The sequence below is a fragment of the Pleurodeles waltl genome, chromosome 6, assembly GCF_031143425.1.
Source record: "Pleurodeles waltl isolate 20211129_DDA chromosome 6, aPleWal1.hap1.20221129, whole genome shotgun sequence".
In the NCBI taxonomy this organism is placed as follows: domain Eukaryota; kingdom Metazoa; phylum Chordata; class Amphibia; order Caudata; family Salamandridae; genus Pleurodeles; species Pleurodeles waltl.
The window spans coordinates 808,271,284-808,343,372 of NC_090445.1; positions in this window are offsets into that span (position 1 = coordinate 808,271,284).

The window sequence follows — 72,089 nt, forward strand, 5'->3', positions numbered from 1 at the left end:
AACGACTATTTTACTTCCAAGCACGGTCAAACCTGCTCTTACTTTTTGACCACGAAGAGATACCACTTCTGTAAAATCTAAAACAAATGTATACACCACACGAAAAGCTTCAGGCGCTAAAAGTTATTAAGACATGTAAATTCTGGCAGCTCTACAAATGCCTTCAGGGTACAAGGCAGAATCAAACACTGGTGGTTGACTGTGATGTGAAAATTGATTGCAACCATCTACTGGAAGGAGCCTCAAAAATATTTCCCCTGCCCCTTAGGTTATATTATGTTGCTGGTTTGATGTCACATAGCTGCTAATTTGAAGGTAACACGCATCAGGTGCTCCAGGTCATTGTGATGTTCTGAAAGTAGTCAACAACAATCTTGTCCGTTTGATTATCACAGCATTGCGTCAATATTTAATTGCAGACTAAGGGAAAAGACAAATGTAATCAACAGCTTAAATAAAATATAAGTCCATACAGGGCCTGGTGTCGAAACTGTACTAACAGCGATAAACTGATAGACACGCTTTATGGCAGGAACATACAACCAAGCCTCTTATTCCCTGTGTGTGAAACTGCAGAACTCCGTGTTTGCTCTAGCTATACTGTTTCCTCTTAGGCAGAAGCTCAGTGACCTGTGGGGTAGGGGGTGATAATCGGAGAGCACGAATCCCGGGAGGCAGTTGACAAGAACGACCCTCCACGACGTGACATTGCCGGCTATTTTGACCTTTTTTGCTTATTATAAATTTACTTCGAAATGACAGAGATGGACATGTAAGTATGGCCCTCTCGAGGTCCTCTGGGAACTTTGAGCCAAAAGCAAGCCAAGCTTTTAAGGGAGGCGATGTGGCCTTGTGTCTACCACTGCAGTCCAGGCAACGTGGGTACCAGGCATCCTGTGAATCCCAGCAAATCTCCTTGTGGTGAAAACATTTAGAGGAATGTAGTCTGTGTCTGTTGTGAAGCACTTAAATGGCCTTCTGCAAGGTTTGCGCTAAGTAAAACAGTCAAAAATCATCCATGATCTAATCTCTTCTGGCAAGAATTAGGAACAAACGTTTAACCCTGGATACCAAAAACAACTGTCTAGGCCTGAATTACACAGAGTGAAACTGTAAAATCTGATATCAGTCCAGACTTCCTTATTTGCCCAAATTGTGTGAACTGGGGAAAACAGTATATTTCACCAGCCTCCTTTTTGTTCATAAACATACATAAGAGAACCTTCAAAACATACAAAAGATCATGATCAATAACCTCTCGTATTTAAAAGCCTACAATGTTGCTCCATCTATATTAAGACTCCAGGCCACATCTGGGGTACAAATGATATTTGACTTGCCTCTCAGTTCACTAATCGCATTGTCATAGAGCAGTGTCAAGAATTGTATCTCAGTTCTTGTCTAAAAACTCTAACTTTTAATAAATGCTTCAACATGAAGAAATGTAGGTATGAATTTAAGATAAGTGGAACTGCATCCAATGCAACGCACTTTTCCTCTGCCCCTTTAGCACCCCCTACCGCCACCTTGTGCGCACCGTATTTAATTTACTGCACACTACAGCACAGGTTAGGGGCAATAGCATCAACATTTTTGACACTATTGATGTACTGTGCAGGATTGGCACCAACATTTTGGTGCTAATCCTGTAGAGTACATAGGGGCCTATTGAAAACAATGGTGTGCCCACTTTGAACACCAGCTCTGTGCAGACGTTAAAAACAGCCACCACAAATGGCACAGTGGAATCTCTTAGATGCAGGCATAATGTGCAACAAGGGGAAACAAAGTGGTTCAATGCATGCATTGCACCACTTTGTAAATATGGCACAGCGAATGTTGCGTCATTGAGCTACATTAGCGTCATAAAAAATGTATGCTAATGTGGTGCAAAGAGGCATTAGGCCCTCTTAAATCTGGGCATCCAATATATTTTGCAGTTACAATACCCAAATGTGAGAACAGCAAATATATTACGCTCTCAGGTCTCTATATTAACCCATGTATCTGTTCATCAATTTCAAGTATGCACTAAACCTTAGCAAGCACACCCTGATCGGTTCACTGTGTTCCTGCAAAAACCTGTGATAGTGGCGTAAGAAGTAAAGCAATGCAGGGACATATTTACAAGCCAATTACACCTCCCTGAACAGCCCTAGTGTCATTTTCTTATGCTAAGAAGGCGTTAAGGAGGGCCCCACCGTGTGCCATATGTAACCCTTTGCGCCACATTATACTTGAGCCAGATATAGTGTATACAAAGAGAGCCTTCCCATGCAGGGAGCCACAAAAAATAGTGCAGTGAAATTCTCAAGATTTTAATGTCTGCTAGTGGCAAGGGTTAACATGATGATCCCATAATGACCTATGGGCCTCCCTGTGCTTTGTTGGATTAGCAGCATAATTTTTGGTGCGAATCCAGCAAAGGGCCACAGTAGCAACATGGATTATGACGCTACTGTGCTAACGTGTGCCATGGTGTGCTGTCTAGTAAATACATCACTACCGTGGTGACGCTAGGGGGGCGCAGGTCGATGCAAGAAAAGTGACACATAGAGCTGATGTTCTACTTTCCTGTAAATATGCCCTTCAGGATCTAATTAAATTCAGTAAATGGCAGTGCAAAACAAAAAACATTAAACAATAACTTGCACACGCACTCTGCAGAACAAAATAATGTGAACAAAAAATTGAACCAATATCTAGTCTACTGTAGTTGTCCTGCAGATATTGGAACTTTAGTACCTACAATGGCATATGAATCATTGACGCATGAAACTACAGGGCCCCTATAACATATCCCGGGGAAAATACTGACATCTGTGCCCTCTTTTTTGCACCTGAGGGGAACTACGGTATTACAGAAGAGTGTCTGTGGTCCTTTCTGTAATACTGATAGTGATGGTGCATATGTAGTACCTGTGCTATTTTGAGAGGCAATATGCTCAATTACATGGTGGAGTGCCTTCATGCAGATGAGAGAATCACTTTGCCTCTGACCGCATCATATTACCAGTGTGGATGCGGTAGCAAACATGCCCTTAGGAAGCGCACTGACAGTGCACCACAAAAAGGTGGTGCAATGTTGATGCACCCCCTGGGGATAGACCTCTGGAACAGTTAAAGAGGTCCCATGGACCCCCCAAAAATTGCCCTGTAGGCAGGTGCTATCACTTACTGCACTAGCCCTCAAGTGGATCTCTAATCCTGCTAACACTGCTTCAAAGCCATTCATTGAATGCCCTGCCCCTAGGGAAGCACAAGTTTGTGGCAGCTCTGGGGGCAGTGCTTTCATTGTATTAGGGTGCACTATCTCTGTTTGTGTCTGGCACACCTCCTTGAAAGTGTACTATGAGCCTGGTAGCCTTATAAGTTAAACTGTGAAATCTGTCATTTTTCAACTTTTATAAACCACACATGACTGGATTCCTCAAACTAAGATATGTATATAACCCCCAAGTAACCTGGGTGTAATTTAGTCTGTGAGATTCAGGGGGTGTAAATATTTAATTTCACAACTAAAATAACCCCAACCACATTCTGCAGCATGGCTAAAATCTATTGCTATTGACCATAAAGATGAGACCCATTGGCATTGCCAATGCTTGTTTAGCATTGAAGGATCACCCTTATCTATTAATAGTGTTTAGTAAACCGCTCACTTTATATAAGTTACTGTTCACAAATATAAACAGGTAAAATGAGGACAATAAGAAAAGCCAACAAAGATAAAGCAGACCTATCTCAGGATCCCCTGACTCACCTAACAAGAAAACATTTATTTGGGGGTGTCACACACTACACAACTCACCTGAAACTACGACCATGAAAACGTCAAAATAAAACCTCAAATGAAAATTAGTTATCAATTTTAGGTCATTGTTAAAATGACAAATACTAAAGGGTCCACAACGGGGATATCCATTGTAGGGTCTGGCCACACAAGCAGACATTCACAGGTGGTCCCCGGTGAACAACAGCTCTAGGCTGCTATTTACATGACTGGGCCTAATATCCAGAAAGTTGCTAAACAAACGGGCAAGAATTTGGAGCCTGATGTTTGATCGACAGACTTTGTGACTTGCAAATTGTGATTTTTAGCAACTCAGCAAATTGTGAGTTGCAAACACTGATGTACAACAGTGTCTGAGACACTGATTGCAATTCCTAAATGGGACGCAAGGGACCTGCCTCATTAATATTCATGAGGCAGGTCACAATTTGTGATCCATTTGGAATTGCTGGCACCCACAGGCATTGTGGCCTGCTGAGGTCAGCAAACCACCATGTCTGTGACTGCATTTTGAAAAAAGCTATTTTTGTTTAAATTAAATGCAGCCTGTTTTCCTTAACCTGGTGCGGGTCACGACCAGTGGCCGACACCAGGAAGGGTATTAATAAATCCTCGGGTGCATCGCACCCGAGGATTTTTTATTTTTTTTACCTTCCCCCGTGAGACACGGAAGCTTCCGTGTCACCCCCACGCCCCCCACCCGCCCCTTTGTGACGTCAGCGCGCCGCGAGGCGCGCTGACGTTTCAAAGGTGTTTACCCCATCAAAGCAGGAAGCAGCCTTGCGGCCGCTTCCTGCTTTGATGGGGAAAACGGCCTTTCCCACGTTCGGGAAGGCCTCGTAAGAAAGGGGAGAGTCTCCCCTTTCTTACGAGGCCTTCCTGAAAGTGTTTCCTGGCCCCCGATCGCAGCACAGCTGCGATCGGGGGGCCAGGAAACACTTTCAAAAGGTCTCGTAAGAAAGAGGAGACTCTCCCCTTTCTTACGAGGCCTTCTGAAACTGTTTCCTGTCCCCTGATCGCAGCACAGCTGCGATCGGGTGCCAGGAAACACCACTAGACGCCAGGGATTTCACTTTGGGGGGGCGGCCCCCTCGGAAAACGGGCCGCCCCCCCCCCGGGCATATTTTTTATTTTTAAAAAAGGTAGGTGCCCCCTAGGGAATTGTAAAAATAATAAAAAAATAAAATTAAAATAAAATGACAGGGGGTCGCCCGTGGGCAGGGAGACCCCCTGTGGGGGCAATTTTTTTTTTTTAGATGTTGTAGGGTTTCCCTGGGGGCCATTTTGGCCCCCAAGGAAACCATACAACAACTAAAAAAAATAGATGTATATATAGATCTATATATATATATATATATATATATATATATATATGTAGATAGATATATCTATGTACATTGATATATATCTATAGATATATCTATGTAGATAGATATATATATATATATAGAGGTAGATCTATATATATCAATCAAAGATTTATAAAGCGCGCTACTCACCCGTGAGGGTCTCAAGGCACTGGAGGGGGGGACGGGGGGACGGAAAGGGGCTGGGAGGTTCACTGTTCGAAAAGCCAGGTTTTGAGTCCCTTCCTGAAAAGAAGTAGGTTTTGGGTCTTGTGAAGGTGGGTTGTGAGGGCGTTCCAGGTTTTGGGTGCAAGGTAGGAGAAGGATCTGCCCCCGGTGGTGGTGTGTTTGATGCGGGGGACAGAGGCGAGAGAGAGGTCAGCTGAGCAGACGTTTCGTGTGGGGGTGTGGAAGGTGACTCTCGTTGAGGTAGGCAGGGCCTGTGTTGTGGAGTGATTTGTGTGCGAGGATGAGGATCTTGAAGGTGATCCTTTTGTCAGTGGGGAGCCAGTGGAGGGATTTGAGGTGTGGAGAGATGTGTTCGTGTCGGGGGAGGTCGAGGATGAGTCGTGCTGCTGAGTTCTGGATGCGCGTAGTTTGCGCTTGAGTTTTAGAGTGGTGCCGGCGTAGAGGGCATTTCCGTAATCAAGCCTGCTGCTGATGAGTGCGTGAGTGACAGTTTTTCTGGTCTCTGTGGGGATCCATTTGAATGTTTTTCAGTATATGGAGTGTGTTGGAGCATGAGGAGGTGAGAGCGTTGATTTGTTGGGTCATCGAGAGGGAGGAGTCTAGGATGATGCTGAGGTTGCGTGCGTGGTTGGCGGGGGTGGGTGCAGGGCCTAGCGTGGTGGGCCACCATGAGGGGTCCCAGGTGTTTTTGTGTGGGCCAAAGAGGATTATTTCGGTTTTGCTTGAGTTGAGTTTCAGGTGGTTGGCTGTCATATATATATCACTTTTGTCAATATGTGTGTGGTTTCCCTGGGGGGAAAAGGGTCCAACTTGTCTAGTGGCAGTTTTAGTGCCATAAAGAAGCGCAGAAGGTTTATATGCCTACTGCAAAGAGCAAATCTGTATTTTATGTAAATAGCTGAGTACATTAGTAAAGTCAGCCATTACCTGCGCTATAATACCAATGAAATGTATGTGCGGGGTGAAGGGCGGCTATGGAGAGATGAAGGGCACTTTTGCTGGGTGGTAATGAGGGAATCCGAAGAGGAGGGCATTTCCGTAATCAAGCCTGCTGCTGATGAGTGCGTGAGTGACAGTTTTTCTGGTCTCTGTGGGGATCCATTTGAATGTTTTTCAGTATACGGAGTGTGTTGAAGCATGAGGAGGTGAGAGCGTTGATTTGTTGGGTCATCGAGAGGGAGGAGTCTAGGATGATGCTGAGGTTGCGTGCGTGGTTGGCGGGGGTGGGTGCAGGGCCTAGCGTGGTGGGCCACCATGAGGGGTCCCAGGTGTTTTTGTGTGGGCCAAAGAGGATTATTTCGGTTTTGCTTGAGTTGAGTTTCAGGTGGTTGGCTGTCATATATATATCACTTTTGTCAATATGTGTGTGGTTTCCCTGGGGGGAAAAGGGTCCAACTTGTCTAGTGGCAGTTTTAGTGCCATAAAGAAGCGCAGAAGGTTTATATGCCTACTGCAAAGAGCAAATCTGTATTTTATGTAAATAACTGAGTACATTAGTAAAGTCAGCCATTACCTGCGCTATAATACTAATGAAATGTATGTGCGGGGTGAAGGGCGGCTATGGAGAGATGAAGGGCACTTTTGCTGGGTGGTAATGAGGGAATCCGAAGAGGAGGGAGTGGGAGCACCAATAATGATTGTTGGACTGGGCGCAGGAGGTGCAAAAGACTGTGACGAATGGTATGTGACAAGGTGCTTTTTGAGTGTCTTGAAAGTACGTGCTGATTGAGGGAAGAAGCGCAGGTAAGGTGGCCTCTACTGTTGCACGTATCTCACACACACCATCGATTTTGTGACTGTCTACGTAGGCTAGTGTTTTAGAGCAACAGTTTAGCCAATAGCAGAGATGGCATCTTGATGGATGACTGCTGCCTCCACTCGGGTTATAGAGGACCGCTCTGACATAGGATCAGAGACTGAGACATCAGATACTGAGACAGCATCTGAGGGATAGGACAATGGCGCAGATTCTGGGAGTGATTTTTCAGTCAGAGGAGTCCCATTCGATAACTCCTCTTCCAGTACATTATGAGGGAGGTGATGAGGACAGTCCTGCTGTCCCTTCGCAAGCTGTTCGTGCAACTGGGTAATAGTGGGTTAGGCCAACCCAGAGAGCAGGTGAATGCGGCGGCAAGCAGAGAGAGAGAGAGAGAGTGCTCTCTTGGGAGCTCCCCAATTTAGTTCAGCCCCAAATTCCACCACCCAAATCATATTGTGGAGGCATCAAAATTATCTATGGCAAAACAAACTGGTTTTGTAAGGCAGGCACCTGTGTTTTTGGTCCTGGATTCGGCGGCCATATAGAGAAACACACTAAACCCAAACATTTCTGGAAACTAGACATTCGGGGGAGTCCACAGAGGTGTGACTTGTGTGGATTCCCCAAAGTTTTCTTACCCAGAATACCCTGCAAAGCTGAAATATTGGAGAAAAAAACTCAATTTTTCTTGCATTTCTGTCACACAAACTACAGGAATATGCTGGGATCCACAACATTCCTACCACCCAGTGACTCCTCACCTGTCCTGATAAAAACACTACCCCACTTGAGTGCCTACACCTAGTGCCTGTGTCAGGAATGGATCACCCCAGGGTCAACAGCTGCCTCACGTAAGGACCAACATTGACCGTTGTGTGATCTATTCCTGTCGCGGGCACCAGGCCTAACCACACAAGTGAGGTATCATATTTATCGGGAGACTTAGGGGAACACTGGGTGGAAGGAAATTTGTGGCTCCTCTCAGATTCCAGAACTTTCTGTCACCGAAATGTGAGGAAAACTTGTTTTTTTAGCCACTTTTTGAGATTTGCAAAGGATTCTGGGTAACAGAACCTAGTCAGAGCCCCACAAGTCACCTCATCTTGGATTCCCCTGGGTTTCTAGTTTTCAAAAATGTGCTGGTTTGCTAGGTTTCCCCAGGTGCCGACTGAGCTAGAGGCCAAAATCCACAGGTAGGCATTGTTTTCTATGAAAAAATGTGATGTGTCCACGTTGTGTTTTGGGGCATTTACTGTCGCGGGCGCCAGGCCAACCCACACAAGTGAGGTATTATTTTTATCAGGAGACTTGGGGGAACGCTGGGTGGAAGGAAATTTGTTGCTCCTCTCAGATTCCAGAACTTTCTGTCACCGAAATGTGAGGAAAACTTGTTTTTTTAGCCACTTTTTGAGGTTTGCAAAGGATTCTGGGTAACAGAACCTGGTCAGAGCTCCACGAGTCACCCCATCTTGGATTCCACTAGGTCTCTAGTTTTCAAAAATGCACAGGTTTGGTAGGATTCCCTATGTGCCGGCTGAGCTAGAGGCCAAAATCTACAGGTAGGCACTTTGCAAAAAACAGCTCTGTATTTTGTCAAAAAATGGGATGTGTCCACGTTGTGTTTTGGGGCATTTCCTGTCGCGGGCGCTAGGCCTACCCACACAAGTGAGGTATCATTTTTATCGGGAGACTTGGGGGAACGCTGGGTGGAATGAAATTTGTGGCTCCTCTCAGATTCCAGAACTTTCTGTCACCGAAATGTGAGGAAAACTTGTTTTTTTAGCCACTTTTTGAGGTTTGCAAAGGATTCTGGGTAACAGAACCTGGTCAGAGCCCCACGAGTCACCCCATCTTGGATTCCCCTAGGTCTCTAGTTTTCAAAAATGCACAGGTTTAGTAGGTTTCCTTATGTGCCGGCTGAGCTAGAGGCCAAAATGTACAGGTAGGCACTTTGCAAAAAACAGCTCTGTATTTTGTCAAAAAATGGGATGTGTCCACGTTGTGTTTTGGGGCATTTCCTGTCGCGGGCGCTAGGCCTACCCACACAAGTGAGGTATCATTTTTATCGGGACACTTGGGGGAACGCTGGGTGGAAGGAAATTTGTGGCTCCTCTCAGATTCCAGAACTTTCTGTCACCGAAATGTGAGGAAAACTTGTTTTTTTAGCCACTTTTTGAGGTTTGCAAAGGATTCTGGGTAACAGAACCTGGTCAGAGCCCCACGAGTCACCCCATCTTGGATTCCCCTTGGTCTCTAGTTTTCAAAAATGCACAGGTTTGGTAGGTTTCCCTATGTGCCGGCTGAGCTAGAGGCCAAAATCTACAGGTAGGCACTTTGCACAAAACAGCTCTGTATTTTGTCAAAAAATGGGATGTGTCCACGTTGTGTTTTGGGGCATTTCCTGTCGCGGGGGCTAGGCCTACCCACACAAGTGAGGTATCATTTTAATCGGGAGACTTGGGGGAACGCTGGGTGGAAGGAAATTTGTGGCTCCTCTCAGATTCCAGAACTTTCTGTCACCGAAATGTGAGGAAAACTTGTTTTTTTAGCCACTTTTTGAGGTTTGCAAAGGATTCTGGGTAACAGAACCTGGTCAGAGCCCCACGAGTCACCCCATCTTGAATTTCCCTTGGTCTCTAGTTTTCAAAAATGCACAGGTTTGGTAGGTTTCCCTATGTGCTGGCTGAGCTAGAGGCCAAAATCTACAGGTAGTCACTTTGCAAAAAACAGCTCTGTATTTTGTCAAAAAATGAGATGTGTCCACGTTGTGTTTTGGGGCATTTCCTGTGGCGGGCGCTAGGCCTACCCACACAAGTGAGGTATCATTTTTATCAGGAGACTTGGGGGAACATAGAATAGCAAAACAAGTGTTATTGCCCCTTATCTTTCTCTAAATTTGTTCCTTCTAAATATAAGAGAGTGTGTAAAAAAGACGTCTATTTGAGAAATGCCCTGCAATTCACATGCTAGCATGGGCACCTCGGAATTCAGATATGTGCAAATAACCACTGCTCCTCAAAACCTTATCTTGATCCCATTTTGGAAATGCAAAGGTTTTCTTGATACCTCTTTTTCACTCTTCATATTTCAGCAAATGAAATGCTGTATACCCAGTATAGAATGAAAACCAACTGCATGGTGCAGCTCATTTATTGGCTCTGGGTACCTAGGGTTCTTCATGAACCTACAAGCCCTTTATATCCCCGCAACCAGAAGAGTCCAGCAGACAAAACGGTATATTGCTTTCAGAAATCTGACATCGCAGGAAAAGGTTACAGAGTAAAACATAAAGAAAAATGACTGTTGTTTTCAGCTCAATTTCAATATTTGTTTATTTCAGCTGTTATTTTCCATAGGAAAACCTTGTAGGATCTACACAAATGACCCCTTGCTGAATTCATAATTTTGTCTAGTTCTCAGAAATGTTTAGCTTTCCGGGATCCAGCATTGGTTTCATACCCATTCCTGTCACTAACTTGAAGGAGGTTGAAAGCACCAAAAATAGTAAAAATGGGGTATGTCCCAGTAAAATGCCAAATTTGTGTTGGAAAATGTGGTTTTCTGATTCAAGTCTGCCCGTTCCTGAAAGGTGGGAAGATAGTGATTTTAGCACCAGAAACCCTTTGTTGATGGCATTTTCAGTGAAAAAACCACAAGCCTTCTTCGGCAGCCCTTTTTTCCCATTTTTTTGGCAAAAACTAAATTTTCACTGTATTTTGGCTATTTTCTTGGTCTCCTCCAGGGGAAACCACAAACTCTGGGTATCATTAGAATCCCTAGGATGTTGGAAAAAAAGGACGCGAATTTGGCGTGGTTAGCTTATGTGGACAAAAAGTTATGAAGCCCTAAGCGCAAACTACCCCAAATAGCCAAAAAAGGGCACAGCACTGGGGGGAGGGAAAGGCCCAGCAGCTAAGGGGTTAAAGGAATACAGGCTGCATTTAAAAAATAAAATTATAGAATATATTTCCTTTCAGTTTTTAAGTGTGGGCAGTGGTCTGTGGGACCATTGCCTGCTCTTTAAGAAATGTTGGTGCCCCCATTCAGAAAGAAGAAAGGATCCCTTGGGGATCCCTACCCATTTGCAAATGGGTTACCACCTCCTTCACGGAGTCAGTAAAATATGAATACTTTGCAACTGCATTCTGGTTTCAAAACATTCATACATGGCCCTGTGACTCAGGGACTCCATTATCACCCTCCTTCCTAATAGTGACTTGCAAACCCTATTTTGCAAGTAGGTTATATGTTTCCGACTCACAAACTAGGGTTGGTACATTGCAAAATGCATTTTACCAGTCATAAATGGCCTAATGAGCCATTTGTGAATGGGGGAAATGCATCGTACATCTGGCCCCTGGTTACTTATTAACAGTAGCAAAGGAAAAAATCACAGATGGTGTCCTGCACCACTTATCTATAGGAACACCTCTGTGTTTATAGACTTAATGCAACAAACATTCAAAAATATTATAAAATCTCTAAAACAAGTGTATTTCTGTAACATATAAAAGCATTCACGTTTGTTCACCAGTTTCATTTATCCCCTTTCCCTCCTCTGATGATAATGGCATTAGTGACCAAAGTGGTGTCTCAACTGTTTTCTGCACCCTCTATATGTTTGCAAGTTTTTATTATACCGGGAACAATATAATCTTTTAAATCAAATACAAGAGAAGCCTTTGTACAGCACATATCCTAAACTCATCTATTTCAAAGTGCTTTCCTAGTGATAATAAAGAAAATGGAGGCAAAGTAAAATCAGATAATTGCCTAGAATAACACAACACGGTAAAGCTAGGCAATTGGGATAGATCCCAGGTTTTCCATTGTATAATTCAGTCATCAGATGGATATCTTTCTCCCTCTCTCTCTCTCCTATTTTTCATCAAAAGCTAATAGTCTGTCTTTAAATCTTGACCCATGAGGGTAGAGCATGGGAGGCAGATTGAAGCTATGTAAAGGCTAGTTGTGGGCTCAAGGATCCAAGACACCTTGAGCTGCACCAAAGCCAGAAACCTGGCTTGAGCTTGACTTCCCTCTCTACCACATAATCACAATGAATGTGACAAAGGCATAGCAAGGACATGATTTGAACATGAACAAGCAATTTGGGGAAGCAGGGATAGAAACACCATAGTGCATGAATCCTTGTTTCAAGGTGTATAGTTTTCTTATCACATTTTAATGAGTGAACAATGATACCAAGGGCCTCATTTGTGAGTTTCGGTGCAGAACAGAGCAAAGGGCATTGTAAATATGGCCCCAAGTGTCCGCTTAACCATGGTTAAATCCAATGATGGTTGGGTTACAGTCCTACAGTCTTATCACAAACTTACTACCAGTCTTTAATTTTATTTAAGTTCTTCCTTCCTTTGTGAAAAGAAAAACAGACCAATAAGTTAAAAATGTGATTAGCGTAGAACACAGAATTGTTCACAAGGGAAGCATAGGATTAATAAAAAACATGTTTTGGTTCCATGGCTTCCATTTTGTTCAGCACACAACAACAGGGTGTGAGAGGTTCAGATGGTAAGACTCAGGTAGTACTCTTCCCAAAGAAATGCTGTGGAACCTGCCCAGGGTATAATACAGAGTTAACAAGCTACATTATTGGCAAAGTGGTAAAGTCAGAATTGAACGTCAAGTCTCGTAGTGCCAAGTCTCCCTGCCTCAGTAAATTGCATACCTTGTTGGGAGTACATTGTCAAGTACAGTTTTATAGCACTCACTAATTTAACTGACACCCGTTCCACGCACTCCTACATTTTACAGATAAGAGACTAAAGGCCAGATGTACAACCCTTTGGTATTGAGACTTGGAATTTGCTAAACTTTTCTCACACTGTTTGCGATTTCCAGTGGGTTCGCAAATTACCTACCTCATTGATATTAATGAGGTAGGTCACAATTTGTGAACCCATTGGGAAAGGTCAAACTCACAGGGATGGTGGCCTGCTCGGGACAGGAGACCACCATGTCTGTGACTGCTTTTAAATGAAGCGTTTTTTTTTTGTTTTAATGTAGCTCTTTTCCTTAAAGGAAAATGGGATGCATTTAAAAAACAAAACATAGAAACACTGCCTGATCTGAAAAATATTTTTGCATAAATTCACATAAGGGTTAGCACCAATTTGAAACTGGTGCTAACTGCGATTGTTTTGTGACTGACTTCACGGTCACAAAACAATCGTACATAGTACTGCGACTTGCAATTAGGAAGGGAACATCCCTTCCTATTTGCGACTCTCAAACCCTCTTTGCGATTCAGATTACAGAATTATAAAACTTGGTGTGTGCATTGGAAAAAAAAAAATTCTTATCGCAAATGGCCCAATTCTGCAAATCGGGCCGTTTGCGACAAGGAAAAAGCTCTGTACATCTGTCCCCAAATGTATAAAGAGATAATAGAAGGCTTACTACAGGATGTGGTGGAGGGATAGCAACTCAGACACAGCATAGCATAGTATAATCAAATATGTCTCCTTTAGAGATCAAGAACTTAATTTAGAGGCCAATATAGAATGAAACTGTCAAAATAACTAGTATTCACAGTTTGCTCCCTCATTGAAATTTACCTATTATTATAGTTATAGTTATGTCAAGTAATTTTACAACAGATCTTACATTGATATTATCAATGATATTATCAAAGATGTCATGCATGCCATAACTTGTGGAGTAATTAGCAGTGCATGGCAAGAGCGCTTGTTATAGTTACCTTAGGGCACCAGTTAAAGTTACTTGAGATAACTCTAATTATACCATGGGAATTTCTATGGTTTTGCACATTCAAAAAGTGAGCCTAACTATAAAGTCCCTGTAACCTTTGTTGTTTTAAGTGGCTTTCTATGTTTTTCTAATTCTATTTCCTAACTATAACGTCACTGTAACCTATGTATTGGTCAGTAAATTTCGATGGCTTTTTTATGTAACTTAATTTTCATTATTACATGTTAATCCAACCACTGCCACACACAGCCTTTGGCTGTGAGCGGAGGCGGTTGGCTGCAGGGCCTGCGGCCAACACCCATAAACACCCAACCAATGACTACGCATGGCCATTGGCCATGTGCAGCAAAAGTTGCTGCAGATCCACATAGCCCCCTTCTTGCAGTCAATTTAAGTCCCAGGGACCCTATTCCCTTGAGCCTTTTACAATTCCATGGAAGGAGGGCCATGTGGCCCCCACGCCCACCTAATTTTGTCCTCTGGGGCCCCATACCCTGGGGCCTGGCCTTGCTAAATATTTTCTTGGGTGGGGGGCTGTGTGGCACCCCCCTCCCTGGGCAAATCTCAGCTCCAGGGACCCCGTCCCCTGGGTCCTGGCTGTCTACATGTCTTGGGGGAATGGGGGCACACATCCCCCCTCCCCTGGCTGATTTTGGCCACAAGGACCCCACCCCTCAGCCTTTATATATTATTTATTTTCTGAGAGGGGGTCAGCTTAAATATTTTTTGGGGAATGGGACCATGTGGCTCTTCTCCCCAGGTCGATTTCAGCCCCAGGACCCCACTCCGAGGGCCTGGCCTAAACATTAATTATTTTTTGGGGGAAGGAGGCTGCATGGCCCCTCTCCCCAGGCCGATCTCGGGCCCATGTCATCGGGTTGCCCCCCAGGGCAGCCAGTCACCACTGCTGGGGACAGCAGGGGAAGCCTGAAGGCCCCAGTGGTTTCAGCTGGTTCCCCTCCACCTGTGTGAGCCAGCATTGCTGTAACAGAGGGGGGAGCTGCTCGAGGGGCAGCTCCCTCTCTATGAGAACAATTGTTTCCTCTGTTTCCCAGCCTCCATCTTTGTAGGCAGGGAAACAGAGAACACCTCCGCTTCTAGCAAGTGAGAGCTGTTTGACAGCCCTCACTTGCTAGAACTGGAGTGCTTTCTCTGACTTGGTAGGATCAATCAAAGTTCCCGCCAAGTCAGAGCAAACAGCTATATCCTGTTGGTGGGCACATCTGGACATAGCAGGAGCTGCCCCTCAAGGGATTGCAGCACCATGAGGAGGACCATGCAATCTCCCTCCTCTTTATTTAACCCTGGGGAGGTGGTGGTCTCCGGGGCCAGGGGTCTGCAACATATCCCCTATCTTATTTAAATTTAGCCCCGGGGAGGTGGTGTTCCACTGGACTGTGGGTGGGGGGTCAGGTGCCCCCACTCACATTTCATCAGTTTGTGGCCCAGAGAGGTAGCGGTCCCCAGCATTTCATGGGGGCTGGGAAGCCCCCTGTGTTTAATTAGATTATAACCCTGGGTCGGTGGTGGTCCCCAGGGCTGTATGGAGGCCAGGAAGCCCCCGTGTTTAATTAGATTATAGCCCCGGGTCGGTGGTGGTCCCCAGGGCTGCCTGGGGGCCAGGAGGTCCCCAGCGTGTTTAATGAATTGATAGCCGTGAGGATCCCTTTGGTACCCCAGCACCAGAGCTAAGGGTTCAGGGTGTCCCTACCGAGGCCACTTTTCTTTTTTTGTATCTGTTTTTGTGGGACTCGACTGAAGGCGAGTCCCAAAATGGCTGCCAACACTTACTGGATGAAGCGTTGGCAGACAATCAGAGCACTGCATTTTCCTGCACAAACTTGTTATTATTCGCCAACCCTTCGCACCTCTAGATATCTATATTTAGATTTCTTTTAATATTTCAAAACGTATTGAACAGATTTACACCAAATAACAAACAGCACTCTTTCGGGACCAAGAGCTTTGTTTCTGCCAAATTTGGTGTAATTCTGCAATGAAAGCAGACACTGAATGCCACAATCTACAATACTTACACCCAACCACACATGAGCACCCTCACTGAGATACACAACAGACACCAGTCACGACACTCACCATGGCACCCCCGAAACACCCATGCTTCACAGAAAGGGAGCTAAGGACCGTGGTGGACGAGATCCTGAAAGTTGAGCCACAACTATTCGGGGCTCAGGTGCAGCACACACCCATCGCCAGGAAGATGGAGCTATGGCAGACCATTGTCAACAGGGTCAATGCAGTGGGACACCATCCACACACCAGGGACGACATCAGCAAAGAGATGGAATGACCTGGAACGACCTGCGGGGGAAGGTCCGGGCTATGGCATCCAGTAACCACATTGCAATCCAGAAGACTGGGGGAGGACCTCCACCAACACCACCAAATACACTGATTGGGAGGAAAAAGTCCTGGCCATCCTGCTCCCTGAGGGCTTCACTGGACTCACTGGAGGAATGGACTCAGGTAAGTCATCTACATGCACCCCATATCCATCACACTTGGAATGTATGCACCACCCCACCCCTCCAACACCCACAAGGACCACTACCCCACCCAGGCCACAATCACTACATCCTGTCACCCTGCATGCCCACAAACCCACTAAGAGGCCGACATCCCTCCCCTGTGCACAGCCACCCACCCCTGCAAGGAAACACAATGGCCTATAACACCCACAATGCACCTCCACATCCCAAGCTAAAAGCAATGCTAAACCCACAAAAGCATCCTGCATGGCCCCAAGGTCTGTAAGCTGCACAAACCCGCCCAGACCCCTTCCCCTATCTGACCATGCAAATGTAACAGACATGTCCATTTCCCCCAACAAGAACCACCACCCATGCCACCCTGATGGACAGGACAAGGAGTGCTAGTGCCCCACAGGGAGACAGAGGCACCTCACAGGACACTGGGGATAGAACCCTGGATACTGATGAGAAGGCTGGCCCCTCACACTGTCCTGTACTGTCACCATCCAGCAGCCTCACCCAGGATACCACTCACTCCCCTACCACCCAGCCTATAACATCAGGCTGGGGCAACTGTCCACACACCTGTGTATCCAGGCCACAGACTGGTGGAACACAAGTAGAGAGGCCACAGTCACCCCCTACCAACAGGCAGGAAGACGATGGCCCCAGTACAAGTGGTAGCGCCAGACCTGTGAAGGGGACACAGGCACAGGGGGCTAGGCCCAGTGGGAGGGCATCACTGGCCCAGTGGAGAGGCCACAGGATGGATGCAGCAGCCCAGGACATGATTTCTGAGGTCCTGGGAGCCCACCACCATACCCAAGACAGATTGGCCCAAATAGTATCCACCCTGGAGCAGAGTCAGAGGATGCAGCAAGCACACCACAAGAGGCCATGGAGCAGTGGAAAATGCATAATGCCACAATGGCCAGCATAGCAGGTGCGCTGCAATAGCTTGTCCAAACACAGCCTGAGGCCCACACAGAACAGGAAGCCCACACTACAGCACAGGAGACAGACTGGACAATAAGAGCATCAGCAGCAACTTCACATGTAATACCTTCTGAGGAAACACGGGAACATCTATATCATCCCCTACAGGCCAACAACAGGCACCCAAACGGACACTCAGGCCAAGATATGGGACAGGAACACCTGCCAAGGACAAGGCCCCCTCTAAAAAGTGACCTTGCAAACAATTGTCCACCAACTGTCCCACTCAATCAACCACCAAACAGTGCTACGATAATTAAAAACTCATGTAAGCATGGATGGACCTACCAATACTGACAACAATGCTTTCACCATGTTGCCATGTCTGATAACCACCGTTGACCCACTGCCATCCCTGTAATTTGTACGATTTTAGCCCTGCACCAAATAAAACACATATCACACCTGTTACAATGTCCCCTGTCATTACGTGTGAACAAGTGAAGTATGGATGCAACTGTTTGACAACTTATTTATTTGGACCCGAGTAGCAATGATTGCACCACTCGCCTTACCTATTGTTCTGCCTAAATCTGTTTTGAAACAAATTCACAAAATTGTATTCTGTTCTATGCATACCTGGACACAGTGGCAAGTTGTATATTCCAACCACCTCCTAGATGACAAGGCACACTGACAGTATGATGCACAGACACCAATCTCATCCAATTGTCCCACATAGTTACTGGAAGTATAGTTGTATCAGTTGGGTCCTGGAATTGACATCTTCCCCTTCCCCATCATCACCATCACTCTTGTCCTTCTCTGAGGAAGCTGGTCTGGATTTACAGCACCTTCCTCCTCCAAGAGGGGGATAGAAGTTCTCACAGCCACTTCGTGTGGCATGCATCAGGCCACCACTATTCTGCACACCTTATCAGGCACATAGGACAGGGAACCACCAGAGATATGTAGACAACTAAATTTAGCCTTCAGGAGACCTATTGTGCGCTCTATCACCCTCCTAGTATGTCCATGGGCCTCATTGTAATTCCTCTCTGCATCTTTCCCAGGATTCCTCACTGGTGTCAGGAGCCAACGCAAGTTGGGATAGCCACAATCAACTAGAAAAAGGTTAACAACACTACTTAAAATTACAATCCTCAGAGGCAGCCAGGCTGTCTGTCTGCAAGGTGGCAATAAGTGACAGAAACACCTACCTATGATCCACCCTCTGTCCTCCTGTAGTTGTCCATCTTCTTTGGCACACTACTGTTCCTCAGCACAAATGAATCATGGACTGAACCAGGGAACACGGCATTCACATGTGTGATGTACTGGTCTGCAGTACACACCAACTGAATGTTCATGGAGAGAAAGTTCTTCCTGTTCCTGTACACCTGTTCACTCACTCTTGGGGGGAATATAGGTATGTGGGTGCCATCGATGGCACCTATCACATGGGGTATGTTGGCAAAGGCATAAAATTCTGAGTTGATGGCAGGTAGGTCAGTACCTTGGGGAAGCATCACATTGGACTGCAGGTGTCGCACAAATGCATTCAGGAATCTTGTCAGTATAATGCTGAACATTGGCTATGAAAAACCTGCACCCATGCCCACTGTCACTTAAAATGAGCCTGTGGCCAGGAAATGGAGTGCAGAAAGCACCTGCTCTTCAGTAGGGATGGCATGTTTATTATGATTTGCCGGAGTCAGTGCAGGATCCAATAATGCACAAAGTACAAGAATAGTTGCACGGGTGAGTCTGTAATTGATAATGATGTTACGCTCCACCATGGTCTGCAAGTTCACAAGTGGTCTGTACACCGAAGGAGCCCTTCCTCGCCACAGGGGTCTGTACCTAGGAGGATTGGGAAACACGTGTGAGGAACACACATACATGGACACACATTGTCAGTCATTGAGCACTGCTGGCTTGATTGTCGCGACACAAATGCACAATGTGAATGACATAACATCAACTTGGCCACAATGATAGATCAGGCCTTTTCAGGTGAGGCAGTGTTCATTGTCACATGCCTATGTGTGTTTGGGGAACAGTAGGGCCTGCATTGTGCAGATGGGAGTTTTATAAATGCGTAGTTTAGCCAAAATGTCGCCCCCTGTAATCCTGAACTGTTGTTGTGGAAGTGACCTCATAACGCTAGTGGTTGACGTAACAGCGTAAAGTGGTATTTACTGCCGTGCGCAAATTAATTGGTTAACATGGATGTCAATGGGGAATCTTAGTGTATCATGATCGCCGCCGCCGGTGACAGTGCACACCTCCGCAGTGCGTATGCAAATTTGTCACCCCAACTTCACTTGACTCCCTGATCTTGTGCAAGCAGGTACTCCATTGAGTGTACTGCTGTGTCCTGCCTCTGGTCATGGAAGTGGCACGTGTTGCAGGGGAAAGGGCCCTGGCCTTCACCCAAGAGGAATTGGAGAGGCTCGTGGACAGGGTCCTGCCCCTGTACGCCAAGCTCTACGGACGGGAAGGGGTACAGGTGAGTAGGAAGATTGGGGGCCATAGATGTGTGTAATGGTTGGTGTTGGCAGCATACATGTGTGCACCTCTGACCCTGGATGGGTGAGGGTTCCTGACATGCTGCGTGTGTATGTGCTATTAGTCCGTTTGTACTGTCCATCCCAGAGTGGACGTATAGCCAGCTGTATACGTTTGGCCAGTGCCTGGCCTCTGTATTACATTTCTGTGTGTCCCTTTTAGGAAAGCGCACACCAGAAGAGGGCACTTTGGCATGCCATCGCCAAGGAGGTGCGGACCCTGGGGGGTCTATAACCGGCAGAGAACCCACTGCAGGAAGAGGTGGGAGGACCTGCGGCGCTGGGTGCAAAATATCTGCGAGGCCCAGCTGGGGAAGTCCTCTCAACGGAGAAGGGGTGCCTGTCGGGCATTGACCCCCCCTTATGCTACGCATCCTGGAGGTGGTGTACCCAGACCTGGATGGGCGCTTGAAGGCTGCACAGCAGTCACAAGGGGATGAGTACATGTACCATATATTTGACCCTTGATGGCTGTCTGTGTGTGCATTCAGGTTTATGCTGCGCAGTTGCAGGGACTCTGACTGATGTCCATCTACATTAGGGCCCCCGTGGGGAACAGGGGTGTTTTGTTCAGGTCTCCTACACATTGGTTCCTTAAGTTGGTTGGGGAATGGCTGTAGAGCAGGGTTTTGGCCAATTGTCAGGGGTATAGCGGTAGGTGCTGCCTGTTTGAGGGTCTGCTGGGTGAGTGTATGTATGAACCACTGTGTTCACTCCATTCAGCTATTTACAAATGTCTCTGCTTTTTTGTCTCCCCATCCCTGTTCTCTTGTATTGTCTGTGTATATCAGCATCATCTGGCGAGGGAGCTGAGGCACCGGCGATTGGGGATGCATCAGCCCACGTATCCTTGGAGGCAGTCACCCAACGCCAAGGGGACAAGTGCGTTGGAGGGCGAAGGGAGTACCACGGGGAGGCAACTACCACTGGAGGTAACTCCTCCGATGGGGGCTCCCTGGCGGTGGCGGACCCCAGTGGGCCCACACCTACTGTGACATCTTCTGCCACCCCCATTCCATCACCCCCCTCCCATTTGCTCCCCACCGGGTTGCCCATGCCTGCTCACCCAGAAGGGTGGGTGTCTCCTTCACCCCAGGCACCTCATCCCCTGCCCCAGTCAGCCCTGCTGCCCTCACGGAGGAGGCTATTGACCTTCTGAGAACCATCTCTGTAGGGCACACAACCATTGTTAATGCCATCCAGGGGCTAGCATCAGAGATGCAACAGACCAATGCCTATCTGGATGACATTCACGGTGCTGTGTCAGGCCTGCATAGATCTTTTCAGGCTCTGGCCTTCTCTTTGACGGCAGCCAGTCTCCCTCGTCATTCCGTACCCCCTCCAACCTCCTCTACCCCTTCCAGCACCCCACTCCCTTCACCCGTCCAAAGCACAGATTCTGACACGCAGGCACACACCTCAACACACAAGAAGCACACTTCCAAACACAAGCACCACACCTCCCCCCACAAGCATTCACACAGCCAACAGACACATGCACACACAGCAACATCCACTTCTCCCAGTGTGCGCTCACCTCTTCCCCCTCCCTGTCTGTCCCGTCTACATACACACCCCCAGGCACTGCATCTTCATTCATTGTTGCTGACACTATTCCTGCAGTCACCACAATAGCACACATGCACCCCAGACACCACACCTGCATTCACAACAACTACTTTAGTTGACACATGCAGCACACTCACTAGATTTGCAGACACCCAAACAACATACACACACACTGGCAGCCTGTCTTGTCCCACTGTTTCCACCCCCCTCCTCCAAAAACACACAAACACACAAAAACACCAACCCATCACACATCTACCACACCTCAGCATACTGTCCAGTCACCTGCACCCACAACACGCACACCTACACCACTTACGACAACCCCCTCTACCTCCACTCCCACATCTTCCTCCAGGCCCAACCAATTGGACCAAAGAAAAATGTCATATCCCGTGCTGACCTATTCCAACCCACTGGCCCTCCCCATCTCGTCCCTAAACGTGCACACTTCCTTGCCATTTCCACTCCTTCCACTTCACCGCCCTTCACATTCCCGTGCCCCTTCTCCAGAGAGAAAGAAGCCCTGTCCTGAGGCAATTCCATCTGCCTCCGCCCGGTCCAAGGCCAAACCCCCTCCACCTTCTGACCGCAAATCTAAGCCCCACCCCTGTCATAAATCCCCACCCCCACCACGCCCTGCTCCTGTTCCCTGAGGTGCCTGGATGCCCCATTGTTGCCCCTTTGAGGTGGAGTACCGTAGCACTTGTGGGAGTCAGGTTGGGGCCATTGTGGCCCATGGGACTTGTAGCACTGTGGACTGGCCATTGGCCTTATTTGCAAATCATTTGCTCAGAGAGATTCTAAGTTCTTGTTCAAAGAGGCTGGTTTCTACACCAGAGTTGATTACATCATGTTGCATTTATCATCTTAGTGTCATATGATTGATGTGATGATAACTGAAAGGCAAGATAGTGATCATAATGCCCCAGACCAGGAAATGGACAATAAGTTAATCCCTTTGATGTTGTATCAGTGAGGGTAATGGCTTTCCCAATAGTTACTAGTAATAACACGAGGAGGATTCAATGACCCAAGATTGAGGGGCATGAGGACATCCTTGCACAGATGTATGAAATAGTAGTGCAAACACTCATTGATTTTGGAATACATGAGTGTGAGGCTCAACTGACCTTTATACAAATCTGATGGGCAAGATCAAAACTTTCTTCTATAAAACAGTGATTTGCACTGCCACACATAATAACAAAGACAAATGGTTTCATGAGCATTGTAAGATAGCAAGGAGAGACCTGATGGATTCTTTAAAGATAGTTTGTAGGGATGTAGTAGCCCTCAAAAAGACTCAATATAAAAGAGTCCTAAAATAAATTGGGAGAATGCCTATGGAGAGATCTATCTTTGGCAGCTATAACAAAAAATTGTAGTACACTTTAGCGAAAGGCACACTGAAACAAGCTATTGCTGGTGACTACTACATTCAATCCCTGGCCTGTGAAATACATTTTAGCACACTATGGCCCTCATTCTGACCCTGGCGGTTTGAAACCGCCAGGGCAGAGGGCAGAGGAAGCACCGCCAACAGGCTGGCGGTGCTTCCTGGGCCATTCTGACCGCGGCGGTAAAGCCGCAGTCAGAAAAGGGGAACCGGCGGTTTTCCGCCGGTTTACCCCTGGCCCAGGGAATCCTCCATGGCGGCGCTGCTTGCAGCGCCGCCATGGGGATTCCGACCCCCTTCCCGCCAGCCTGTTTCTGGCAGTTTACACCGCCAGAACCAGGCTGGCGGGAACGGGTGTCGTGGGGCCCCTGGGGGCCCCTGCACTGCCCATGCCAGTGGCATGGGCAGTGCAGGGGCCCCCTAACAGGGCCCCACAAAGATTTTCAGTGTCTGCGTTGCAGACACTGAAAATCGCGACGGGTGCCACTGCACCCGTCGCACCCCTGCAAATCCGCCGGCTCCATTCGGAGCCGGCTTCCTCTTTGCAGGGGCTTTCCCGCTGGGCTGGCGGGCGATCTTTTGAAGATCGCCCGCTGGCCCAGCTGGAAAGTTAGAATGACCGCCGCGGTCATTTGACCGCGGTGCGGTCTTTTGGCGGCTTCCGCCCGGCGGGCGCTGCCCGCCGCCCGCCGGGGTCGAAATGACCCCCTATATGCTTGAGCTAGGGTAGAGGATCTATGTTGGGTTGACACCAATGGGGAGATGTGGGCTGGTGATCAGTCTACTTTTAGCCTGGATGAGCCAGATGTAAGGTGCATTATTCTGAATCTCAGTTTTAACACCATCTTAAAAGGAGCTAGGGTTCCTGATTCTTGGTTGGGGGCAGAGGTGGTCCCAGCATACAAAAAGGGGGACAAAAGTGATCCAGCAAACTATAGGCCTATTAGCCTTATAGATATATCACAGAAACTGTTTTGTAGACACTTGTTAGAAAGACTATAGGACAGGATAAGGGTGCACATATATGTGTTGTATTTATGGACCATACTGCAGCCTTTGACTTTATCCTCAGAAAAATGTTGTGGACAGCTTTGAATAAGCTGTGAGTGACTAACTACCTTTTACACATGATAATTAGGCTTTAACAAGGTAACTACACCCACATAAGATGGGGCTAGAATGCTCAGCTTACTGAGCACATTAGTAAGGTAAAAATGGGTGGTACCTACCTAGAACAAGTTAAACAATTAGACTATTTGGGCAACAGGATCATAGATACTCTATCTTGGACCCCACATTTCTCCTAGAGCCAACTAATATTCCAGTAAGTTAATTCTGCATTAGTCAGAAGGTTTAAGTATGTATCTACAGGCTGGCTGCACCAGCTATTGATATTGATTTAGCACAAGGGGTTGGTGCAACACTTAATGGAGTTGAGATTTGGAGTTTCCAGAACTTAGAGGCAATTGTAAAAATAGAAAATATCTTTATGAGATTGATTCTGGGGTCACCCCAAAATGCACCGCTGATTCCCATGTGACTGCACTTGGGATTAAACAGCATAGCCCACATGGAAGCATTCAGACCCTTAGGATATTGGATATGAGTTGTATAACAACTCACAGCTCCCTATGAGACATTTGTTGGAGGAAGTGATGATACTTAATACAAAAGGAAGCATACCCTGGCTTAAACATGTTAAGACATGGTTATACAGACTTGGCATGAATGAACTCTGGTCCATCCCTACTGTCATTGAGAAGAGAAACTTGGTGTCACTGAAGAAGAGTTTTTGGTCTTATATCTGTGGCCTTTGGTTAAATCACGGCAAAGTAGGTGTTTTGAAAGAAATTTTCCTGCAGTTGAAATATAACTTGCATTGTGAATAGTTTATGAATTAAATATGAGTGGGTGTGTAAGTGGCTGTGTGGGTGTGTGACTGTATGAGTGGGTATGTGAGTTCCCGTGTGAGAAGCTGTGTGAGTCAGTGAGTTGGTGTTTGACTGTTTTTTTGGGTCTATGAGTGGGAGTGAGAGTGTCTGGGTGTGTGAGTAGGTTTGTGAGTCAGTGTTTTTTGTTGTTGTTTTTAATTGGGGTCTAGATCTGCAGATCTACCACAGTGCTGAGCCCTTCCATGGATCTGTGGATTCTCATATACCCCCCCAAAAAAACAAGTTCTTGCCTATGATGGGTTCCTCACAGACCCCTTCATCAGTCTCCTGGGGTCAGGGTTTACTAACCCACATACCTTCTATTACTTATAACTTTTAGTTCCCCACCCCCGGACGGAGTCACAATACACAAAATGATACCCGCAAATTTCATCTCAGGTAGCAACCAGACAATCACACCATTGTGCTTGGTATGTGGATCCTTCAATCCACTGGGCGGGATCTGTAGTGTATCCAAGACTCTAGGCATTATATTTTTCTTTAGTACCTCTACAACTACTAAACAAATTTACACCAAATTACAAAAGGCACACTTTGTGGACCGAGATCTAGCTTTCTACGAAATTTGGTGTAATTTCATTCAATGGTTTGGGCTGTAGTCCTGTCTAAAATCCCCATGGGAAACTGAATGGGCAAAATGTGTTTTGTGACCCCCCTTTTTTCTCTGTCTTGCTTGACGAATCACTCCAAGACTTTCCAAACAGCAGCTATATATATGCAATTAAAAAACCAAAAGTTTCAGGGACATTATAGTTAGGCTCACATTTCAAACTTACAAAACCTTAGAAATTCAGCTGTTATAATTAGAGTTATTTCAAGTAAATATAATTTGTTCCCTAATCTAACTATAACTCAGTCCCCAGGACCAAGTTTGGTTGGCCTGGGGATGGGGCTACATGACCCACCCCTGTAAAATGCACTGTGCCATGCGGGATAGGAACCCTGGGGCCAAATTTGGCCTGGAGAGAGGGACCAGCATGTCCTACTCCCACTGAAAGGTGCACTGGGTCCCAGGGTATGGGGCCCGTGGGATGAAATTGGTTCATGGAGGGAGGCTGTGTGTCCAATCCCCATAAAAATCATGCCAGGACCCTAGAGATGGAGTTTGAGGGGAAAAATCATCCTGGAGAGGGAAATAATGTGCACCCACTCCCCTTTATTTATGAGTGGCCTCATGGGATGTGGTTACCAAGGGCTAACAGGGCTTGAGGGGAGCCTCACAGCTCCCTCCCCTTTATTTAAATATGTGACCCCAGGGAATGGGGTCCACGGGCCGATAACATCTTGTGAGGGAGGCCATGTCACCCCACTTCCATTTACATAAAAAAGACAGCCTGGCGTATGGGGTCAATAGGGTCAGGCCCTATGGCCAAGCCCCCAAAGCAGATGTCTGAAGGCTTGTTCGTAGCATGGGTTTTGCTATCTGGGGAGGTGTTGGCTGCAGAGCCTGGCCACAGGTTAGGCTCTGCAGCCATCCCACCACCTCTGCAATGCCAAAGGTTGTGCACAGCGAGGGGTTGATTTTATGTATGGTAATCAAGTACTGCTTTACCTTAAAAAAAGCCTAGAAATTCACTGAAAAAAACAAAGGTTAAAGTGATTTTATAGTTATGTATGATATAGGAATCTTTTTTTGAAAAACAAAACCCTTAGAAATGCACTATAAAAACAAAGATAAAGTAAGATTATACTTAGGTGAATATTCCAGTGATAAAATGTATGTTTTGAACTGAAAAAACACAGATATTCACCAATGATAGTTAGCAGAGTTAACTGTAACTTGCACCATGTCATGCACTGCTTATGACCTCACCTATGACATGTTCTATGACATCACTGATAACATTTTAAATGACATCTTTAACAACATCACTGATGGCATCATCCAAGATTTGTTTTCCGGCATATTGGTCTATAAATTACTATGGCATTAGAGGCTTGACAGTAAGTACAAAATAGCTCAGGAGAATATCAGGCATGAATTCTGTAATCACATAAATCATGCATTTTGTAGAGTATCGACCGTATACCATACACTTTATAGCTAGCATAGTTCACATTAACAATCAACCACATCTACATAGGAAACTCTCATGGAGTATGGTGTTCACTATGTACACAACTGTTCACAGAAAGCCAAGTTCCTAAAATAGTGAATGGTAGTTCCAAAACAATTGACAAACTATGGACAACTTTTATCTGTATCAAACACCTGAAACTCACTAAACCTACATTTAGAAATTAGGTTGATCTCAGTAGAGCACTGGGTAATGTAAACAATCCTTACTCTACAGAGAGAGTTTACTTTATACCACACTGTTTGCAAATAGTGAAACATTCATAATAAACACACCACAGAGTATTAAAAAAGTATCTACTAAGAAAACTATTAAAAACAGTGTACACTCTATGCAACAAATGTCGAAAAAGACACGAGTTGCTAAAACATTTACAATATCAGAAGGTTCTAAACATCCTACTACCTGCACCCATTCTACTGTTGTGAAAACTTTACAGGTAGCCTGTCTACTCAAGCAAAGCAAGGACATGTATGTAGGCTAGTACCTGGTGCACACAGTCTTCTATGTTATCTCATATGAACACAATTCTGTGTAGTAACCCAAGGCTGCTTACAAAAGTTAGTATCTACTATGTAAAATGTTATTCCTTTAGAAAACTTTTCTACAGAACCAAAATACTTGTGTAGAACATTTATAATGTGTTCAATACCTCTACACACTTATGTGCATTAGGAGCAAATGTGCTTTGTAAACACTTACACCACGCTGTGCAACATTAGGTAGACAAGTAATATGGTACTTTTCCACACTTTGTAAACTATAAATCAAACTAGCACATTCACTGGATGATGTCATCAATGATGTCATCAGTGATGATATCAATGATGTAATTTGAGATGTCATCAATTATGTCATAAATGTTGTCATAGGACATGACATGGGCTTATTTGTGAAGAGAATCCTCACCTAAAACTTAGAGGATTCTCAACCACAGTTGTAAACACTTAAAAGTAACAACTCAATTGAACATTAACCATGCTGCAAGTGTTGCTCGTACACTGTTAAAAAGAGCAAACGTAAAGTTACAACTCAACTCAGTTACAACTCATTTGGTCTTTAACAGTGCCTGCTGTTAAAGGAACAAACTTTATAAGGCTAATATAAACCTAAAGACAATTTCAAGGAAAGATGCATAAGTGAAAAAGCTGGACCAAAAGGTTTCAATGATTCATGTAGTAAATTCATACATATATTTTTCTCAAGGGGTGACAATATGAAATAAGTAGTGTAGATGGCACAGTGTACATACAGTGGTTACACACTATGAAATACAATACTGTACAGCACTGTGGGTTCCCAACTTATTCCAGGAGACTCCTCAAAGAACATAATCTAACTACCACACCAAAGATGATCTGTTACATGTATTCAAAACCTAAAGTATATAGCTGTAATCCAGTGCTGTGTGGTGGCTGTACAGTGCCCTGCAGTGGCACACACATTTCAGTCTATAGCTCTGCATGCGGCCACCTTGATACCTTACTGAATCATGACCAATTAAATACTCAGGGGCATATTTATACTCCGTTTGCGCCGGAATTGCGTCGTTTTTTTTGACGCAATTTCGACGCAAAACTAACTCCATATTTATACTTTGGCGTTAGACGCATCTAGCGCCAAAGTCCATGGAGTTAGCGTCATTTTTTAGCGTGGACACCTACTTTGCGTTAATTATATGCAAGGTAGGTGTTCCCGTCTAAAAAATCGACTCCGAGCCATGTGCGTCGGATTTATACTCCCGGGCAAAATTCACACCCGGGAGTGGGCGGGTCAAAAAAAATTACGTACAGATGCTTTTGCGCCGTTTTTTAGCGCCTGCAAAAGGCAGGCGTTAAGGGACCTGTGGGCTCTGAAGGAGCCCAGAGGTGCCCTCCCATGCCCCCAGGGACACCCCCTGTCACCCTTGACCACCCCAGGAGGACACCCAAGGCTGGAGGGACCCATCCCAGGGACATTAAGGTAAGTTCAGGTAAGTCATTTTTTTATTTTTTTTTGTGGCATAGGGGGGCCTGATTTGTGCCCCCCTACATGCCACTATGCCCAATGACCATGCCCAGTGGACATAAGTCCCCTGGGCATGGCCATTGGGCAAGGGGACATGACTCCTGTCTTTGCTAAGACAGGAGTCATTTCTATGGGGGTTGGGAGTGAAAAAAAATGGCGCAAATCGGGTTGAGGCGAAAAAATTGCCTCAACCTGACTTGCCCCATTTCTTGACGCCCAAGCCCCATATCCCCCTACGCCGGCGCTGCCTGGTGTACGTCGTTTTTTTTAACGCACACCAGACGGCGCCGGCGGCTAACGTCATTCAATAAATACGGCGCCCGCATGGCGCTTCAGAATGGCGTTAGCCGGCGCTAATTTTTTTGACGCAAAACTGCGTTAGCGCAGTTTTGCGTCAAAAAGTATAAATATGGGCCTCAGAATTTGAAAACTGCATCCAGATAGTACCTATCATGTTGTTCCAAATGAAAAACATCTACCCAGTGCAAAAACATGCAGTGCCAACATAGTGCTGGCTTTAGAAAATGCTTACATTAGTCATAGGGTCATAACATGCAGTGTTTGATGGTCACGAGTTGTGGGATAAGTGAATAAAAAACCGGTCATACAGAGGAAGTCCTGTTGAGCCGCAACAGCTTTCACCTCTAAGAAAGAACATGTCTCACTGTCACAGCTTGACAAGGGGTTCTGAAGCTACATAACAATAAACCACCAAAACAAACTAACTGGACATGTAACTTACATGTTATAAGTACAACATGCTCTTCTCCTTGGAGAGCACCATACGTCTGCCACAATGGAGGGGAGACACGGTAGATGCTCCTGTCATATCCCCTTATCAGATAAGATAACATCTACACCGCTCAACCACTGTTTGATTGTCCACCATATTAGCAAGAGTGTGATGGTGACAGGAGAGACTAATAAGAGTGCACTGTTGTGTTTAATCTTACCGTGTGAGCTAGCCAGGAATTGTGCTGACAGTTTCCTATGTCATGGATGGACTTAGTCTCCCATATTCTGAAGTTCTTCCATCCTAAATATGCAGTCCTATTATCTTAGTAGGAACCGTATAATAGGGGCTGTGCACAAGAATCATTTAAAAGGGGCCAATGTACATTGATAATGGTTTTGATGTCATTACTGAATGGGGAAACGTTATTAACCATGACAATGCAGTTCTGACTGTCATTTTTCTATCTAGAGGTCAGTAGACTCTCTCGGGCAAAGGAATGCTTTTTTAATAACTTGTGCAATAATCTTCTTAGGGAACCCCTGTCTACTAGTTTGTCTTTCTATATCTCAGCCTCCCTGAAATAGTCCTCACTGAGAGTTCAATTCCTGTGAATCCACAGGAATTGTACTTAAGGCAGGTTATCCCTCCAGTGGTGACTGCTATAGCACAAAAGGGAGTTGGTGTCTGTTGGTTATTGTACAAAGTTGTGTACAATGGGAATGTTGTTGTGTCTGATCATCAACTCTAAGTAGCTGATTTCCTCCATGCTGCAGTGCATCACAAAGTTCAAGTCCTGGCTTTTTTTGTTGAGCCACATCACGAAAGAGTTAAGTTCATCGGTGTTCCCATCCCAGATGAAGAACACATCATTGATGTATCACCTCCATTTGCTTATATGGGAGGTGAAAGGGTTGAAAGTATCACATATGATATTGTCCAGGAACTCCCTCACAAACAGATTTGCCACATTTAGAGAGAAGCAAACACACCTGGTTATACCCCTCTTTTGCTTTTAAAAGTCCTTTTGAAACAGAAAGTAGTCCTGTGTAGGGGTGACACCTGCCAGATTCTCAATGAGTTTACAAAGATTGTCCTCTAACTCAGTCCTCCTAATGCATTCGCTAATCACCTTGATTGCTTCATTTTGGGGGATATTTATGTACAGCGAATCAACATCAATGCTCACTAAAATGGCTTTGGCATGTGTGCAACCCATTTATCATGTTGATGAATTGCGTGCTGTCACACACATATAACCTTATTTTAGGGACTTCATTCTTAATGTATTGATAAAAGAATTTGCATAGGTTTTCCAGAACCAAGCCACACACTGATACTATGGGGCAGCCAGAGGGTTTGGATGCAATGTTGTGAATTTTGGGTAGTATTAGAAATGGGGTCTTTGGTCCGGACGGGCACATCGGGTCTGGGCAGGCTTTACGTAGATTTTCCGCACCCAGTGATGTTACGTCGAAATCCAGTTGCATGGTGGCAAGAAACCACGCTGCATGGGGGCTTGTGTCGTTAACAGAAGCCGATGCGGGTGTTGCATGTCATTTCTACAGCTACATTACGCCAATATCCCAGCCGCAATGCACGAGCAGCATTGATTTTAGCCGCAAGGCTGGCAGCGAGTCGATTTTCAGGCCGCAAAACAGGTGGTGCGTTAAAAGTTTCCCCGCAAGGCGGTCTTTGCATAGATTTCTGTCCTTGTCCACAAACTGCACCTTTCCAGGGCCCAGGGACAGCCTAGGGCGCCGCTTGGCAAGTAGGACTCTCAGCAGAAAGCCCAAGTGCTGGCAGAGAGAAGTCTTTGCTGTCCCTGGGACTTCAACAACAGGAGGCAAGCTCACTTTGAAGCTCTGAGAGATTCTTCTTCAGTGGGAAGTCACACAAAAGTCAGTCTTTATCCTCTCACAGGTGGAAGCAGCTATTGCAGGCCAACCCAGCAAAGAACAGTCATAGGTAAAGGGGCAGTACTCCTCCTCCAGCTTCTCCAGCTCTTCCCCTTGTCAGAGCTTCCTCTTGGTTTCAGAAGTAATCTGATTTTCAGGGGTTTTGGATGCTCTTCCTAAACCCATTTCTGCCTTTGAAGTAGGGCTACTTCAAAGAAAAGTTTCTCTTGTTTGTAAGATCCTGCCTTGCCCAGGCCTCAGACACACACCAGGGGGTCGGAGACTGCATTGTGTGAGGGCAGGCACAACCCTTTGAGGTGTAAGTGACCACTCCTCCCCCCTCCCAGCACAGATGGCTCATCAGGATACTCAGCTACACCCCAGCTCCCTTTGTGTCACTGTCTAGAGAGAGGTGCAAACAGCCCAACTGTCAAATTGATCCAGACAGGGAATCCACATGCAGAGTCACAGAATGGTTTGAGCAAGAAAATGCCTACTTTCTAAAAGTGGCATTTTCAAACACACAGGCCCTCATTCTGACCCTGGCGGTTCCCTACCGCCAGGGCCAACGGGGGCGGGAGCACCGCCGACAGGCCGGCGGTGCTCCCTTGGTCATTCTGACCGCGGCGCTTTGGCCGCGGTCAGAACGGGAAAACCGGCGGTCTCCCGCCGGTTTTCCACTGACCCTTAGAATCCTCCAAGGCGGCGCAGCTCGCTGCGCCGCCGAGGGGATTCTGACCCCCCCTACCGCCATCCTGTTCATGGCGGGAAAGCCGCCATGAACAGGATGGCGGTAGGGGGGGTCGCGGGGCCCCTGGGGGCCCCTGCCGTGCCCATGCCCAGGGCATGGGCACGGCAGGGGCCCCCTAACAGGGCCCAACTAGGCTTTTCAGTGTCTGCGATGCAGACACTGAAAAGCGCGACGGGTGCTGCTGCACCCGTCGCACGCCTTCCACTCCGCCGGCTCGATTCCGAGCCGGCTTCCTTGTGGAAGGCGCTTTCCCGCTGGGCCGGCGGGCGATCTGAATCAGATCGCCCGCCGGCCCAGCGGGAAAGTCAGAATACCCTCGCGGGCAATTGACCGTGGGGCGGTATTCAGGCGGATTCCGACGGGCGGGCGGCAACCGCCGCCCGCCTAGGTCGGAATGACCACCACAATCTAAAAACCAACTTCAGTAAAAGATGTATCATTAAATTGTGAGTTCAGAGACCCTAAACTCCACATGTCTATCTGCTCCCAAGGGGAATCTGCGTTTTAATAATATTTAAAGGCAGGCCCCATAACCTGTGAGAGAGATAGGCCTTGCAACAGTGAAAACTGAATTTGGCAGTATTTCACTGCCAAGACATGTAAAACACATAAGTACATGTCCCACCTTTCACATACAGAGCACCCTACCCATGGGGCTACCTAGGGCCTAACTTCGTGGTGTCTTACATGTATAGAAAGGGTAGGTTTAGGCCTGGCAAGGGGATACACTTGCCAAGTTGAGTTGGCAGTTTAAAACTGCACTCACAGACTCTGCAGTGGCAGGTTTGAGCCATGTTTACAGAGCTACTAATGTGGGTGGCACAACCAGTGCCCAGTGCACCTCTAGTGCACTTTACTAGAGACTTACTGGTAAATCAAATATGCCAATCATGGATAGCCAATGTACACATACAATTTATACAGGGAACGCTTTCACTTTAGCCATGGTCAGCAGTGGTTAAAGTGTCCAGAGCAAACAAAAACAGTAAAAACAGAGTACAGCAAACAGAAACAACCTGGAAAGTACAGGCAAAACCTTAGGGAATATGATGCCAACTATGCCAAGTCTATCAGGTAAATAACTGGCATCCAAGGGTCGGGTTGATTGAAGTAAACATGCTTTCATTAAGTGCCAGATGATTTATGTTTTTGATTGTTTCCTGAATATAGTAGAGAGGGCAGAACAAGTTTCTCAAAGTGTCTCTGGCCCCTGAGATGCCTAAGAAATTCAATGTCATAATCAAAGGTGTTCTGGACTATGATGGCCCCACCCTTGTCAGCTGGTTTGATGGTAATGTTCATATTATTAGACAAATCAATTAGAGCATTCTTTTCATCCTTAGAAATATTATGCAGGATTAATCTAATCATCATTCATCCTGCACTTAAGTTGGTGGCACAATCAATGCTGCAGGCCCATTAGCATCATTTAATTTACAGGTCCTGGGTACATACAGTACCACTTAACTAGGGACTTATAAGTAAATTAAATATGCCAATTGGGTGTAAGCCAGATTTACTATGTTTTAAGGAGGAAGCACAAGTACTTTAGCGCTGATTAACAGTGGTAAATTGCAGAATTCTAAAGCCAGCATAAACAAAGTCAGCAAAAGAGGAGGATGGAAGGCAACACATTAGGGGGAAAATCACACCTAGAATGCCAGGGTTATCATTGGTCTAGTGAAGGTGGGTAGAGCTACCCGACCTCCTGGGAGTTCAATAAGGTGGAAAAACCGAGAGAAACCATCAGTATTGGCATTATATGTTCCAGGGCAGTGCTCCACCATAAAGTAATTTCCCTGTAGGGAGATTGACCAACTCCACAGCTTGGTATTCTCCTCTCTCATCCGTGTTAGTTATCTGAGGGGTCTGTGGTCTGTCTAAACCTAGAAGTGAGTACCATACAGGTATGGTCTCATTTTCGTCAGTTCCCAGACTGCAAAGGTTTTTCTTTCTATTACACTTCACTTCTGTTGCCTTGAAAGTAACCTCTTGCTAATGAAGGTTATAGGCTGATAAAGGCCCTCTTTGTTCAGCTGTAAGACCCAGGCCCCTATGCTATGCTCTGAGATGCTTGTTTGCACAATTAGTTTTCTGGAGATGTCATGGGCCTTAAGCATTGGTGTTGTGCACATGGCCTTCATCAGAGTATCTAAAGCATTCTGGCATGGCTACGTCCAGACCACCTGTCTGGGATGCTTCTTAGAAGTCAGTTCTGTCAAGGGAGCAACAATGGCGCTATGCTCCTTGATAAAGTTCCTGTAGTATCCGGTGATGCCTAAGAAGGCTATCCCAAGTAGACAACAGAACCTTGCCTTATCTGCCACTTACTGGCCTTGATATTCAGGAGTACCCTCTGCAGAGCCTAAAGCACTTCCCAGAGTTGGCACAGATGGTCCTCCTAACTAGAATTGAAAACTGCGATGTTGCCTAGATAGGCAGCAATAACGTTCTCCAATCCAGCTAGGAACTGGTTGACCAAACTCTGAAAGGTGACAGGAGCTTTCTTCAACCCAAAGGGCATTACCAGGAAGTGGAAGTGCCCAACAGGGATATAGAACACAGACCTCTCTTTGGCCCCCCTCTTTTAAGGCAATCTGCCATTACCCAGATGTTAAATCAAAAGTGCTGAGTAACTTAGCAGCTCCCAACTGATCTATGAGCTCATAAGTTCAGGGGATGGGATATGCATCTGTCGTGGTGACAGCAGTGAGCCCAAACTAATCCATGCAGAATCGTTTTTCATGGGGGGAGTTCCAGGAGGAGCAGCCTTGAGGACCAACACCATTGGGCTGGATCAAGGATTGTTTAAGGCCCCTAGCTACACCATTTTGGAGACTTCCTCATATATTCTGGCTCTCATCTTATCAGATAGCCTCTAGATTTTACTCTTCTCTCTCCTCGCTATCAATATCATGGCTGCACCATCTAGTGAGGCCTAGGGCAATGAAAAAAGAGAGGCAAACTGCCCCTGCAACTGCTGTCAGTTCCTCTGTTGCTCTATGGTCAGGGTAGGATGGAGGATGTCACCATCTACTGACTCATTCTCCTCCTTTGAAGAAAGAAGGTCAGGAGAGGTCCACTCTCTTCTTCTACTCCATCAACCATGGCCAAGAGCATGGTTACCATGGACCTCTCAAAATGGGCTTTAAGGCAATTGACATGCAAACCCTTCAAAGGGTTCCTAGGTGTCTTGAGATCCACCAGGAAGGTGACCTCACTTTTGTGTTCTTTCAACTCATAAGGCCCAGATCATAGGCCCCATCACCCACAACAGGGAGTCCTTCAGTTCATAACACCGTATCAAAATCTCCTGGCTAGCTTCTGGATTCTCTATATCCTTTTTCAAGAAGCTTTTCATCTGGGAACAGGGTGCCAGCATCTAGATGACCACACCCTGGGGTTTTTCCAGAGAGCTTGCTCCCAAGTCTCCTTTTATCAGACTGAGAGGCCCTAGCAAAGGTTGCCATTCACAAGTTCAAACGTACTGAATCCAATCCCATTCTGCAGTACTTCCCTGTATGCAAACAACAGACATGGCAAGAGGATGTCCCACCTCCGCCTCAAAGGCTTTGATGGGCTCATGATTATGCCTTTCAAGGTCTTGTTAAACCTTTGAACAAGCCCATTCGTTTGGGGGTGGTAGGTTATAAGTTACCTCAAACTTCTTCCACATGGAATTCATGTATGCAGACAAGAAGTTGGTACCATAGTCAGATACTACCTCTTTGGAGAACCCACATGGGTAAATATCCCATCAGTGCCCTGGCTAGTGTGACGCAGTCACTGTCCTTAGAGGTATAGCCTATGGGTACCAGGAGGCATGGTCCACCAAGACGAAGATGAACCTGATGCCAAGAGCAAGCTTGAGTCGAGAGGCCTTAGAATGTTGATACCCACTCATTCAAAGGGGGTGACAACAACAGGAAATAGCTGCAAGGAAAACTGCTGCTTCTTGCCTGACTTACCACTGCATGGCAGGTAGAGCATAACCTGCAGAACGCATCTGAGGCCATCCTCATCTAGGGTCAACAAAAGTGGGTATCAAGCCTTTCAAAAGTCTTGCCCTGCCCTAGATGACTGCTGGGGATAAAGCACAAGCAAATTCCAAATTAACCTATGCGTATAGGGTCAAAGTTAAAAGATCAGGTCAACCACAACGGAGTGCAGATCCCATACAGTCCCAGATTAGCTCCACTGAAGGTTTACCTCCTCAAGTTTTGTGCTGAGTCCCGTTTGCCATGGAGAGGATTGCAGGGAGCAAGGAGGGCTTTGCTGGTGGTGGTCAGTGTGGCACGAAGAGCAGGCTTGAACGACAGACAGCCTGGAGCTTTGCATTGATGATCCTCCATGGTGATTGATGCTTACTATGCAAGGAGATGGACTGGTGGTGGCTCAAGCTGAAATTCCATGCCAGAAGCACAGTTCCAGTGCAAACAGGTCTGTTCGCAGTCATGAACAGCCCAAAAGCTTGAAAGCAAATTGGAGAGGGTCACAGGGAGCAAGATGAGCATCCCTGGTGATAATCAGCATGGTGAAAAGAGCAGGCTGGGCATCACAGATACACAGACTGGAGCTTTGCTTAGGCAGTCTTCCACAGTGATTGATGCTTGCTATGTGGGGTCATGGGTTGGTGGTGGCTCATGCTGAAATCCCATGCCAGTAGCACAGTTCCAGTGCAAACATGTCCGTTCACAGTTGCAAATAGCCCAAAAGCTTGAATTTAAGAGCTCAAAAGCCACATCAAGGGTCCAGGACCAGAGAGACACCTCTTTGGGGTCAGGAGCTTGCAGAACACTGTTCCAAAAGCTGCTGGGGAGTCTGTTATGTCCCTGAGGTTTAGAAGAAGTCAGCAGACTAGCCCTTTGTGTAACTCTGAGGTTCTGGGTTCAAGATGGGTTCCAAGTCCATTTCTTACTCTCCAGGCAAGATGTCAATGGGTCAGCATAGCAAGGCAGCAGTTCCTTCAGAGTAGTAGTTGAGCAGAGTTGTAGTCCTTTCAGCAGCACAACAGTTCTTCTTCCTTGCAGAGTATCCAAAGGTCCAGAAGTATGCTGGAGTGGTGGTGTCTGTGGCCCTTCTTTGCACACTGGTGCCCTGGTAGGTGTAAGAAGCTTCTAGACAGCGGCTTTGAAGTGCATGGAATGTCCTAACTCACGTGCCTTGGCTTCAAGCTGGCTGAAATGACAATGCAGGATTTTTAGGCCCTTAGTGTTGAGGCAGAGCACAGCCTATTTAGGTGTACGTGGGGCACTGTCTAGCTCCTCCCCCCATCTTGTAGGTAATAGCCTGTCCAATCACACATAAGCTTCCCATTGAGTTTGGTTGTCTAGGAGGAACACACAAAGCCCATCTTTCAACAACAACCAGTCATGTGGTCAGAGACTGGCTGCAGGCACCAAATGGCTAAGGTGAGAAAATGCTACATTTAAAAAAGTGGCATTTTTAGAATTGTAATTCAAAATCTGAGACTTCAACGTTGAAGGGGTTATGGCTTCCCATTTGGAAATTACACGTATACAATGAAATAAGGTAACTCAAATGGAGTCCTATGGGAGAGATAGACCTTGCAGTAGTAAAAATGTAATTCAAGAGTTTTTTCACTATCAGAACATATAAAACTTAAAAGTACATATCCAACCTTTTAAATACACTGCACCCTGCCGTCTGGGCTGTCCAAGCCAGCTCTAGGGGTGACATATGTTTATAAAGGGAACGTTTTGGGCCTGGAAAGGGTTTATTTTGCTAGGTCATTATGGCAATTCAAAACGGTACACACATGTTCTGCAATGGTAGGCCTGAGACATGTTTAAAGGATTACTTCATTGGGTAGCACAATCAGTGCTTCAGGCCCACTAGTAGCTTTTACTTCACATGCCTTGGGCACATGTTTTGCACTCCATTAGGGAATTGGGAATAAGCCAGTATTGCCATGTTTCAAGGAGTAAACACTTGCACTTTAGTATTGGTTAAAAATGGTAGTGCTCAGAGTAATAATGCCAACAAAAATAGGTCCTGCAAAAAGAAGGAGAGGCAAAACATTTGAGGGAGAGACCATCAGAATTGGTGGAGTTTGACCCAGGATGATGTTCCACAGTAAAGTCCAATCTCTCTAGGGAAATTGGCAATTTTGGATTTTCACTCCTCATATGCATTAGCCACCTGAGAGGTATGTGATCTGTCTGGACTGGGACATGAGCCCCAAGACAAGTATGGTCTCAGCTACTTGAGTGCCCACATCACAGCATAGGCTTCTCCCTCAATAGCATTCCTCTTCTGTTCCCTCGAAACTAGCCTCTTAGAGATGAATGCTACAACTTAATTCAGGCCCTCTTCATTCAGCTGTGACAGGATTACCCCTACATAATACTCTGAGGCATCTGTTTGGACAATGAACTCCTGGTAAAGTTCAAGGACCTTGAGCACGGGGATGAGCACATGGCCTGTTTTAGGAAGTCAAAGACTTTCTGGCAGGCATCTGTCCAGATCACATTCCTAAGCAGCTTCTTTCATGTCAGCTTATCCAATGGGGAAACAATGGTGCCATAACCCTTGACAGACCTCCTGTAGTACCCAGTGAGGCCCAGGAAGGCCCTCTTCTTTTTCTGATTTGGTTGGCTCCCATGCCAGGATAGCCTCTATTTTGGCCTGGAGGCTCTGCATCTAACCCCCGCTCACCAGGTGTTACAAGTACACCAAAGACCCCTGCACTATTTGGCACTTACTGGCCTTGATAGTGAGGCCTGCCTGCTGCAGGTCTGAAGTCGTTCCTGCAGATTAAATAGGTGGTCCTGCCAGGTGCTCATTAAGACAGCTATGCCATCTAAGTAAGCAGCACTAAAGGCCTTCATCCTAGCAAAGACCTGGTTCACCAGCATCTAGAAGGTGGGAGGGGCTTTCTTGAGGGCAAAAAGCATCACTTTAAAATGGAAGTGTCTCTCTGGGGTAGAGAAGGCTGACCTCTCTTTGGCTCCTTCAATCAGGACGTTCTGCTAGTACCCTGAAGTCAAGGCAAATCAAAAGTGCTCAGTGTTAGGCCTGACAGCCTTAGGGTGGTCATCTCTCAACTTTTTGCCTGCTTCCCTCCACTTTTCGGACACCTTTTTTGCTGGTTTTAGTTCTCTGCACACTTTACCACTGCTAGCCAGTGCTAAAGTGCAAATGCTCTCTCCCCTAAACATGCTAACATTGGTTCATACCCAAGTGGCATATCTGATTTACTTGTAAGTCCCTAGTAAAGTGCACTACATGGGCCTAGGACCTGTAAATTGAATGCTACTAGTGGGCCTGCATCACTGATTATGCCACCCACATAAGGAGCCCCTTAACCATGCCATTGCAAGGCCTGTGTGTGTAGTTTCACTGCCACTTCGACTTGGCATTTAAAACTACGTGCCAAGCTTTAAACTTCCCTTTTTCTACATAGGTCACCCCTAAGGTAGGTCCTAGGTAACTCATGGTTTAGGAAGTTCCAAAAAATATACAACAAATCAAATGAATGTCCATCTCATAAACAACAACACTGTATATACACATATCACAAGATTGAATCCCAACAAAAGATCCAGGAAGGGGTTATAACCCTCCTCATGACACAGTTCTGTACAATAATTCCCTGGTTTTCAGTCCCAGTTCAATCAATATCGTGGCCTTTCAATTCAGCTTTTGAAAAGAGAACATAGGGCCTGATTCTAACTTTGGAGGACGGTGTTAAACCGTCCCAAAAGTGGCGGATATACCACCTACCGTATTACGAGTCCATTATATCCTATGGAACTCGTAATACGGTAGGTGGTATATCTGCCACTTTTGGGACGGTTTAACACCGTCCTCCAAAGTTAGAATCAGGCCCATAATGTCAATGTTTCGGCCTGTGGTGGCAGTCAGAGCTCCATCAGACGATCATCAGGACTCAGGGGGTCATTCTGACCCCGGCCGGCGGTGGAAGCAGCCGGCCTGGCTGGAACCGCCAGAATACCGCTGCGCGGTCAAAAGACCGCCGCGGGTATTCTGGGTTTCCCGCTGGGCTGGCGGGCGACCGCCAGAAGGCCGCCCGCCAGCCCAGCGGGAAACACCCTTCCATGAGGATGCCGGCTCCGAATGGAGCCGGCGGAGTGGAAGGGGTGCGACGGGTGCAGTTGCACCCGTCGCGATTTTCAGTGTCTGCATGGCAGACACTGAAAATCTTTGTGGGGCCCTGTTACGGGGGCCCCTGCAGTGCCCATGCCATTGGCATGGGCACTGCAGGGGCCCCCAGGGGCCCCACAACACCCCTTACCGCCATCCTGTTCCTGGCGGCCAAAACCGCCAGGAACAGGATGACGGTATGGGGGTCGGAATCCCCATGGAGGATTCCCCAGGGCAGCGGGAAAACGGCGGTACACCGCCGGTTTTCCGTTTCTGACCGCGGCTGTACCGCCGCGGTCAGAATGCCCATGGGAGCACCGCCAGCCTATTGGCGGTGCTCCCGCGGTCGTTGGCCCTGGTGGATTTTACCGCCAGGGTCAGAATGACCCCCTCAGTGTTGTTAAATAATGCCTACCCATAAGGAAAATAAATTATAAAACAACACGTGCAATCTATTAAATCACAATATGTGTGCTACCTGTTGAACCCAAGAAAACACATCAACACAGTTGTGGATACTAGTATAAACCACCACCTATATGACAAGGAAAGTTCAAACAATACTTTAAAAACATAGCAAACATGCACCATAAACTACACTGTGTCAGGCTCCCAACCAGAATAGCTATATTCTGCTACTTACAGCAGGTTGCAAAAATAGACTCTGTAGCAACACACAAGGATACGTCAACCTACAAGCCCAAGTAAACAAATTCACAAAGATTAAAATATGAAAATTGCTTAACCGTCATAGAACATAAACACTAGAAAAACGCTTCCTCCATTGCAGCGTGCTCATACCTTTTAAATATGGGACTGCTAGCATCTGTCTCCATCTGCTCAATCCAGGCAAGTCAGAATCAAACATTGCTGGCCTTCCCAGTGAGTTTAAATAAGTATGTGAAAGGTCATGTGACCATTCCAGAGTCTAAGGTGGCCATCTTAAACTGGTAAAAATGCCTAACTAATACCCACAGTTTGGAGACTGTTTTAATTACAGTAAGTATACTGCTGTGGACCTCAGTAAGTTAATAAATAAAATATCCATCTGGGTCATCAACTCAGTCCATGTTAGTAAGATACACATGCTGTCTGTCTCCCTATTACAGAGCATTCAGGTAGTCACATGTCACATAAACATTGCAATAACTGTGGCGGCCATCTTTGAATGTAATAATGATCCATTTAAATGCTCTCTGATACTCAATCTACTTACACAAACTTGCTGTAGGAGCCCCATAGAACAGAAAGAAAAGTTTGACCCCGCAAATTATTCTCAAGGCATTATTAGGCAGCAACCACAACAATCAATACAACTAAATGTCAGATATGAAAGTACAGATAAAGGGACTCACAGCCCTCATACCAACCGTAAGAAAGAAAAGGACAAAATAGGAAACCCTAAAATGGACCATACCCTCTCTAGTAGAACTGCTAGATATCGATTCAGTGATGGCAATTGCAGGCACAGAACAATGAAAGGCGGTTAAGATCCATAACCCTCTATGCGGAATACATCACATTAACTGTTTTGATTAAGATCATCTATCTATGACGTTGCCAATGTTTGCCATTCCACCTGTCAATTCAGACTCTTTAAAACTGTATCTGCAAGCCAAATCCATTGGTTGTCTTTAATGGTCAATAGGCGGTCCACATTTACACGTCTTTTCGAGGTTTTATAACATCAAGTCCACCCGATGCTCATTAAAGGTCATCCACTGCCTATATCTGGAAGTATTAGCAGGCATGTGGGTATTTGGAACTTTCAGCATTCACCAGGAACAATAGGGTTACTTCTGTCTGTCCCACAAAACTAACTGGGACTACCTCCTCCCGAAGCACTACCTAGCCAACCCAGGTGTTTACCCACCAGTGGGGTGCTGTGCCCTCTTTGGACATTTGGAATCACCCTTAGAATAGCCATACTTGGAGCACTCTGCACATTGGGGTACAAGCCTCCCTGTCTTATAGTCAATGAACCCTTTCTTTTTAGAATCAGACTGGGACTGGTTACAACTATTCCCTTGGCAATTATTTTGGAGGCCTTTTGCAAACTCCTTAGTTTTAAGTTTTTCTTCCCCGCCTTTCTTCTGTTGGGAACCCTGGCTACCTTTGTGGGTGTTCCCCTCAATAACGTTTTGTACACTCTGGTGCTAGCCCTGAGGTCCGCCTCCTCAGCAAGCTTCCTGGGATCAGTCAGCTTATTGAAAACTAGGTGCTGGTGCACCTCTGTAAAGCAAATACTGAGCATATGCTCTCTCAGGATCAAATTATACAACCCCATGTAATCATTGACTTTACTGCCCCGCACCCAGACATTCAGGGGGTTATTCTAACTTTGGAGGAGGTGTTAATCCGTCCCAAAAGTGACGGAAAAGTGACGGATTTACCACCAGCCGTATTACGAGTCCATTATATCCTATGGAACTCGTAATACGGCTGGTGGTATATCCGTCACTTTACCGTCACTTTTGGGACTTATTAACACTCCTCCAAAGTTAGAATAACCCCCTCAGTGCCTTACTGGAAAAATCAATAGGGTCTACCCAGGATTGGTTGGGGAACTTGCCAATGTACCTGTATTGTTGGCTCTACTTTTCAGGGGTCAGTCCACATATAGCAATTAAAATGGCCTTTATGGGGGCATACTTGGTCTGGTCCCCAAACTCTAGTGTAAGCAGTGTGTCCCTCCCAAGTGTTGTCACGTCTTTCCACAGGCCTGCCCCCCATTGCTCTTCAGGAACCGAATGTCCCCTTAGTACAACTTCATAAGCAGAAAACCACTTGCCAATGTCATCTCCCACCTCATAACTTGGCACCAAATCCTTGGACATGTGAACCTTTTTGTCTCCAGCAGATCCTATATGTATGCTGCCACCATCACTACTGGACTCAGACTACCTAGACTTGAGCTCTTTTATAATCATTTCATGAGTTAGAATTAGTTTCTTTTCTGCCGAGAGTCTGTCAGCCTTCTTCTCCTCTGCCTCCATTTGTAATATGGCCTTCTGCATGAATTCTTTCTCCTTTCCCTTGCAGTCAGGCCGTGATTTGAGACACTGCACCCTGGTTTCTCAGGGAGCACAAATCCAAAGGTGTAATTTCCCACTACTGTTGGAAGATCCTCAGGTGAGCCATCCACTTGCTCTCCCAACTCATCATGCTCTTGTGAGCACCTTTTGGCACTCCTCCTTCTTGGAGGCTCCATGGGTAGGTACTCCTTCCCTTTGGAGAAACCCTTCTGTTGGTTAATGGTATACACCTCCAGCTTTGCTGGGCCAAGCTCTCCAGTTCCACTTGTGGACCCAGTCAGAGATATGATGTATAGGGTTGTAAGCGTAGAAGGCCCTTTATAAAACAGACAAACTACAGGTTAGGGTTCATGATGCGCTGATTATGTTAATTTCTTGGTTGTATTATGATTAGGAGGAAAAAAATGGTTTTAAGGTCTTTATGTCTTGGTGTACTTTTTTTTTCTTTCTTCTCTAGGGGATATCACTGCTCCTCGCCAGTCGTGTCCTGCTGGGTTCAGTGTGCCTCGGTGAAAAAAATAAAGTCCTGGTTTCAGGTAAGTGGCTTACTGTAGTCTGGGATGGGTTTACCCGGGAAGGGAGGATATGACAGTGAGGGAGGGATTACACCGGTGTCACCAATATTAAACATGCCTGGGTGCCCGTGACAGTGTCTTTCCTTGTTTTTCCTTCTTTAGGCCCTTCCCTTCTTTATAGGGTTAAGTCCTTTTGTTGCTCCCTCATCTTCACCCTTTCCCCTCATTTCCCAATGGGAGATTTTGACCCCAAATACACCCTTACCTTGTGCAGCCATGTCCCTCCAGGAACGTGGCTGGGTTGTGGGCAGTCAGGCTCCTCTCTTCCTGCTTCTGCTAGCACTCAACATCCTCCTCTTTCACTTCTGCACTTTCTCTCCTCCTGCTGCCTCACGTCTTTGCTCTCATCCTTTGGCTATTCCCCGGTGGTTCTTCCTCTGTGTCTTTCATGGTTTTTCTCCTCCTTCTCCTGTTTCTGGGCCTCCTCTTGTTTCTCCCACCGATCTTTGTTTTCCCTTTCACTCTCTCTCTCTTCCCCGTGCACGCAATCAGCTTCTCTTCTGTCTTTGTTCTGTGCATCTCCATGACCCCGGAAGTGTTCTGAAGCTTCCCTTTCTCCGCTCGTGTAGGTGCCCCCGGGGCACCTTCCAGTATTGTCTTGTGTGGTTGCCCCGGCAACTGTTTTTGACGGTGGCGATCTCATAATGGCTTCTCTGTTACAGAAATCTCCCACCCAGGGTGGCCGATCAAGCCATGATGACCAGAAAAGCGGGACAAGTAGTCGGCCGTAATCAGATGTTTCCCTGGAAGGTGAATGGCCTGGAAGGAGAAAGGTTGAAGAGCTAAGAACCAACAAAGAATCCTGGGATTTGTGTCTTGATGCCGGGCCAGCCAGGTTAGAGGGGCGTGATCCGTGTAGATAGAAGAAGAACGGCCTAGCAAGTAATATTGCAGAGTCTCCACCCCTCATTTAATAGCTAAACATTCCTGTTCTATGGTCGGATAGTTCCTTTCACAGTATAACAATTTTCTGCTGATATAAACTACTGGGTGAAGTTAATTGTGCTCATCGAGCTGAAGTAAAACTGCACTTAATCCCTAAGTGGAGGCATCTGTCTGAAGTAAAAGAGGCTTGGAAAACTCTGGACAAAGTTAGATAGGATGGTTGCAGAGACTCATTCGTAAGGTATCAAAGCTAGCTATTTATGAGTCCATTAAAGCAGGGATGTTATTGGGATATTTCCCTTGCAACAGATTGGTCAATGGGGCAGCCTTCTCTGCAAAATGGGGTATGAACCTCCTATAATATCTAACTAATCCCAAAAAGGAACGTATTTGTTTTTTTGTAGTGGGATATGGGATCTCTTGTATTGCTTGAATTTTACCTATTTGTGGACAGATAGTCCCCTATCCTATTTCATAGCCTAAATATTGAATGGAAGTTTGGGCTAACTTACACTTACTGGGTTTTTCTGTGAGATTAACCTCCCTAAGGGTTTTCAAGACCCTGTCTAAATGTAAAAGATGGGTACCCCAGGAGGAACTGAATATGACAATGTCATCAAGACAGGCAGCAGAGTGTTGTTGGTGTTGCACTAGGAGTCTATCCATAAGCCTTTGTAAGGTGGCAGGAGCATCATGTAAAACAAAGGGCATTACTTTGAATTGATAGAGGCCTAAAGGAGTGGAAAAGGCAGTTTTACATCTGTCTTCTACAACAAGAGGTATTTTCCAATAACCCTTGGTAAGGTCCAGAGTGGACATATTTTGCAGATCCTAGTTGTTCAACCATATCATCTATCCTAGGCATGGGATAAGCGTCAAAGGTCAAAAAGCATTAAGTTGGTGAAAATCTATACAGAACCGGATGCTATTGTCTGGTTTCAGTACGAAGACAATGGGACGGTTCTATAATGTCTAGTTCCAGCATTTTTTTATCTCTTCCTCTATGGCTGGAATACAATATAGTTTTAGCCTAACTTATTTCCCAGGTTCAGTATGGATGTGATGTTGGGCTAGTATTGTTTTTTTCCCAGTTGTGTGGAAAACATATCTTGATACTGATGGACATGAGCTAGTTGTTCTTTTTGCTTCTGAGAAAGTTCTATGTCAAAGGAAGTGACAGAAGTCTCTCTGTCCACACGTAAAGCGGAAACTCAATCTGCAATGGTTGTGGGGTGGTGATAAGGGAAACAAGGGTAGGGTTTCAGGTTCTCTCCATTCTTTCAACATAATAATATGATAATTCTGTTCGCGTTTTTTTCATGTGTGGCACTGCTACTCTATAAGTGACTATGGTGACCTTACCAGTGATCTTATAAAGTCCCGGCCATTTTACTAACATTTTATTATCAAAAGGGAGTAGAAGAAGTACTTTCCTCCCTACTTGTAGGTTTCTTAATTGGCTCTTTCTGTCATAACATTATTTTTGTGTTTGTTGACTGTTCTTCATCTGTTCATGGACGGTGGCCCAATGTATGCAAAGGGGGTCATTACAACCCTGGCAGACGGTGTTAAAGTGGCGGTAAGAGCGCAAACAGGCCGGTGAAAAAAAAAAGGGAATTATGACCGTGGCGGAAACCGCCAACAAAGACAGCCACTTTAACACTCCGACCGCCACGGCTGTACAGACAAGCAGCGCGGCGGGCACCGCCAACAGACAGGCGGGAGACAAAGTACCGCCCACAGTATCACAACCTACCAATCTGCCACCTTTTCCGGGGCGGAATCACCGTGGATAAAAACACGGCGGAAACAGCCACTACAAAGGGAAAACGCTCACCTCAAACACTCCACGAGGAAGGAGGGCACCATGGAGCCAGAACTCCAAATACTCCCTGCGATAGTCTTCCTGCTCCTGTATGATGACCATCAACGCCAGCGCCGAAGACAACGGTGAGTACTGCACCTACGACATAGGGGAGGGGGGAGGCAAAAGTCAGGGACACACACACGCAACACCCCCACCCCCACCCCGACCCTCACCCACTACAACACACACACCAATGCCTATCCAAACATTACAGTAACAACCCCCAACCCACCCGGAATAATGCAAAGACAAAAGGAAATGAGTGCAACCATTGTAATGTATAAAAATACAGTAAGCTAATATATACAGATATATATACACATTCAACAAAATATACATCACGATTAGTAGTGCAGGTATGCACCATTCAATGTCCGTGGTCCACTGGCCCCAAAATGCATGGGCGAGGCCCACACTAGATACATGAGCAAAACGGAGAGAACACTTCTGGGGCATCAGATCGAAATACAACAGGCACCTCAGGGGGAAATGGTAGGGGGGGCACCTCAGCTGATGACAGCACCACGCCAGATCCACGAGGGGGCTCCATGCCCATTGATGTATCCTGGGGAGTGCAAAGCCACAGTCTCACAAGTCTCTATAGTGGGTGGTTTGCCCACTGTACCATCCTGGGGAGTGCAAAGCCACAGTCTCACAAGTCTTTTCAGTGGGTGGTTTGCCCACTGTACCATCCTGGGGAGTCAAAGCCACAGTCTCACAAGTCTCTATAGTGGGTGGTTTGCCCACTGCTTTATCCTGGGGAGTGCAAAGCCACAGTCTCACAAGTCTTTTCAGTGGGTGGTTTGCACACTGCTTTATTCTGGGGAGTGCAAAGCCACAGTCTCACAAATCTTTTCAGTGGGTGGTTTGCCCACTGTACCATCCTGCGGAGTGCAAAGCCACAGTCTCACAAGTCTTTTCAGTGGATGGTTTGCCCACTGTACCATCCTGGGGAGTGCAAAGCCACAGTCTCACAAGTCTCTATAGTGGGTGGTTTGCCCACTGCTTTATCCTGGGGAGTGCAAAGCCACAGTCTCACAAGTCTCTACAGTGGGCGGTTTGCCCACTGTACCATCCTGGGGAGTGCAAAGCCACAGTCTCACAAGTCTCTCCAGTGGGTGGTTTGCCCACTGCTTTATCCTGGGAGTGCAAAGCCACAGTCTCTCAAGTCGATAACAGGCTCCACTGGTTCTGGAGGGGGACTGGTGCCCAGAGTGCTTCATCCTGTTAAGGACAGACGGAGTGGATGCATGTCTCCACTGGTTCTGGAGGGGTACTGGTGCCCAGAGTGCATCACTGTCCCCGTGACGGTCCCAGTTCCGTCACTGCCCCTGCCACAAATGGGCTAGCGGTGCTAGAGTTGGCAGTGCTTGCCCTGTTCAACGGTGCTTGCCATGGCGGTCTTTGCCCTGTTCAGCGGTGCTTGACTTTGCAGTTTCTGACCCGTTCAGCGGTGCTTGCCCTGTTCAGCGGTGCTTGCCATGGTGGTCTTTGCCCGGTTCCGCGGTGCTTACCCTGTTCACCGGTGCTTGACTTTGCTGTCTCTGACCTGTGCAGCGGTGTTTGCCATGGCGGTCCCTCATTGCCCAGCGGGGCTGTGGCTGCTGGGGCCCTCCTCGGCACTGACTCTGGCGGTGGTCTCCGGACCAGTGACAATGGGACTGCCCTCCTGGGCACTGACTCTGGCGGTGGTCTCCTGACCACTGACGATGGGACTGCCCTCCTGAGCACTGACTCTGGTGGTGGTCTCCTGACAACTGACGATGGGACTGCCCTCCTGGGCACTGACTCTGGCGGTGGTCTCCTGACCAGTGACGATGGGACTGCCCTCCCGGGCACTGACTCTGGCAGTGGTCTCCGGACCAGTGACGATGGGACTGCCCTCCCGGGCACTGACTCTGGCGGTGGTCTCCAGACCAGTGACGATGGGACTGCCCTCCTCGCACTGACTCTAGCGGTGGCGTACTGCCCAGTGACGATCGGGCTGGCAGAGGCCTCCTGGGCAGCGGGGATGATGGCGGCCTTCGCCGCCGTGCTGCTCTTCCCAGACTTTGGCGCTTTCTTCTGCCCCCTTCCCCACCTTGGGAGGAGTCACAGCTCAGTCGACACCCCCCCCCGGGACCCTTGTGAGCGGCTTTGCCGGCTGGAGTCTTCCCCCTATCCCGTCGGGTACTGTCCAACTTCTGGTGCTTCACAGGCGGGGGACTGGCTGTGCTTTGGCTCCGTGTCACACTGGCTGCCCTGGTGCCCGGTGCACTCCACATACCTCTAACAAGCACCACTGGTACCGGAGATTTTTTGGCTGAGGTGCTAGTACGGGACCTATGAATTGGAGGGGGTGATGGTGGGAAAGAGGTCAACGTTGATCAGGAAAAGTTTCTGACGAACACTGGGACGGGTAGCTGGAGAGGGTATGGGAGTGGAGGAAGAGGAGGTGGTTGTAGGAGGTGTAACTTTGGATGATTTGGGTGCAGGTGCATGTTCGGGAGGCTGTCGTGAGGTGGATGGATGTTGGGTGTGTGTGTGTGCCCGCGTTTGTGTACTTTGGGAGCGGGCGTCACAGACACACTGGGAGAGGACACAGGGGACGTGTAAATGGTAGTGGGGGTGGTGAGTGCAGGTGAGCGGGGTGTGGTGGTGGGTGTGCTGGTGCGAGTCCTAGTGGCTGTAGTGGTAGTGCATGCAGGTGAGAGTGTAGACGACACTGGAGGGAGGAGGGAGACACAGTGGAGGCAGTGGATATTGCTTTGTCTGTATGTGGGTGATGCTTGTGTGAGTGCCTGTGGGATGTGTGGTGCCTATGTTCCCTTGTGTGTTGACGTGTGTGCAGGCTGGTCTGATGGTGTGCTTGGGATAGGCAGATGTAGAGGGGATTGGGTCTGGGTGGAGGAAGTTGGAGGGGGGAGGCTAGACACAGGGACAATGGCTGCCATCAGTGCTGAGGCCAGAGATTGCAGGGTTCGATGATGGGCAGCCTGACCAGAATGAATGCCCTCCAGGAATGCATTAGTGTGTTGCAACTCCCTTTCTACACCCTGGATGGCATTCACAATGGGAGACTGCCCAACAGTGAGTGACCTGAGGAGGTCAATGGCCTCCTCACTGAGGGCAGCAGAGGTGACAGGGGCAGGGGCTGAGGTGCCTGGGGCGAAGGTGATGCCCACCCTCCTGGGTGAACGGGCACGCGGCGAAGGCTGAGGGGCTGCTGGGAGGGCGGTGCTGGTAGGGTGGTGGCGGCTGTACCTGTAGAAGTGGGGGGCACAGATGTTGCCGCCACCACAAGGTAGCTCCCATCGGAGGACGAGTCCGTGTCGCTGGTTGCTGATCCAGTGACCGCCGTGAAGCTCCCCTCGCCCTCCATCCCACTGGTGTATTCGGAGTCTGTGGTGTGGCCCTCCATGGCCATGTGGGATGCAGCCCACTCGTGCTCCAGTGCCACTGTACCTCCGCCTGATGATGCTGATGCACAAAAGAACAGGGAGAGCACAAAAATGGGGGGGGGGACAACAGAAGAAAGACAGTAGACCCCTGCACTACGCCGTGCTGTTGGGCTCTACAGATGCAGTTCCTGGGATATGGCCTACATGGCTATGGTGGACATCTGCACACATAGATGACACAGGGGCATGTATTCCTGTACTTGGCACTCCACAGAGGTAGGGTTGAGTGGCACATGGCCTGCATCACGGAGGGGCCTAGCCTACGGAACTCGCCCTGGCCTAGGGAAACCCACAGCCCTCCTCCCCCACCCAGACCCCTCCACTGCGCGCAAAGTCAGCTGAATGAGAGTGTACTCACCACCTTGTATCTGCTGTGATGCCCTCAAGCGCCCATCCAACTCAGGGCAGGCCACCGCCAGAATCCGGAACATCAGGGGGGTCATGGTGCAACGGGCACCCGTCCCACGTTGGGAGGCCATCCCCAGCTGAGCCTCCGCCGTCCTCTTGCACCAGCGGTGAATGTCCTCCCATCTTTTACGGTAGTGGGTGCTCTGTCTCTGGTGGACCCTCAGGGTCCGGACGTCCTTGGCGATGGCACGCCAAATATCCTTCTTCTGGTGGGTGCTGACCTACATGACATGGACAGAGGAAGAAGAGAAGTCATTACCAACTGCACCGTCGAAATGAGTGGCCCACATCCCTGCCTTTGCCATGTGGCACATGCATTCACAGTCCTTCATGCTCACAGAATTCTGCCCCCTTCCTTCTTACGACCAACCCGCTCCACCCAGGCATAGCCCATATAACTTGCACCCTATGTACTCACCTGTTGGTCTGGAGGACCGTAGAGTAGCGTGTACTGGGGGAGGACCCCGTCCACGAGCTTCTCCAACTCCTGTGCAGTGAAGGCAGGGGACCTTTCCCCAGACGCACGTGCCATTGTCTCTTCCAGACCGAGGTCACAGCAGCACTTGCAGTATAGGTCCTCTCCTGTCGAAGATCAGGTATCGAGTGATTCAACAGATAGAAAATTGCGGTGACGTCCGCAGCGGTGCGTATCATCACCGCCGGCGCACTTCGTCATTGGCTCCTGGGACCCATAGGGTACAATGTTAACCAATGCAGCATTGCGCCGCGGTCTTCGATCGCCTACCGCGATGGTGTACAACGCCAGCGCAGTTACCTCACATCCCATTGTCCCAGTTTAGAGGTCAGGCAGCTGCCATTTCAGGGGCCCACATGGCTTCATTTACAACTGCGTCACACATACCTAGGCCTGGACTCAACACTCTTACAGACAACTTTTTGGATTATGTTTCGTGTTCTGTGTAGCTGTGGGTACATACCTCTGAGTTGCTTGACTCTGTGGTCGCTTTTGTCCTTCCTAGGCACCGTCAGCTGGGACATGTGAGGAGATGGCGGAATCCTCCGGTGTACCGACCGCTGGTGGATCCGTTGACAATGGAGGCGCGACATTTAATCATCACCTACAGGTTTGACCGTGCCACAATCCAGAAACTGTGTACCCAGTTGGAGCCAGACCTGATGTCAGCAATCTGCCATCCCACAGGAATCCCCCCTCAAGTGCTATCAGTGCTCCATTTCCTTGCAAGTGGGTCATTTCAAACAACAGTGGCCATGGCATCAGGGATGTCCCAGCCTATGTTTTCCAACGTGTTGTCCAGAGTGTTGTCTGCCCTGCTGAAACACATGAGGAGCTACATCATTTTCCCTCAGGTGGAGGATTTGGCTACTGTTAAAGGTGACTTATGCCCTTGGACATATCCCTAATATCATAGGTGCCATTGATGGGACCCATGTAGCTCTGGTACCCCCCCACAGGAGTGAACAGGTGTACAGGAACTGGAAGAATTATCATTCGATGAATGTACAGATGGTATGTTTGGCAGACCAGTACATCTCCCAGGTAAATGTTATGTTCCCTGGCTCTGTGCATGACAACTACATCCTACGGAATAGCAGCATCCCTTATGTGATGGGTCAACTCCAGAGGCACGGGGTGTGGCTATTAGGGGACTCTGGTTACCCCAACCTGTCATGGCTATTGACCCCAGTGAGGAATCCCAGGACAAGGGCAGATGAACGCTACAATGAGGCCCATGGGCAGACTAGGAGGGTGATCGAACGCACCTTCGGCCTCCTGAAGGCCAGGTTCAGGTGCCTCCATATGACAGGTGGTTCCCTATTCTACTCACCAAGGAAGGTGTGCCAGATCATCATCGCCTGCTGTATGCTTCACAATCTTGCTTTGCGACGCCAGGTGCCTTTTCTGCAGGAGGATGGTCCAGATGACGGTGTTGTGGCAGCTGTGGAGCCAGTGGACAGTGATGAGGAGGAAGCAGAGGAAGAAGACATTGACAACAGGGACTCAGTCATACAGCAATATTTCCAGTGACACACAGGTGAGAACACTTTCTTGACTACTACAATACTTTCACACTTCTACCTCTATCCTGTCAGTCAATTTCAACCAGTATTTGGTAACTGAGTTGTACATTTCCATAACGGTTTCACAGGTGTGGTTACCAACGTGTGTCATCTGCTTGCATCCTTCATGGACTTGTGATGTGTGACATAGGTATGTTGACATTACTATTGAGAACGGATTTTGTCACTGTCATAGCTAATACACATTTTCTCAATCACAAACTGACTCCAGATTGTTTTGTGGTTCAAGGGTGTTTATTGAAGTGCTAAATATTGGAGGGGGTGGTAAAATGGTGAGGGGTGATGGTGGAGGAATGTCCATGGCAGAGTCCAGTCTATTAGTCTCACAGGTGCACTGCCCATATGTGCATAGAAAGTGGAGCTGAGGCAGTTCCAATATGGGCAGGGTTACAAAGTGGGACAGTGGGATGACAATCAGGGTGGTCTCATTTCTTGGCGGGGGTCTTGCCATCGTGCTCTGTCCTGTTCCTGGATCTCAGGGACCGCTTGCGGGGTGGTACTCCGTCTGCAGGGGGTGGGGTGCTGGTGTGGTGGTCCTGTGGTGGGGCGTCTTGTCCACTAGCGCCGGCGGAGGTGGTGGGCAGTTCATCGTCCATGCTAGTGTCAGGGGCCCCTTGGAGTGCCACGGTGTCCCTCATGGTGTTCTGTATGTCCTTAAGCACCCCTACGATGGTGCCCAGGGCGGAGCAGATGGTTCTGAGTTCCTCCCTGAAGCCCAAATACTGTTCCTCCTGCAGGCGCTGGGTCTTCTGAAACTTGGCCAGGACCACAGCCATCGTCTCCTGGGAGTGGTGGTATGCTCCCATGATGGAGGAGAGGGCCTCGTGGAGAGTGGGTTCCCTTAGCCTGTCCGCCCCCTTTCGCACGGCAGCCCTCCCAGTTCCCCTGTGTTCCTGGCCCTCCGTCCCCTGGACCGTGTGCCCACTTCCACTGTCCCCAGGTCCCTGTTGTTGTTGGGGTGGTGGGTTATCCTGGGTTCCCTGTAGTGGTGGACACACAGCTGATTGACGTGTCCTGGGTACGGAGGTATGGGCCCGCTAGGTGGGTGCTGTGCTGGTGTTTCCAGAGGGTGGAAGGTCTGTGTTGGGCTGTGCCTGTGTGAGGGGAACCGACTGTCCCGAGGCCCACGATGGTCCGGGCTGGTCATCTGGATCCAGTTGGCCAGAGCTGCTGTCATCACTGTGGGCCTCTTCTGTGGGTGGGGTAGAGATGTCTGGACCCTCCTGTCTGGTGACGTTAGGTAGTGGTCCTGCAGGGGTGTAAAAGTATGATTATTGTATATGTGTGTGTCATGGTGTGCAATGGGTGGGTGAGGGTGTACCCCAGTGCTAGCATTCCTGTGTGGGGGCTTGTGTGATGATGGTTGGGGGGGGTATTATGGGTATGTGCCGTGGGCATGCTTTAGTGATGGGTGTCCATGCTTTGTTGAGTCATGCAGGGCTTGGTGTTGGGATGGGTGGTTTGTGTTCTTAGTACATTAGTGAGGACTTGGAGTGATAGGGCAGGGGGTGAGGGTGGGGGTGTGTGATAGCATGCAGGTAGGGTGGGGGATATGATAGTTAAGATTTGACTTACCAGTGTCCATTCCTCCACCGACTCCTCCGAGGCCCTCAGGATGCATAATGGTCAAGACCTGCTCCTCCCATGTTTTTAGTTGTGGGGGAGGAGGTGGGGGTCCGCCGCCAGTCCGCTGTCCCGCGATGTTGTGCCTGGAGACCACAGAACGCACCTTCCCCCGTAGGTCGTTCACTTCTTCCTGATGTCGTCCCAATTTCTTGGGTGCTGTCCCACTGCATTGACCCTGTCGGCTATTCTTTGCCATAGCTCCATCTTCCTAGCTATGGGGGTGTGCTGCACCTGTGCTCCAAATAGCTGTGGCTCTACCCGTACGATTACCTTCACCATGACCCTGAGCTCCTCCTTGGAGAACCTGGGGTGTCTTTGCCATGCCATGGGTTGGTGTAGGTGATGTGTGGGGTGGTGTATGTGGTGATGAGTGTGGTGATGTGTAGTGGTGTGTGGTGTTTTGTGTGTGGATGTTGTGTGGGTGATGGTGTTGTGTGCCTCTGTGTGGTGGGGTTGTCTATTCTGTGCTCTCTCTCTGGCCTTCATCAATAATTTTGGGTTGTAGGGGTTTGTGTGTGATGTGGGTGTGTGTTTTATATTCTAATGGGTTTATGGGAGTGGTGTTTGTATGTGTATCAGGTGTGTGTCTTTCGAATTGTTCAATGTGGCGGTGTTTTGGAGATGTGTGTGTAGTTTGAGCGCGGCGGTGTGTACCGCCAATGGAATACCACGGTTGAAAGACCGCTGCGTGGATTCGTGGGTCGTGATAGCATGGGCGTGTTTCTGTTGGCGTGACGGTGGTGGTTTTGTTTTCACCAGTTTATCACTGACCTTTGGTGTGGCGGACTTGTGTGGGTGTCTGAATTTCGGCGGATTCCGAGATGTGGGTCATAATAGATCTGGCGGATATCCACGGCCGCGGCGGTGTATTGGCGGTCTTCTGCACGGCAGTAAGCGCCTTTTACCGCCAATGTTGTAATGACCACCAAAGTGTCTTTGAGCTGTCGAGCATATTCTAAAAGGTCTCTCCCTTCTTCATCTTCCTCCTCCCACTGTTCTGCCGCCATGTCTAATAGGCTCCGGGGCTGCCTGCCAAAGACTAGTTCAAAAAGACAGTACCCTGTGGAGGATTGTACATGACTTCGAATAGCATAGAGAACCAGGGGTAGCTACTTATCCTAATCTTTACCGGTATCTGAAATTGTCTTCTTCAGTAGAGATTTGATAGTGCGGTTATATAGTTCAACTAGGCCTTCTGTTTGAGGATGTTAAACCGATGTTTTCAATTGCGTAATGCCTAGTAAGGCACATATCTGTTTCATCAATTTAGACATAAAAGGGGTTCCTTGATTAGTTAAGATTTCTTTGGAAAATCCTACTCTTTAAAATAATTCAATCATTAATTGGGCCACCTTTGTAGTGTTCATATTCCATATAGGCACGGCTTCAGGATATTTAGTGGCGTAGTCTACCAATACCAAAATATATCAACACCCCTGGGTGGATGGTATAAGCAGTCCTCCTAAGCCCATACCAACCGGGTAAAAGGAATATCCACAATCGGTAAGGGATATAAGGGTGCTTTAGGTAGTTGGGGAGTGTTAGTAAGTTGACACCTGGTGCAGGTGGCATAATACTTTCTAATGTCAGAGAAAACACCTGGCCAATAGAAACGGGATAACAGGTAGGACTCTGCATTTTCACAGCCATAGTGACCTCCCTCACATTGTCCATGTGCCAAGAGTAGAACTTGAGCTCTAAAGGGACCTGGTACAAGCAACTGGGTCTTTCTTTGATCTTGGGTTCTTACATGCCTATAATGCAAACTTTTTTAACAAAAAAATAAGTTCCTACCTGATCGGGTAGCTAAGGAACAACCTGTTCTCAGGCATGCTTAAGTGTGGGGTCTTCTCTCTGACATATGCAAAAGCTCCTTGCAGGGTTAGCCATGGAAGGTACTGTAAGGGAGAAGGACACAGTATGAGTAAGCATTCCAGGACAATAGTGTTTCTTATTCTCCCTCTTTTGTCTCCGGGTTCATTTTCTCCTCCCCTTACCTGACTCTATTTCTTCCCCATAGAAAGGCCCCTCTGACAACCATTGTGTAGATTTTTCTTCTGCAAAGGCTTTCTTTAATAGGGAGATAAAGTCAGGATAATCCGTGCCAAGGATCAGGTCCTGCCTAAAGTCAGGTATCTCTTCCACCCTGAGAACCTCTGCATTATCCCTCCATTCTAAGGTGGCATAGGCAAGAGGATATGTATGTGTCTCACCATGTACACATGTTATGGCTGTTTTCTGGTTGGGCATCCTTTGTTTTGGGGATATTCTTCTGCCTGGATCACAGACTGGTGACATCCCAAGTCGATTAAGGCCTGTACGGGTTTACCATTTACTTGAATCTGAATAAGATACTTCATTGGTTGCCCCTCAATGCATAGAACCCTTTCTTTTGAAAAACCTATTTCTTCGGGTTCAGGGCTTTGAACCCGTCGGGGACAATTCTGGGCGATATGTCCCCACTCAGCACAATTAAACCATTGAGGTTGATTGTTGGTCTCTCTGCTGTTGGGTCTAGAAAGCTTAGGAGTCTCCAGAGGTTCCCTTATTGGGGTTTTCTCGTCTATCAGCTTCCCTACCAGAAGTAATGCCCTGTTATTTCGGGACTGATGTCCTTTACACTCCATGGTTCTATGGTAGGCATTAGCTAAGTCTATAGCTTGGGTATTAGAAAAGTTTGGGTGTTGTTTTATCCAGTATCTAGTGGGAATAGGTAAGGCCTATAAATACTGTTCAAGTAGGATCTTGTGGATTATTTCCTCCTTCGTAGATTCCTTCGGTTTTAACCATCGTAATGCTAAATCCAGAATCCTGAAATATAACGCTCTCGCACGATCTTGGATACCCTACTTCTCTCGCCTGAATTTTTTTCTTTAGTATTCGCTGTTGTACCCTAGTCTTTCTAGTATGGCTTTCTTAATGTTGTCATATGGAGTAGTCCCTCTGGGGTTGGCTGCCTGATAAGGACTTTGTAATTTGCCTGTCAACAAGGGGGCAACATATTGGCCCCACCGTTCTAGGGACCATGTGGCTGAAAGAGGGACCCTCTCAAAGTTAGTAAAAAATGAGTAAGGGTCTTTCCCTGGTGCATATTTTTGGAGAACTGAACTAGGTACACTCGGATGTACTTTAGCATTGGCTATGGTCTCTGTTAGTTTTGTATGGTGTTTCATGTACTAGCTGATTATTTGCTGTTATGGTAGCTTGGCTTTTCAGAGCCGCCTGTAATTGCTCTCGGTCTTTTTCAGCATTTTTCTCTTGTTCCTCAATGGCCTTCGGCTAATTAACCCCTAGGCTCATGTCAGTATCCATTGTCAACCGGGGTAGGGATGGGTGGTTTAGAGTCAGTATTATTATTATCCCACTTCAGACACCAGAAACATAGAAGTCCCTTTATCAAACAGACAAACTACAGGTGAGGGTTCATGATGTGCTGATTATGTTTATTTCTTGGTTGTATTATGATTAGGAAGAAAATAAGTGTTTTAAGGTCTTTGGCCCTCATTACAACCCTGGCGGTCAGTAAAGAAGTGGCGGTAATACCGCCAACAGGCCGGTGGTAAAAAAAAATGACATTACAAGCATGACGGTGAAGGCCATGCCAAACCGCCACTTCTCCACTCCGACTGCCAGGGTGGTAAAGACCGCTGCACTGGAGACTTCGGTCTCCAGCCCGGCGGCCGTCACTACACCGCCGACAGTATCACGACCCTGCATACCGCCATGGATTTTGTGAGGTTCTGTACTGCCACGAAATCCATGGCGGTAGGCACTATCAGTGCCAGGGAATTCGTTCCCTGGCACTGATAGGGATCTCCCACCCCCCCTCCCCAGATTCCTCCCCCCACACCCACGACCCCCCTACCACCCTGCAAAGGTGGCAGGACTCCCCTCACCAACCCCTCCCAACACTGACATACACACCCCCACCCCCACCCCTCTACACGCATACTTATATACCAATTACACAACCACACAGACATATGCGCACACATTTCCCATACAAACAACATACCCCGCATGCATCCACGCCCTCACACACCCCCTCTACACACTCACATGCACACCCTCATGCACGCACACAACACACCCCTACCCCTCTCCCCCAATGGACGATTACCTTACCTGGACCATTGATCCTCCGGGAGAGAACGGGACCCATGGGGGTTGCTCCACCTCCAGCTCCCCATCACCAGAACACCGCCACACCGAATCCTGTGTTGGGATTTGGTGGACGGTGTTCTGATGACGTGGCGGTGGAGGTGGAGCAGCCTCCACTTTACCACTTCACCGCCGACCGCCAGTATGGCTGCTGGCGGCTCTCTGTCCGGAAAAGGGCCTAGGGCTGCCAGTAGTCACAATACGCTGTGCGGAAAACTGCCTGCAATGGCGGTCTTCAGCACGGCGGTACCTCGGGGGTCTTGTAAAAAGACCGCCGATGTAGAAATGAGGCCCTTTGGGCCAGATGTATCAAAAAAAGATTTGCATATCTTAAATAGAGAATTTTAAGAAATCGCTATTTAAGAAATACAAAATGGTATGTAAGAAATTTGCGATTTGGTAGTAGCGATTTCTTAAAATTCACAAATGCTATTACTGAATCGCAAATATAGAATGCAACTCCAGAGAGTAGAGAATGGGCCTGTGGGCCCGTAGGTGTGAATGGTTTTGCGTTTCCCAATTTGCAAATTCCAGTTAGGAATTCGCAAATTAGGAAATGCAAACCCCAGGGTGCTGGGGGCCTAAGGCCCCGCCTGATGCACCCCCAAAAATATTTGCTGACATGTGAAGCACACACATGCCTTAGGGGCATGTGTGCGCTTCATGTCAATTTTAAAAATGCATTTATAATGCATTTTTTTAATTTGCACATGCTTTCCACCAACTTGGATTTGGTGGTAATTGCATTTCCTAAATGCCCAATTAGCATTTAGAAAATGCTTGATACATGTGCTTTGGAAATCGCGAATAGGAATTCTCTATTTGCGATTTCCTATTTAGAGAATTGAAATTTGCAATTCTCTTAATGGGGGTCACAATTTTAAGGAATCGCTATTTTAGTGATTCCTTAAAATTGCACAGCGAATGCCTTTCATACATTGTGAAAGGTATTTTTGCATTAGCAAACGGCTGGATTTTGCGATTTGCACCGTTTGCGAATGCAAAAATGTTTGAAACATGTGGCCCCTTGTTTTTATGTTTGGCTCCCCTTTCCTTCCTCTGGTGGGGACCTTGCCCACCCTTGTGGTGATCCCCTGATATGCCTTCTTGTGGACCCTAGTCTGCCTCTTTAGCGAGCTACCTTAGATCAGTAAGGACACTATTAATCAAGTGTTGCCAGAGCTGTGGCGAACAATTACTGAGCATGTGCTCTCTTGCAAACAGATCATACATCCCTTTGTAATCATTCACCTCATTGCCCTTCACCAAGCCATCCAATGCCTTGAAGAAGGAATCCACAAGTTCCACACAGGACTGCTGGTGCAGCATCTGCCTGTCCCTAAATGTCTGCATATACTTCTCAGAGATGAGATCAAATTTTCTGACACGGGTTTTCCTCAAGGGGCAATAACTCACCCTGCCCCTCAACTCTAAGGCTAGTAGCCCTCCCAATCCTCCTCATGGATCCTATGCATCTGTTAAACTACCACATAAGCTTCAAAATATTTGTCAATGTTGTCCCCCACAGCAAAGTCAGACACCAGACCTCTAGGAATATGGGCCTTCTTCTTCAGAGAGCAATGTAGGCACACTGCCACCATCACTGCTTGGCTCTGCCTGTCTGGCCTTGATGTCTAGCTCATTAGAAATCAGTTTATAACCCAACATAATGCTGAAGTCCTTTCAGCCTTAGCCTTTTTTTGATCTGCTTTTATGGGCAGGTTCTTTTCCTTCCTTTTTCAACTGAGCCATCTGCAACCTATCCCTCTCACCTGCCTGACTGCCAGCTCGTCTAGGGACAGGCTTGAGAAGATACAATGCTATCTGCTCTGGCAGAGAGTTCCAACTCATCAGCTGAATGCTGCATCTCAGGACTGGTATTCAGGCCCTACTCTGGTTCCTCTACATCATTCCGTCTATCTTGGTCATCTGTTGTGACTGGCAACTGGAGGGGCCTCAACCCATATCTTCAGAGCCTTCTGGAGCTCGGCCTTCCTGGTGTTCCTTTTGGTGGGCAGCTCCCTCTCCATCACAAACTTCTATGACCTCAGTCACTGTGTAGCTCTACAGATTGTGGAGAATTTAAAACTGAAAGTGGTCACAAGTTATTTATCTGTGATTTTCCGTATAACACAAATTCACTGTATGGTACTGCACTGACACAAGTGGTAGCTCTCACCGCTGATCCCCAAAGTGAGAACTAGGTTATTAGTTGAGGTGGGTTCAACCCTACTCAATCAGCAGCCACAATCCGTGTCAGGGTGAGGCACAAGGCAAGCCACCAACTAATTCGTGCTCAACCCACTGGTTGATTGGCACAGAGCAGCTAGGCTTAACTTAGAGGCACTGTGTAAAGTATTTGTTCAATAAATAAAGTCAAAGCACTTCACAAGAAAGGTTCCACACCAATTTGTAAAAGTAGAGCAAAATGTAATAAATAAATAAAAACAAAAACACTAAAAATCAAAATAAGTAGAACCAGAGAAATGCAATTTTAAAGATTTAAGTGAAAATAGCAATAAAAATCTCAAAGCGCCACTAGTGGCTATCTGGTCATGTTGATAATGGAAGAAAGGTCACAAGTTCAGGCCGCGCTGGGCTACAGGTTGGATACAGGGAACTTGTTAGTCCTCCTGAAATGTTACTATCTCATAAAATCTCAGTCCAACAAAAAGAATACTGTTCATGGTGGAGGGAGCCACAAGAAGCAAAGAAGCCTTGCAAGTGCTAATGAATGTAGTTTGAAGATCAATCCTGGCATTGTGGGTGATTGTCGCTGTAGCACTAACATCCTGTTGTTGTTGCAAGCTGAGCATGCATTGGCACTCCCCGCAAGCAGGCAATGCTGTTGCTTGAAAAGTTGGGTTGATGGTGTCAGGCTCTTGGTTCCTTTGTCCACTCTTGTGTGGTTTGTGTTCTGGCATTCTATACTATTGCTCACATCCCCATCCCCTCTTGCCTTCTGTCCCACAACACTTCAGTAGTCACAAAAATCATCAGTGCAGAGTACCGCCTGTGGCATTATGAGCCGGCCTACCGCCATGGTTTCTGCGGAGTTAGCACGCCGCAAAAAAAAAAGGGGGTAGAGCCTATCAGTGTGAGGGAATTCCTTACCTCTCACCGGTAGGTGGCTCCCCAACGCCCAGCAGGCTCCTATCTCTCCCCACACACCCCTCATCCAAACTCACCCCCGCAGTCCCACAGCAAGCACCTAACCACCCACCCCATCCAAACTCATCCCCACCCCCAATTCAAGCACCCCACCCCTGATTCATTCACAAACACCCCACACCCCCATACACGCACAGAACCGCAGACATGCGCACACTCACACACAACACCCATCCATGAACACGCAGACATGTGCCTGCCACACAACTGCCCCCACACCCATACACATACACCCTCACGAGCATGCATAAACCCATTCACCTACACTTTCAGGTACGCATTCACTCTTACATACCAACACGCATTCAGGCACGCATTCATGCAGACATACTCACACACATTCATACACGCATTCACACAGACATCCAAACACCCATTCAGGCACGCACACACTGACATGCAGACATGCACTCACTTCAGCCCATTCACCTACATTTCCATGCACGCATTCACTCATACATACCAACACGCATTCAGGCATGCATTCATGCAGAAATACTCACACGCTTTCACACAGACATCCAAACACCCATTCAGGCATGTAGACACACTGACATGCAGACTTGCACTCACTTCAACTTTCATACACGTATTCTCTCACACGCATAAAACTGCGCATACACCACAACACTCACATTCACACACACATGCATACACACAGGCAGACACCACACACTTACACAAAACACCCCCACCATCCCACCTTGTCTGACGAGGAGGTTGCCCGGCAGGGAAGGGGTGGCGCCATCGCCAGCAGGACAGTGCCAGGCCTTACCAATGGCCTTAATATGGCTTGCGGCATCCTACTGGTGGGACAGTGCTGGTGGTAGCAGCATGTAGTAAAGTCCAAGGAAACACCAGACGTCCAGACGAGGTATGTTGAGAGGCTAATCAGATTTATTCCAGGAAAAATCCGCATAACAGATGAACCCACGACTGAGGCTTCCGGGCAGCTCCACATCCACACAATAACCGAACACTGTGGAACAAGGAATGAATCAAATGCCTCAGGAAAGGTTCCAAACTACATCACAATTGAAATGAGCTGTACTACCAATAAGAATACTACATTTCCCTCTCCCTTTAACAAACACACAAAAAAAGTTTAAGTCAATTACACAATATTATAACAATTAAAACTTTGAATCACAAATCAATACATCACAAAATCCTCAAATTTTGCTGGTAAAACAGATGGTCTGGATCTTTGGAAACATTGGCCACATTGATCTGCTTCTTCAACCATGTATCCGTGCAAGATGATATCCTAGAACCTCCATGAGGCATTAAACGTCTACCATTCTCTTTTTGAGATTGTGTGGTATGTGAACAAACATCAGTAGAAAGCATAGGTTTGCCTTCCTCATTATTACAACATGTTTTGAAAAATATTTCAGCTTGTGTTTTAGAAATCGGTACAACACTGTCTTCATTCCACCACCCCTTATTTTTTAACAAAACAGCCGCTTTACTCATTTTAATCACCTTTACAGGTAGAGTAAACTTTGACTCACCTTTTCTTACTTTGTTGGGTTTCCTGATCAGAACCCAATCATTTACCTGAACACCAACTTCACGAGTGTTGTGTTTACCTTTATAATACCTTCATAATACTCCTTTAGTTTAGACTGATTATACCAAACCTTCTCTCTAAAAATCATCCCCAAATAGATAGGGGGTGATTCTCACCCTGGCGGGCCGCCCGCCAGCCCAGGGCAAATCATCCTTCCCACGAGGACGCCGGCTCAGAATTGAGCCGGCGGAGTGGGAAGGTGCGACGGGTGCAGTGGCACCCGTCGCGTATTTCAGTGTCTGCATAGCAGACACTGAAATACAAAGTGGGGCCCTCTTACGGGGCCCCTGCAGTGCCCTTGCCATTGGCATGGGCACTGCAGGGGCCCCCAGGGGCCCCGTGGCACCCCCTACCGCCATCCTGTTCCTGGCGGGAGACCCACCAGGAACAGGATGGCGGTAGGTGGTGTCAGAATCCCCATGGCGGCGGAGCTCGCTCCGCCGCCATGGAGGATTCACAAGGGCAGCGGAAAACCGGCGGGAGACCGCCGGTTTTCCGCATCTGACCGCGGCCGAACCGCCCGGGTCAGAATGCCCTGCGGGGCACCGCCGGCCTGTCGGCGGTGCTCCCGCCGACCAGAGACCGCCGGGGTCAGAATGACCCCTATAGTTTCTTACATGACTATCTTTTTTACTAGTGCTAAGCCAAGCAGCAGCAAATTTGTCTTCACCTCCCTACCTCGTAATGCACGAAAAGGAGTTACATCAGTGGTAGAATGAGGTGTAGTTAAATACGGCCACACTTTACCCTTCAAAAATTCTGTAACATCAAGATTTGAATGAAGAGCTGTTTGTACACCTTCTTTCAAAAAACAATTGACCCTCTCAACCAAACCATTAGATGATGGACTGTACAGTGCTACTTGTAAATGAACAATATCATGTTTGTGCATAAAATCTTTCATTTCTCTCAATACAAAATGTGTTCCATTCTCTGTAACAACATATTTGGGATTTCCCTCAATTTGGAAAATTGTATCCAAAAATCAAATAGCTGATTTGGTACAAGGAGCATCTACAAACTCAAAATAAATCCACTTCGAGAAATAGTCCACTAAAACAATCAAGTATTTCCCCTCACCAGGTACCAAGACAAACGGGCCAGAGAAATCCATAGCCACTTTTGTTCATGGACTCTCTGGGATAGGTACCGGCAATAATGGTTTATGACTGGACTTCCAATGTTTGTCAGACACAATACACTGTAGACATTTTTCAACCAAAATGGAAACTGACTTGTTCAAGCCTGGCCACCAAAAATACTGTTTGAGTTTCTTGGATGTAGCTGAAATACCCAGATGCCCTGCATGTGCTAATTCAGTGAGACGTGCACATAAAGAAAAAGGAGGTACAAAGTGTTTCGTGTGCAAATATTGTTTTCAATCGACAATTCTAAAGCCACTTGCCCAATATATCTTAAATCATGAGATAGTGACTTTATAGGCGGCCACCCAGATTTAATATACTGAATCACTCTCTGTAAACACTCATCTTGCCCAGTGGCCCTTATCAACTCTTGCTCCGAAATCACACCATCACACAGAGCAAGCACATCCACCATAGCTACAGCACACTCTTCATCTTCCAGCATGCTTCCCTCTTTCTCATCCAAAGGTAACCTTGACAAACAATCTGCAAGATAATTCTTCCCTCCTTGAAGATATTTTATACTAAAATTATACTCTTCGAGTTTGGATAACAACCTAATTAGATGTGCAGATGCTTTACCAAGTCCATTTCCACTCAGCATATAAACCAGAGGTTTATGGTCCATCTACAAATCAAATGACATTCCCCAAACATATGTTTTAAATTTTTCTACTTCCCACACTCAAGCTAATGCTTCTCTTTCTATAGTGCTACAATTTGCTTCAGCCTCTGGAAGAGTTCTCGAAGCAAAAGCTACTGTATTCTCCTTACCTCTTAACCATTGTTCAAATACTGCCCCTATTCCTTTGAGGCTAGCATCAACTGTGATGAACTACTTTCCTTGAGGTTCAAACGGCTGTAGAGAGGGTGCTGCCACAACTAGTTTCTTGATCTCATTAAAAGCCAGATCCACCTGTTCTGACAAACAAATTTGGCTCCTTTCTTAATAAGAGAGCGTAAAGGCTGTACTAATAAACTGTAACCTGGAACAACCCAAGCATAGTACTCACAAAGCCCCAAACAAGGCCTTTGTGAATCCTTGTCTGTAGATGGAGGAACATCCACTATGGCCTTCACATTACAAGCTTTAAGTTTGATTCCTAACTCTGAAATTGTATGCCCTAAGTATTCTACTTCTTTTGTCATGAATTTGCACTTATCTAGTTGAACTCTCATTTTATGATGTGCCAATATGCTCAAAACCTTTTCCAGTACAACAACATGTTCATGTTTAGTTTTGGTGAAAACAAGAATATCATCTTGAAATGCTTCAACTTGTTTCACTTCACTAAACAGATTGTCTATCAATTTTTGAAAAACACTGTCCGCTGAAGCAAGCTCAAAAGGTAATTTTAAATATTTATAGGCCCCAAAAGGTGTAACAAATGTTGTTAAAACTGAGAATCAGATGTAAGTGCTATCTGATGATAGGCTGAATGCAGATCTACAGTAGTGAAATACTTGGAATCTCCTACATTAGCTAACATTTCTTGCATGTGAGATAACAAATGACAATCCACTACTATATTTTGATTAAGTGATCTAAGATCCACACAGAGGCGGTCATTCTGACCCTGGCGGTCTTTGACCGCCAGGGCGGAGGACCGCGGGAGCACCGCCGACAGGCCGGCAGTGCTCCAATGGGGATTCCGACCGCGGCGGTAAAGCCGCGGTCGGACCGGCACCACTGGCGGGCTCCCGCCAGTGTACCGCCGCCCCATTGAATCCTCCACGGCGTCGCAGCTTGCTGCACCGCCGCGGGGATTCCGACCCCCCCTACCGCCATCCAGATCCCGGCGGTCCGACCGCCGGGATCCGGATGGCGGTAGGGGGGGTCGTGGGGCCCCTGGGGGCCCCTGCAGTGCCCATGCCACTGGCATGGGCATTGCAGGGGCCCCTGTAAGAGGGCCCCTACATGTATTTCACTGTCTGCTGCGCAGACAGTGAAATACGCGACGGGTGCAACTGCACCCGTCGCACAGCTTCCACTCCGCCGGCTCGATTCCGAGCCGGCTTCATCGTGGAAGCCTCTTTCCCGCTGGGCTGGCGGGCGGTCTGAAGGCGACCGCCCGCCAGCCCAGCGGGAAAGTCAGAATTACCGCCGCGGTCTTTCGACCGCGGAACGGTAATCTGACGGCGGGACTTTGGCGGGCGGCCTCCGCCGCCCGCCAAGGTCAGAATGAGGGCCAGAGTCTCAAATCACCACTTTTTTTCTTCGTTATGACAATTGGTGACACCTACTCAGATGAGTCAGTGGGTGTAATTACTCCTTCCTCTGTCAATTTTCCTAAACTTTTCTTTAAATCACTTCCCACACCTAAAGGTATTGATCTGACCTTATGTACAACTGGAACAGCTCCTTTTTTAAGTTTAATGTGATGTTCAAGCCCTTCTACTCTAATTAAAGCATCTTTAAAAACTTCAAGAAATGTCTGTGCCATTAACTGTTTGATATTCTCATCATTCTCAATGTTCAAAATAGGCATGCCACCCAGTACAACAGGATTCTTACAGCCCGCACACAAGTATATACCTAATTTCACCAAATCTCTCCACCCCACAATGTCTCGTCCTTTAACAGCCGCATAAATCTTAGGCGGTCATTCTGACCGCGGCGGGCGGCGGTCGCCGCCCGCCATGCAGTTACAGCCGAATGACCACACCGCAGTCAAAAGACCGCAGCGGTCATTCCAACTTTCCCGCTGGGCCGGCGGGCGACCGCCAAAAGGCCGCCCGCCAGCCCAGCGGGAAAGGCCCTGCAACGAGGAAGCCGGCTCCGAATGGAGCCGGCGGAGTTGCAGGGGTGCGACGGGTGCAGTGGCACCCGTCGCGATTTTCACTGTCTGCAAAGCAGACAGTGAAAATCTTTGTGGGGCCCTGTAAGGGGGCCCCTGTACTGCCCATGCCAGTGGCAGTGCCAGTGGCCAGGGGCACCCGTTCCCGCCATCCTGGTTCTGGCGGTGGACACCGCCAGAAACAGGCTGGCAGGAAGGGGGTCGGAATCCCCATGGCGGTGCTGCAAGCAGCGCCGCCATGGAGGATTCCCTGGGCCAGGGGAAAACCGTAGGGAAACCGCCGGTTCCCCTTTTCTGACCGCGGCTTTACCGCCGCGGTCAGAATAGCCCAGGAAGCACCGCCAGCCAGTTGGCGGTGCTTCCGCCGCCCTCCGCCATGGAGTATTGATCACTCTACCCAGGCATTCAAGGTTAGAAATAAAATTGCCTAACAAGTCCACATCTTGTTCTCCAAATTATTTTGGACATATATCAGCTGGTATCAGTTTTGCATTCTTAGGCCATAATTTGTGAAATGTGCCATCAGCTAGAATAGTTACAGGTGCACCTGATTCTGCCATTACTGTAATTTTCTTTTCATCAATGGTGACTTGACAAAAAGGTCCTTGTATAATTTTACTTTCTTCACAACCTGGAAGATTCTTTTCCCTGGAGTTCAAGTCTATTGTCAATAGTACATTTGAAAATTTGTCTCTACTTTCTTGTACATTATCTTCCTCATCAGGTAAGCTGAGACTGTTGACCTTCGTTTTGGTGTATAATCCTACATATGCACTGCATACTGACTGAAAATGACCCATCTTGTGACATCTGTTACATTTCTTTCCTTGTGCAAGACACGATGAAGAGTTTCCAATGTGATTCTTAGATCCACATCTATAGCATGTGTTGCTGTTTTTCTGAAATTTGTTTTCTTTCCTCAAAGCACATATAGATGTGGATTCATTAGAAATGTAATCAATGGGAGACAAACCACTCTGGCTTTGGTGTTCTTCCCCATGATTTGACATTACTTGGGGAGTAACAATAAATATCTCAATACTCTTTGCTATGCCTATGGTTTCCATTAAAGATGGGTTCCTGCAAGTCAACAGTCTTCCGTGAATTTTCTTTTAGAAGCAAGTAAAAACAAACTGATCCCTTATGTAAATATCCATGCTATTCTCAAACTCACATTTGGATGCCAACACTCCTAGTGTGTGGCAATGGATTCCTCCACCGTCTCGGCACAAGTTTGTTTACATTTGAAAAAATTATGTCTTTCCAAAAGAACACTTGGTTCTTCTGAATACTGCTTGCACATACGTTCTTTCGCTTCGAATTACACATTCCAGGGAGTGTTTTCATTAATAGGGGCAGGTATTACTGGAAGATTATCAAAAACTCTTTGCCCAGCGATACCTAGATGATTGAAAAGCAAGGCCATTTTCCTAACCAGAAAATATTCACTTGCGTCAATAGCTGTGAAAAGTTTTTAAAAATACGTAACAATTCCTTCCACTTTATGTCTGGTTTACCATGTTTTTGCAAGAATGGTTGTGGTTGGATTACTCCTTGAAATGTCGCCATTCCAACAAACAAGATAACATTTCCCCTATGAAGGGCTTCACCATTGACTTATTTATATATATTATTATCATATATATATATATATATAAATGTATATATATATATATTGTAGAATGGATAAAATGTCCCAAAACAAGATGGCAACCAAAAACTAAATAAAAACTGATGAATATTATGTAAATGGACTACGTCCCAAACCAAAATGGCTGACAAAACGAAGAGCTGAGGAGCTTCCTTTAACAATATTTCCCAGAATGTTTCTTCTGAACATAAAATTCAAAGTGTATCCTTTATTTTATTTACTTGTCCATAGCTGTTTTTTTTTCAAATATACAAGTATCCAAGAATGTCAATTTGTTAACTTAAGCGCGTCGCTTCATTCCTTTGTATCCCAGGATGCAGTGCGCGATGCGCGAGAGGTTGAACGTGCGCACCAATTGAGGCGGGCGTAATTATGCACGCATCAAATCAAAAATGCACATGCATCAAGTAAAACGTAGAGCGCGCGCACCTTTGAAAAAAAAACAAGCTTAACTTTGTGCCGCAAATTACAAAAGTTGCACTCCACAACATGAAGACTCACAGTTTTCCTCTTAATATTGCAAGTTGAGAGTGTGAAGGTACGTTTACTTTTGTCCTCAGCTATTATTTTTTTTTCCTTTCATCTGTGGGTTCGTCGTTCGGTTAATCCGCGTCGTACCCTACTACTGGTACCAAATGTAGTAAAGTCCAAGGAAACAGCAGACGTCCAGACAAGGTATGTTGAGAGACTAATCAGATTTATTCCAGGAAAAATCCATATAACAGATGAACCCACGACTGAGGCTTCCGATCAGCTCCACGTCCACTGAAATAACCGAACACAGGACAGGTCAGGAAGCAAAGTAGTCAATATATGCATACTATGAGAGATTGTTGCAGGTGTTCAAACATTAAAGTGGGACAGAAACAATTTAGCTGAAAGACAAGATTAATTTTGTGTTCAGATTTGATGAATGATTGAGACACGAAATTAGCCAGATGATTAAGAGTCGTTTGATTTCTTACCAAGCAAAGCCGATTGATGAAGTATTGCAGTATGCAAAGTACTGTAATGATGAGATTGAGTTGAAACAGAGAAAGTTGAAAGAAAAGGTGATGGTGATGCAGATTAAGATGGTACAATCAGGAAAGCAGGGAAGTTCTCTACAGCAGCAGCAGGGAAACATATGGTTGCAAAACCAGGCAAAAGGTAGAGGTCACGGTGGAATGTGAAATGTGAAATGTCCTGATTTGAATACAGTGGTTGTTCAGAATGAAGATCATGGAATGTCCGATGTTAGTGCAGGAAGGTGCACTAAATCAATTAGTTCCCAAATATGAGAGGACTGAGAATAAGAGGTCAAAATCCAAATTTCTAAAGTAATGTGAATCAGATGCAACGTTTTCAGCCTATGCAACAGATGCCAATGCCAAGTTTACAGATGGCCCAGTCACAGCAAATGCAACCTCAAGTGCAAATGGTATCTAGGCACCAAACTGAAATACCTCAAGCCCCAATTGAGCAACAGCAGGTGATGCTTTCTCAGCAGGTAACAGGTCAAAGGCTTAATTAGAGTACTAACACAATACACCAGTACCCATTACACAGTGAGGATGAAGCAAATAATGACTGGGTGAACAAAAGTTCAGATGAAGAAGAATGTGTGTTAGAGGCTTCATTAGAAGTAGATCAGAAAGGTCCATATGTGAAAGGAAAGTAATGGGTCACAAGGTCTCACTTTTAGTTCACACAGGAGCTACATGCCCTACAGTGACAACTTTAGATATTCCATAATTAATCCTATTAGTAGTTGCTAACCATTATTTTACAAACATTATTAAATGACTGTTCAGGTTAGAAATTGGCAGCTTTAAAGGATTACACAAATTCATAGTTTGTGTTTCGAGTCCGGTGTCCCTACTGGGAAGAGACTTGCTATACAAAACAAGATGTTTGCTTACTTGTTCAAATGATTGAACTGCCATTCAGACAAACAGTGATGATGAAGATGACTTGTCCACAGAAAGAGATTGTGACACAGTGAATGAGGAATACCCCATGATCACTTTCTTTCCAGTTCTTACAGTGCTTGATCCTCCTTCTGATTTACAAGGAACAGATAAAATGAAAGTGTGGGATTTCACAGGAAAATACTTTGGTCTAATCAAAGGAGTTGAACCAGTTAAGGTCCCAGTCAAGGCAAATTTCAATTTTTCCCCCAGATTCCTCAATGCCAAATGACACAGGGCACTATTGAAGGGATCGCACCAATAATTGCAGAATTTGTAAACCAAGGTCTTTTAAAAGAAGTGTTGAGCAGGCCATGTAATTCACCAATAACAGGACTGCGAAATTTGCAATTGTTCAGGATTTGAGGAAAAGAAATGTTATTGTGATTAAGGGCCTCATTAACACCTCATCGGTCTTTCCCAAAGACCGCTGAGGCTGCGGGTGCCAGTATACCGCCAGTGCTGGCAGTATCACTGGCTCCCTATTTTGACTTTTCCACTAGGTTAGCAGACAGTAACATTGTTACCGTCCGCTCGCCCAGCAGAAAAGTCACATCAACATTGCAGCCGGCTCATAATAGAGCCGGCGGCAATGTTGATGTGCAGCGGGTGCAGTGGCACCCATCGCGCATTTCAATGCCCAAAAATCGGGCAGTGGAATGCGTGATGGGGCTGTGCCTGGGGCCCCTGCACTGTCCCCTAACCGCCAGCCTTTCCACGGATAGGTTGCCGGGAAGGGGAAGGGGAGAGCGCTGCCCTGGTGGATTACGACCGCCAGGACTGCCATGGTGGTATACCGCCAGTGCCGGTGGTGTTACCGCAGCGGAACCACCATGGTCCAAATAAGGTGACGAGTACCACCAGCCTGTTGGCGGTAGTATTGCCACTATTACGTTGGTATTATTTCAGATCCCATGCGATGCAGAATGGTTCACCACAGTGGACCTGTCACAAGCATTCTTTTCTATACCTCTTCATGTGGATAGCCAATTTATTTTCTGTTTTAAAATTTTGGATCAAGTACATTGTTTGTGTAGAATTCCTCAAGGGTTTTCAGATTCTCCGTCCTTTTTCAACCAGATCCTGAAAAAGAGCTGGGAGTCCTTGGAAATGCCTTTCCAATCGACCTTAGTCCGGTACATTGATGAGTTGTTAGCTGCATCAAAGACCAGAGAAGCATGCAAATAGATTACTCTTGCTTTGTTGAATCACTTGGGAACAAATAGACAGAAAGGCCCTCATCACAACCTTGGCGGTTGGTGATAAAGCGGCGGTAATACCGCCAACAGGCTGGCAGAAAAATGGAATCACGACCATGGCAGAAACTGCCAACACAGACAGCCACTTTAACACACCGACCGTCACTGCGGTAGAAACAAACACCGTGGCGGTAACCGCCAACAGACAGGTGGA